Here is a 60523-nt window from a genome sequence, read left to right on the forward strand (position 1 = left end):
GGTATAAACTAGTATAATAGTCCCAGGCTTGAGAAATTCCAATGTGAGTGCAGAAAAATTACGTGGACGAGAGAAACGTCAAGCTGGAAGTAGGGAATGTCAACTTGGATCAACTTGAAACTGAGAAAGTTTGTTTTTTTGAAGTTGGAAGTGAGAAAATGTTAACCAGTATGTAAATGCAGATTGTTTTAATAAATTTATAAAGCCCCGTTCTTGTAATTTCTTCAGGATTAAAGCCAGGGGATATTTAAATTAAAGAAAGTACGTTTATATATTAACGAATATTTACAACCACCACAAAAAACACAAATATATATGTATATTATATTAAATAAAAAAGGGGTCCATTTCCCAAGCGTCTGTGATTTATTTCGTAATACTCTACGGACATATAGATAAATAATAAATAAACATTTAAAGTTCTAACACCACCAATCTTTGTCATAAAATCTAAAAAAAATTACAGTCTACAGCTATTTTAACATTTTAACACTTCCTGCGACTAGGTAGTTCTTACTCGATCCGCGGGAAAAGGGAGATAATAAATTGTCTAACCACATTTATATTTTCGACTTCTTGGTGGCAAACTGTCATTATTATCATTCATACTGAAAGATATCAGAAATGAATGCTGACGAGTCGAAGCCATTCGAACCAAAAAGGTATTTATTTGGATTTTATATTGAACAGTCCAGGCAATTATTTATTCGTGTAATATTATTTGGATGGGTAATATTACTTTAACAAGTGATTTTACCTTTATTACGAATATTTGTAATATAGACGAGTAGAAAGCGTTATCTCCCTTTAATCATAGATTGTTTCGACTATTACATCTATGTTTCGACAGACACAGGCAAGTTAAAAAATGGAAATTTATCAAATAAATAATCTTTAATGCAAAACATGAAACCCTGGCGGGATAAAATGCAAACATATTAGTACAGATAAACAAAGCAAATAAAATTAACAAAATGTAACACTTCTTTTCGTTATGATCTGACAATACAAGGTTACATGCAGCGTATTTCACTATAGGCTGAATTGATATTGGCAGTATCTGACAGGTCGCAAGGAAATTTTAAAGGAAAAGGGTTTAGTAAATACCTACTGTAGGGAACATTATTGTATGTACATGTATATAAGAAAAGTTGTTTATCAGATATTAAAAATAATAACTTCTGTTGTTCCCGATTTAAAAAAACAGAAATGCATAATATAATGGATTGATTTCAGAAAATATGATAAGCAGTGTTCGATTTATAGTGTTTCAACAAAATACTTTAAAACAATACACGACAGCTTTAATCAATGTAGGATTTTTCAACAATTACACATGCAAATTACCTCAAGAATATGAAGTTTGTAATTAAACATAATTTAAACAATCACATATCTATCATCATTACCATATTCTCTGGATTAAATATCATATTAAGACAAAAAATGACGAGGTAAGGACTGGCACAGGAATATCATGAAGATCCAAACTTTTTTTTCAAATCTCAATTTAATCATAAATAAACGAATAACTATTTTAATATTATGATAAAATTGAGAATGAAAATTTGGGAATATTTCAAAAAGACAACAACTCGACCAGAAAACAGCCGAAGGCCACCAATGGGTCATCAACGCAGCGAGAAAAATCCCACACCCGGAGGTGGTCCTCGACTGGCCCTTAATACAATTGTGTACTAGTTCAGTGAAAATGGACGTCACACGAAACTCCAAAAAATATAAATGAAGTAAAATTAAAAATATACAAGACTAACAAAGGCCAGAGGCTCCAAAATCACAAGCGGTTCCAGCTCCGATCAGCATACTAATGTAGACTAGTTTGTGATATCGAAAAACCCTGGTGTAATAACTTTTCAGTAATACAGAGATTTCATTCGTTGAAATCAAATACGTTACACGAGCGAATAGAACAAGTTGAGATAAACAAACACCATAAGATGGTGACAAACGTACGTCACCATCTAACAATCATTATGGATAATTAACAATAGTAAATGAAAAACCATCTCATTTATCGTAAATTTTGGTATTTAGCTTCCCGTTAAAGATATAGATGTAATGATCCAAGAAAGGGTATAGTGTTCATTGTTAGGATCATCTGTATTTAGTCATAAATCGTGTTAGTACATGCATACTGAAGTCGTCGTTATTGAGAGCCAATATATCATCTAAACATCTAAAAGTGTTATTAAATTTTTGAATCAGATGTTGTTTCGATGGGTCTTGCTTATTTTCGTCATATGTTGTAACTCATAACAATACAGAAGTAGGTTCCCAATAAGTGGTGCACACTTAGTCCCGGCCATGGGAAGTCCGATATCCTGACGATATACGGAATAGAATTTGTTTGCCACCCGCAAAATAACATTTGTTCTCAAAATAATAAACATTCATCGTAGAAAATTAGATAGAAAATATACCATTTACAATGCTCTAAAACGAGTTGATGTAATATTCGAGGAAAATATACATGTAGAAAAGGGAGGAACAATAGTCATATCACATTGCAATCAAAATGTTGAATTGAACTTTAGTAGCTTCCGTCAAAAACATATTGATAACAGAAATTCAATCTATAACAAAGACCAAGGACATTTTTAAAAATAATTCGGAAGAAATAAATATTTTAGTTAAAATGATTAAAAAAATGATTGGTGAAAGTAGCTCTATTCTTTTATAGCAGCGGTATGTGTTAAAGGGGCTGATCGATTGGACGCGTGTGTTCAACATCATGCAAGCATGGTGAAATGGTTAAGTGGTTAAATGCTTGATAAGTGAAATGACAGCTTTATTGTTTTTACGCCTACGCAGGTCAATTCAGTTAAATGATGCACCGTCTAGTATTTCTCGCACTTATATCATCAGAAAAACGCACCAGTTAATTACATTTCAGTGTTGATAAAAATTTATATGCAACAGTTTCATCAAAGGAGCGAAGTGATGTAATTAAGTATTGTGATTTGTCAAGTATTTTGAAGAACTTTACTTTTCAATGGTATACAGTCTTGAATCTAATCTGTTGAGAGTGAAAACAAAATCTACATGTTACAGCTTACAATTCATATTTTTTTTCAGTTTTGAAATGGCAGTTTTGAAATGGCAAAGTAAAGGTATAAATCTGTTATGGCATGTAGATAGTAACATGTTAAAACAGTAAAGTATGAACATAAACGTTATATTAATAGAGGTTTTATGTTTTTCTGATAACCATCCAAAGAAAGAAAAAAATATACATGCGGTATGAGCTTTGCACATTGTTGAGGCCGTACGGTGACCTATAGTTGTTAATTTCTGTGTCATTGGCAATCATACCACATCTTCTTTTTTTATATGTGCTGATGGGACAACTTCGATAGATTATTTATGCACATTATGCATTTAAAAGAATAAAAGACATAGAAAAGGAACTTCAATTTTACATATTAGTTTTACAGTAACTTGATAATCTAAGCATTATCATTTTTCTAATAACCTGTATGTATCAACCTCAATCAAATGTCAATGATTGTATAATACTAAAATGGGCCAGAAATTTAACATGTCTAGTCTTAGATCTAATACACGATAATCCCATCTGTTACTTATAAATCAACATCCTCTTAATAAGAATTCAATGTTTTTACTGAACAATAGTTAACGCTACAGGTTTGGAATTATTCTTTTGTTAGATAATCACCTATCTACAAGTCGAATGTACTTCGAAAAAAACACCTTAGAAATGGAATTAATACTAGATGTAGGACTGTTTTATATAGTATATATCATGACAAAAATCTTAATCAAGCATAAAGCATTCTGTCTTGACAATCAAACAATCAATCAATGGCAATTAAAATGATGTTGGCGGTATATCTGAACTTGTTATCTGCAACACTAAGGAGAAAACCATTTTTCAAATTGAACTGTCACTCCAATTATAATTGATAAATATCACATTTCGTGTTTCATTGACCCCCAACCCTAACCCACCCCCACCCCTTGTGACTGGGGAATAGAAACATTGTCACTAGGTCTTCGTCCGACCGGCAGTAAAACGCTTGCCAAAGTGGGGCGTCCGTTTGGCTGCGCGGGATGTACAAGTTTGCAGTTACGTCCGGTCAGAATGTGCACGTTAAATCTAATGCCTCGTGTAAAGAGAGTACCCGCTCTTTGAAAGATCCGTAGGTGGTCTTGCAACATTTCTATCCCTATCCAATATACCCTCATTTTCCAGTGGCGGTCCAAATTTCCCCGACCACCAATTCATCCCGGATGGCCTCAATTACAAGACCTATCTATTGTATTTATTGTTAACTTGTTCTCGTCCTGAACATGCATGAAATATTTGCCACTGGACGTTAAGCAACCTACAATCGATCAATCAATCACTGATCCACAGGTGGTAATTATTTCATAAACTATTTTCATTAACAAAATTGGTTGAGTCCGTATTGTTTATGTATATATAATATATATATTGTATCATACAAACAGACATGATAGCATTAAAAGTTTCATTATGATTAATACATCATAATCAAATCAAATCAAATCATTTTATTGGTGTAAAATCTAAATATTGGATTGTTACCAAGACAAACATGACAATCATTACAAACATACAATATTGAAATTTAAACAACATTTAAATTATATAAGACTATATTATATCAAGATGTTTTGGAGGAGGTGATACTTTTGCAAATTTGAAAATACAAGTACAGAAATTCATAATGCAATTGTTATAAAATATATCATATAACAAATACTATAAGAAAAATATAAAATAGTCGTAACTTTGCTACATCTCTCAAAGAATTCTTGCAAAGGTTCTTTAACGTGAGGAGACTGTGCCACCTTTCGGAGATAACGTTCCCATTCCGACCGGACGTAGACTAGGTTCCAGTTATGTATAATCACCGTGTTCTATACATATTAATATATAAAATATGTAATACTTATGATATCGCTTGATATCTCCTTGAGTTGTTATACTCCGACTCCGCGCGCTTTAAAAAAATGGGGGTATACTGTTTTACCTCTGTCTGTCCGTCCGTCCAATGAATACTTTTCGTCGCATCTTTCTCAGGAACTACATTACATGGATTTCTGAAATTCGGTTAAGGGTTTATATGAGTCAGCTACAATACATGTATACCGTGTGTGCTATTGTTTTTCTGTTTGTCTTTTTCATTTTTAGCCATGACGTTGTCAGTTTGTTTTAGATTTATGAGTTTGACTGTCCCTTTGGTATCTTTCGTCCCTCGTTTTTTGGATACGTTTTCAGATTCATCACTCAACAACTTCCTGTTTACCTTATACTTTTAGGGGACGGAGGTATCCTAAGTGAGCATTATATAGCTCACAGATTCACTTGTTTAATTTCAATATAATAATTAACGAGCCTTTGTCGTCGAACTTTAACATCAGACATTTTAAGACTATTTGTACCTTAAGAATTTAATCAAATTTGACAAAAAGAAGATTATTTATTGTTTTTTTATTGAAAAAAATCATATATGTCCGTTGCCATGGACGAAACATCATCGTCTTAAACTTTGAAATTCACTAACGATTAGGCCATAATAAATGATAGGTTTGTTTGCCCAAACGCTAACTACCCAGAAAAAAGCTGCCTACTCAAATTCTTTTATTGTCCTGATTTGAAGAATTTTTTTTTAATCAAATAGGCATGAAGACTAATAAACATCTGATACTTCAAATTTTTTTTTGGAAAAAAAAGAAAATGCCTACCTTCCTACTCACTGTCTCAACTTTTGGGTAGGGTTTGGGCAAACCAAAATATTTTTAAGTGTGGCCTTAGCCAATGGAAATGCCGTAATATCGTCTTATGATGCTGGATAAGCCAATCGAATTAACGCCGTTCTTCGTATAACTTTTTGTATCACTCTCCGTGCTAGTTGGGTTGAGTTCCACTACGTAGCCGCTACGATATTGAACGCAATATTTATCGGCTAGGCTAGCTATACGTTCAATAGCCAATTTCTAGGTAAATTTAGCGCTACATAGCAGCTACAATATTGAACGCAATCAGGGAGAATTGTGAAAACTGCAGGGTTGAGTTCAATATCGTAGCAGCTACGTAGCGGATACGGAGCTGCTTTCAACAACTAGTCTATAGCTACACGTTCAATAGTCAAAATCTACGTAGCACTACGTAGCGGCAACGATATTGAACTAAACCCTGAAGTTTTCATAATTCTCCCTGGTTGCGTTCAATATCGTAGCTGCTACATAGCGCTACATTTACCTAGAAATTGGCTATTGAACGTATAGCTAGCCTAGCCGATAAAGGTTGCGTTCAATATCGTAGCGGCTACGTAGCTGCTACGATATTGAACTCAACCCTGGCCCAACACAATCATGATATCTAGCGAACACAAAATGCCGTTGGGAAGGTTATAACTAATGACGCAATTTTGCTAGCTACATAGCATATCGTTCAACATAGATAGATATCTAAGACATAGTGGCTATGATAGCTGCAACGGTATTGAACACAACCCAGGGATATTTCACTAGTGATAAGAAATATTTTTCTCACACCGATCAAGAAATGTGAAAGCTTGGGTCGTCTACGTAGCTGCTATCAATATATATGTAGCAGCTAGTCTATAGCTACACGTTCAATATTCAAAATCTACGTAGCACTACGTAGCACCTACGATATTGAAAGCGGCTCAGGTGAAACCATATTTCTATACCCATACAAAGTTGGGGTTATTTACATGTACTTTGAAGTCTACCTAATATAAACTACTGGGTTGAGTTTATTATATTGTAGCAGCTACGTAAATTTTGACTATTGGACGTGTAGCTATAGACTAGTTGCTACATCGATATTGATAGCAGCTATGTAGCCGCTACGATATTGACTTCAACCCTGGGTTGGGTTCAATATCGTAGCGGCTACGTAGCTGCTATCAAATACAATATCTATGTAGCATATTGATAGCAGCTATGTAGCCGCTACGATATTGACTTCAACCCTGGGTTGGGTTCAATATCGTAGCGGCTACGTAGCTGCTATCAAATACAATATCTATGTAGCAACAAGTATATAGCTACACGTTCAATAGTCAAAATCTTTGTAGCACTACGTAGCTGCTACGATATTAATTTATTAAACTCAACCCAGGTAACTGAAAACTAACAAGTATACATACGAATGGCGATAGATCATAGTTAAGTACTAGTGGCAGATCCCAAAATTGGATTGGGCGGAGGTCCGGGTGTTGGAACTTTCACCTTTTTTGAAGAATCAATGCATTTGCAATGAGGACATAAGGTTGGAGTATAGCTGGATCCGCCCCTGAGTACGCTATTGTCTTATTTCTCTTACATTATCATGATTATTGAAATGTATTAAAGTGTAACGATTATATTAAAAGTATAACGACTGTCCGTTGATTTAAAATTATTTCTAATTTTATGATTTTATATCAACCAAGTTAAGAAAGGCTTTACCATCGTACCTGCATGTTCATGCAAAAAACGGTGTCTACTACCATTTTTGAATTTTTTATTACTGTTATTAATAGTTTAATATTGTTTAGCTTAAACACGTATGTATAAAAGGCGATGTGGGACACCCAGATGAGATACCAATCCATCAACACATTAAACTAAAAGTCTTCTAGAGGGTCATATAAGCCTTCAAAAAGTTTACATCTGAAGCACCTTTCTTCATTGACCCTTATCAGGAACGGCCACCAGAACTTAGAAAGCAAACTAAGACCCATTAGTGGTCTTCGGCGGATATTAAAAAGCAGATGTGGTATGATTGCCAATGAGACAAATTTCCACCAGAGACCAAAATTACACAGAAATTAACAACTATAGGTCACCGTACGGCTTTCAACAATGAGCATAGCCCATACCGCATAGACAGCTATAACAGACCCCGAAATGACAATGTAAAACAATTCAAACGAGAAAACTAACGGCTAATGTGTGTACAATAAATGAACAAAAAACAAATACGTAATACATAAACAAACGACAACCACTGAATTGCAGGCTCCTGACTTAGGATATGCACATTCATAGAGAATGTAAAGGCAACAGTAGTATACCGCTGTTCAAACTCATAAATCCATGGACAAAAAACAAAATCGGGGTAACAAACTAAAACTGACGGAAACGCATAAATATAAGAGGAAAACAACGACACAACACTACAATGTAACTAACACACACAGAAACGGACCAAGCATCAGACAAAATCCCACGAGAATAACAAATATAACATCAAAACCAAATACATGAATTTGGGATAGACAAGTACAGTGACACGTCTTATCGCAATGTCAATTTACGGGGCGGGGTTAAACATGTTAGCGGTATCCCAACCACCCCCTAACCCGGGACAGTGGTGTAACAGTACAACATAAGAACGAAATATAAAAATCAGTTGAAAAAGTCTTAACTCATCAGATGGATAAAAATACAAATACTACACATACAAGTGAACGTGGCCGTGTACTTGTACATCACAACAACAAAAAGACACCAAGTACATATCTGTACATATTGAGAGTACTCACAGTTACTGACAGCTAGTTCAAAGCCACTATCGATGTCTGCTCTTTGGTCGGGTTGTTATCTCTTTGACATGTTCCCCATTTCCGTTCTCAATTTTACAATGTATAGGTATATTAGCATATGCTAGGAGCTTTATGACCAACAGGAACATACAAAGAATAGAAACATACACGTTAGTTCAGTTATCCCTTAGGCAGTTAGAACCCTAGTTTCTTTTAAAATAATTTCGAAGTTTTATCATCGCCGAATTTTGGACATTATGTCAGTACCGAAACACGTGTGTTTTTGGTACTCTCGGGGATTATAGAACAGCAGTCCTCCTTTTTTGAGCGATTTGATATTGCCATGAAAATAATTAATTTTGTAAAGCTTGTGTTTACTAATATTTTATGCTTTAGACCAAAGCTTAAATTTGTACAGCAAAAAAGTGTCAGTGAGGTTGAACTTTTTCAGCCAATGACTGAATATGAGAACTCTTTTTAAAAGTCGCTCTACTCGGCACGCCTTATATTTCGACTTTGATATTATGTAGCGTTATATTATTTATAACTGTTGGTTACTCTGGATCTGTGTCCTAAACCCTGAGATAAGCGCACAACCTACATTTATTTATTCTAAAAGGTTATAAAAAAATTGGGAGTGGAAAAAATTCAAACTGAATGTCCAGTTGAGAAATTTCCCTATAATAAAGATATAATGTATAGGCGGAAGACTACAGAAGCCTATTACCGCCACACAATGTTTTTTTTATATTTCTTCCTTTACCTTGTTTATGTATGTTTGTGTTTTAACGCAAACTTTGCGCTAAACGGCAAACCCTTGCGAAATGACGCAAACATTTTAGATATAACGCAGACCTTTGCGTTATAACGCAAACTTTTGCGGAATGACGCAGACATTTTCGAAATAACAAAGAATCGAAATAACAAAGAATCTGTCGTATTCTGAAATTTTAACAAACGATTTCTTACATCAAAATTTAAAAAAAATGTTTATTCTTAATAATTTATTTTAAAGCAAAAAGATCATTTTCTCTAATTCTTGTGCTATTTTCACATTTCCTGACCGGTGAGAGAAAAATATTTCTCCTCACTAGTGAAAAATCTGTTCTCGGCAAATGATTAGTCGAAATTTGATTATGACGTCAAAATGTTTTGTTTTCTTCTGAATTTTTCTATTGTGACGTCATGAAAAAAAGGCGACCATATGCTTGATGACGTCGCATATAAAGAACACTAGTTTCTGAAAATCTTTTAAAAAAAAGGATAAAAGTCATCAGAGAAACAGATTCCGACACTGTAACTCGTGTTTTACGATATTTCTCCACTCTCGACAATTAAAATTTTAATTATTTGAAAAGCTCGGCAAGCCTCGCGCTTTAAATGATAAAATTCAACTGTCTCGAGTGGAGAAATATCGTTATACACTTGTTTGCAGTGTAGGAATCTATATGTTTCTATTTGACTTATAGTTTCACAATTGTATGCCAATATTTTTGCTCTAATCTACTATACCCGCGCCCTTTTTGTTAATCAAAATTTTCAAAATCTTGACCTTTCAATTAGAATTTGCCTATACCATATCTATTTTCTTGTTTAATTTATAACATTTAAAATTATAACATGGATGTAAATGTAAATCCAATATAGTTTCTGATTATAACATATACAAAAGTAAATAAAGAATTGAAAACGCAAACCTAGGAAGAAATTAAAAGACAAAATGTGTAGCGCTAATTAGCTTCCTTAGCAGATACTGATTGTAGTACGGAATCATATTTATGGGCTGATCTTCTCCGTGTCTAAAAGCTGAATCACGTTTTCATTAGGCATGATTAAAAATTATCTTTTACTAAATGAAAGCCAAATAAAATTTTGGCCCGACAATTCATCTGTTTGAAGGGGTATGATTATACTTGCATGGGAAAAACATTATTTTCCAACTTAAAGGAAAAACCTTTTTTTCTATTTAAAACACACAGGAACAAACTTTTTTAAATCAATGTTCTTGTTTCTTATAGAAACAATTTATATTTTTTTCAATTCACCTCAGAATTTGTCGGTGTAGCAGTGACTTAAAAATGATGTCGAGCACTGTCAGATTAATTATAAATTACGGCGGAAACTAGAGAATGGAATGTAGGAGTGATGATAAAACAACGACCTTCTCTGTATCAAATATCCGTGAGAAATGCATAATCAGCATTATGTATAGCTTACAGTTATATTTCCCGCTTTTTTCGTCCTAATCAATGAACGATTTTCGACACCATCTAATAATCATGTAAGTTGGGTTAAAGCAGTTATAGTTCCCGCTTAGTATAAAAATAAAACAAGGTGTTTGTATACGTGAATATAATTGGGAGAACAATTTCGTTTTGGTGTAAAAGAAATGGGTTTTTACACAAGATTTTGTACTGGGAAATGCCACCCAAAAACACGAACTATACAACTAAATCTCTTGATCTCACAATTATATTATTTTAACAATTGCATTTTTATTTCTTTAATTATTAACTTATTTGTTGAAGGTGACCTCTCATACACAGGACTTGGAATGTTAAAAATACTTCTTTCAATTTAGTTCATAAATCAGATCTAAATAAAAGAAGGTGTGGGTTGTACATCGATGAAACAGCAATTAAACAACAAAATACTTTTGGATTTTTACTTTGTGTTGTTTAACAAATGGTGTGATGAGGCAGCAACTATTTGATTTTCGGGGGGGGGGGGGGGTGCTATGGTTTTTTTTGGAAAAAAAAGTTTGTTTCCAGTTTTTGGAGAAAAAAATAATTTGTTTTTGATTCTGAGAAAAAAAATTGTTTGTTTCACCCTCAGCTGCCACTATATGTTATGCTAAAATTGAAAGAAAAAAATTGTTTTTCGAAATTTGTCCAGAAAAAAAACCATAGCCCCCTCAGAAAATCAAATGGTTGTTGCCTGAGTGAACACGGAATAAACTCGGACTGTGGATTTTATATAATTACTAAAATACATTGCAGTTTAAAAAAAATAAAGTTAATAACCTAGCGCTAGACGTTAAAGGGGCGGATCCAGCAATTTTCTAAGGGGTGGGGTGGGGTGGGGGTATCAACCCAGGATAAAAGCGGGTCCAACCATACGTCCCCATTCAAACACACTGATCGTCCAAAAAAAGAGGGTTCAACTCCCGCCTCCCCCTGGATCCGCCACTGCGTTTCATTTAGAGCACCATACCACTATTTCGAGCTCTAGACTTTTAAATCTACAGTAATATACTTTACATTTGCAGCGCTTGTGTTATCTTCAGCGCGCATTTTACATCTGTAGCGTCAGTCTTTCCATATCTATTGCTAAATTTTAAATATATCTACAGCGATCAACTTTATATTTGCAGCGCTTGAGTTTACAGCTTCAGCGCTGTAAGTTATCTTCAGCGCTAGATTTAACATCATCAGGGCTGGACATTAAATCGTCAGTTCTGATCTCAAGATCGTCAGAGCTACATTGTAGACTTAAATTCTTCAGCGCTGATCCCAACATCTTCAGAGCAAGACTATACAGCCCCAGCGGTAAACTTTAAATTTTAGCGCTGAGGAATTAAATTTCAGCGCCAAACTTTAATTCCTCAGCGTTCGACTTTCCAGTTTTAGCCTGAGACTTTTAATCTTCATAGTCAAAAACACTTTTTACACTAAGAAATCTTTCACCAATTTGCAGAAACTTAGAATCAAATCAATTCAAAGTCGCTTGACAATGACCTAGGGGACAGTGCCTCGAAATAGTCGTCAAACTGGTATGTATACTGATAGTAATACAACTCTATTGAAAATGTTATTCATCTATCACAAGTAGTTCATATATATAAGATTGACTTAAGCAGAAAAGAAGCTAACATTGAAACGATTGCTTCCCAATTCAAAACCACTGCACCCTGACATAGGGGCAGGGCCACAAAATAGTCTTTAATTTAGTATTGCCACTTTATAGAAAATGTCAGTGATCTATCACAAGTCGTTCCGATCAAACTCATTTAAGCATGCAGGCAACTTAAATATTGAAAATTGCTTGCTAATTAAAATTCGCCTGACCTTAACCTAGGGGACAGGGTCTCGAAGTAGCTGACATAATCTGATACTAATGCAACTTTGTAAAAATATATCATTGATCAAGTAGTTCCAATCAAACTGATTAACGCCGAAAACTAAATAATTGTTGACTCATCTTATGCTGTCGCTGCCAACGCCGCCAGAAAAGCAACACCTATTTCTCTCTTTCCGTGGCTTTTGTAGACTTCTGTGGTGTATTTGTACATTTTTTTTACATAATGATATGAATGTGGTACGCGTGCTCGTCGTGGTCACATATTACTATCGAACCTGACATAGACATTTCCTGATCGCAAATGCAATTACGTTTTAGCGCGTGTATATAAAATCTGTATTTCATCAAATATTTGTGTAAGTCAAAGTAAATTTAAAGATATGACTTTTCCATGATAAAAGCTCCTAGATATATATGGTACCGCAATATTTATCAAACAAAAATGCTCCTTGCTTTAGAGTAATGTATAACCTTAGTTAATATGCTTGGTTAACACACATTGATCCTGTTATTTTTTGGAGATACTTGCTTATTTTTTCCAAGTGAAGAAATTGTTTGACTGGCAATGTACATGTAATAATTGTATCTCAATATGTCATTCTTATATTTAGCTCATCTAGACAAACACTATCCAAATGTGTTTTGGTTGTCCATTGACATCCGTCGTGCTTGAGAAGCGTCGAAAACTTTTAAAATGCCCCCCCCCCCTCCTTCACATACACGGATGTTTCTTACGAGTCCTTACGCTTTGCTGGTTGTCAATTGTAAGCATCCGTGAATGACTCGCTGGTACCCGTAAATAACTGGTTAGAACTCAGAACAACATGCAGAGACTCATAAGGATAATGAAAGAAGAGGAACTTTTTATTCATGTCAAAAATCTTTTAACGATTGTCCATGGATAGATTTTTCGGTATTTAACCTTCAGTAGGTATCGTATGTTAACCGCTCGCAACAGAACGTAACAATTCGCTAACAGCTTGCACAAATCCGTTTATGACTCGAAAATTTTTACGCCCCACCTACGATAGTAGAGGGGCATTATGTTTTCTGGTCTGTACGTCCGTTCGTCTGTCCGTCCGTCCGTCTGTGCGTCCATTCGCAAGGATTCAGGTTAAAGTTTTTGGTCGATGTAGTTTTTGCTAAAGTTGAAGTCCAATCAACTTTAAACTTAGTATTCATGTTCCCCATGATCTGATTTTTCTAATTTTAATGCCAAATTAAAGTTTTGACCCCAAATTCACGGTCCATTGAACATAGAAAATGATAGTGCGAAGTTCAGGCTAAAGTTTTTGGTCAAGATAGTTTTTGATAAAGTTGAAGTCCAATCAACTTTAAACTTAGTACACATGTTCCCCATGATCTGATCTTTCTAATTTTAATGCCAAATCAAATTTTTTACCCCAGTTTCACGGTCCACTGAACATAGAAAATGATAGTGCGAAGTTCAGGTTAAAGTTTTTGGTCAAGGTAGTGTTTGAAAAAGTTGAAGTCCAATCAACTTTAAACTTAGTACACATGTTCCCCATGATCTGATCTTTCTAATTTTAATGCCAAATCAAATTTTTTACCCCAGTTTCACGGTCCACTGAACATAGAAAATGATAGTGGGAATGGGGCATCCGTGTACTATGGACATATTCTTGTTTTTTAACGATTTGTTTACGAATTATTGATGGATTATTACGAGTGCTTACGTGTTGGTTACGATTTCTTTCGGTTCATGTTACGACGGCTTTAAGGATTGCTACGAGTTATCACGAGAACTTTATGCGTAGTTGATACTACTAATAGATACGTTCTCTTTGCGTATTCTCGCGTACTGTTTACGATTTTGGGTAAGGTATTAGTATACAAGCTACAATATCGTATGGGCTCGTAAATACTCGTAACACTATCTCGTTACTATTCTTACAACACATTGACAGGTCGTAACTAACACGTAAAAGCTTTGATGAATAGCAAAATTTCGTTATATTATACGTTTCAATCCATACATGATCAAAACATGCCCGTAAGCTAATGAACAAAGCTGCTTTTATTTATTCGTGACAAGTTCAACTCGTATCAAATCGTGGAATTTTGACATTAATACCTCGTAATAACTTGTAATAATTGATAATAAACCGTATATATAGCTCGTAAAAGCTCTTAACAATTCTTAAATCGGTCGTTAATGTGAATAAATCGTTGTTTTCTATTTTACCCTTTCAGAGTTGTTGTGTCTGATTGTTTGAAAAATCCAAATGTTGTGGTTTGAATGACTAGTTCGGTTTTCGTTGTTTAAAATTTTCCATTCCAGAGTTATTGTAACTGTACTTATTTTTTTTTTTTTTTTTTTTTTTAATTTTGTGGGTTCCTTATTATAAATAGACAATCCTATTTTAAATTGATTGAAATGTAAATGATATGTTTTTGACTACTTAACATAAACATGATCTCTATGTTCCTACGGGGCTGGGTAGATGTGATCACTAACTCTCTAGTTTCAGTTTTGTTTTTGTCGAGCCTGCGACATTATGTCGCGAAAGCAACATAGCGATCCTACATTTCGTCGTCGGCGTCAGAGGCGTCAATATTTAGTTTCTGTCTGTGGTTAAAGTTAATTAAACTTTCATGGAATTTAATAAAAAGTTTGACAGAAGCTTATTTGTTACCAAAATACAGCGACTCTTTTCCCCGAAAATCTTAAGATTAAAATTGGTCGTAAGTTATACTGAAATAGTTATGACTTAAGAGTATTTTTACTCTCAAGATTTTTTAGTGAACAGAGCAAAATTTGAAAATATTTATTTTCATTTTCCGTATTCTACTGATAAATTGAGTAGGACTTAGTTTTTATTGCATTTAACATTTAAATTCAGCCCGGCTGAAGTTAAATCTTTTTCAGTCATCAATAACTTACTCAAACCTTCACAGAATTTTAAGAAGGAAAGAAGCTGTTTTTGACCAAAATACAGTATCAAGAGCCAACTTTTATCAGTATTTTACTGATAAATGGACTAAATTTTTTTAACTTAACATTCACACGGATTCAGTCTTCAATAACTTTCATGAAATTTTATGAAATGTGGACAGAAGCTTTTTAATGACCAAAGAACAGTATCCAGAACAAATTTTGATAATATGTATTTTCATTTTCCGTCATTTACTGATAAATGGACTTAGTTTTGCAGTTAACAAGTAGTAAATTTAGTAGTTGTTAACTGCAAAACTAAGTCCATATATATATATATATATATATATATATATATATATATATATATATATATATATATATATATATATATATATATACAACTCGTCTAAACATCAACCCAACTATATAACTATATACAGACAGTCTGGACATGATAAGTTTGTAATACTTGATGGATTGTTGAAACTTGGCCATAAGCTAATCTCCAAGAATAGGCATCTGAAAACAAAGTTTGGTTTTTTTTAGATTCTGTTTTTTTTTACTGATAAATAGACTCACTTTTAAGTCAACATTACACTTTTAATCGGACAGCAGCAATCGTAGGCGAAACATAGGGTTTCACGGAACCCTTTACGATTTGTGTTTTATATTATTCTTATGGAACACTTTGTGATGCGCCCCCCCCCCCCAAAAAAAAAAATATTTTTCTTGTAGGGGGCTTTGTTGCCAAGTGGTCTAAGTTGTCGAACTACTGTATCACTAGCCAGTCAACACTGAGGTTGTGAGTTCGAATCCTGCACGGAGCAGGTATATTCGACTCCACTGAATCTTAATTGACTAGGATTGTCAGTTTTCCTACAGAAGGTCGGTGGTTTTCGGTGGGCACTCCGGCTTTCTCCACCAATAAAATTTGATCGCCACCAGACTTGGGGTAATTGTAATTTTAATCAATCATTAATCAGCTAAAAATCTGATTGCATGTAATTTAATTTAATCAATTACTTTTCAAAATACCCTGTAATTGTGATTACTTTTTAATTACATTCTGATTACGATGAAAAAAAATCTAAACCAGTGTTTATGGTCAATAAATGAACCTTTTTATTATTCATATTTGGGAAATATCATAAATATTTAACATGTTAAAATATTTGTGTTTACTTTTAGCATGTTGAATTATTTGTATATTTCAGTAAAAAATAAACTGATACAGTACTGAAAAGTCATCACTAGCCTATTGTAAAAGATATTGTGCTTATATTTATAATTTAAAGATGTACACATATATTTGATGTTAACTGTACTATTCAAGTAATACTTTTCTTTAACCCCTGAATTATAATCTTTTGTTAATATTGTGATTTTAGTCAACTTTGAATTGACAGGTAGGAGACTTATTTAAGGTTTGTTTTTATTGCAATTACCAATTATGTATAGCTGTAGGGCTGTATGTATGATTAAAGATAAATTAGACGTGTAAAAAATTATCTTATTAGCACAAACTAAATTAAAAGTTGGACAAATTTTGGTATATGTTTGAACTGGACATGCAAAATGCAATGATTTTAAGTACTTATTTTGTTTGCAATTTAATTAAACAATTCTGTTGAAATTTTACATAGTCAGTAGTTTTTAACGGTAACTTTATTTCATCAATATCCTAACTCACAGAAACAGCACCTTGAAATACATATAAAGTCTGGAAGAGGTCAGAAAACAAATATCAAATTCTTTATAAACCTTTATCAAATGAACTCAAAATAATTCAAAATTAATTGATGATTGTAATGGGTCATAAAAAGTGACATTATGTTCATGTATATATGTTGTGAATTTTCGTGGTTTATTAAATAGATGAAGTTTAAAAGTTACTATTTTAAAACATATCAAATAAAATCCTTTCTCGAATATGCTATTGTTATATGAAACGTTTATTTATTAACATCATTGAAGATGATTTTTTTTAACTCATTGTAATCAGATGTAATCATGATTACATTGCCAATGTAATCATTAATTTAATCAGATACTTTCAGAAATGATGTAATTATTAATTTAATTTAATCATACAATTGACAAAGTAATTGTAATTTAATCAATTACATTGAAAGTGATCGGACCCATCTCTGATCGCCACAAAATAGCACAATAGTGTTGAAAGTGGTGTTAAATATCAATCAATCAATCAATATTCTTCTCGTATAGCACAATTTTTATTACAGATATACATGTACCTAGTCTACTGTCTGAATAATTCTTTTAGTTTGGATTAATAAAAAAAAACCCAATAATTTACAAAAATTGATAAAAGTAAAACTTGAAGGGTTAAAAAGTAAACATATTAACATAAATTAAAGTTATATACATGTAAATAAGAAACATAGAACACACGAGTTAAGTTATAAAAGAGAGGCGAAGGACACCAAAGGGACAAACTCACAAGTCGAAAATAAACTGACAAGCGTAACACCCTATGGCTAAAAAGAAAAAAAAAAGACACACAGCCAAACAAAATAACATAGAAAACCAAAGACTGAGCAACACGAACCAAACTAAAACTAAAGGAATCAAGTGATATAATTAATGTGTATTATAAAAATTGTACAAGATGTCATTATTTGAAACTTTATATCTTGCATCGATAACATAAGGTTTATAATTGCTTTGCTGAAGAGCCCCTACTAAATTATTGAAATCTATCGTTTTGCAAAAACCATATTACATGATCATATGTTGTTGTAAGTAAGTAGGTGATCACAAATTCAAAACATGTGTCAAAATGTATTTAGAATGACAAAATGAAGCTGCGATAATGAGTTCTTTTTATTAATCAGTCTGATGCATTTTTGAGGGGCATATTGTAAAGTATGGTATGGTACAGTGGTATGATATGTGATATTGTAACGTCAATATTACAAATCCTATCGTAACATGTATACACAAATGATATGGTACAAATACCACCGTGCATTTGTAAACATGGTAAAGTTATCTGTGCACCTTATTTAGGGCACATAATATGTTATTTATTAGCTTGTGAATCATGAATGTATACGGTAGTATACCGAATTCAACATTTGTCAGGGGCGGATCCAGCCATTCAAAAAAGGGGGGTCCCAACACAGGACAAGAAGGGAGGGGGTTCCAACTATATGTCCTCATTCAAATGCATTGATCGGCCAAAAAAAGGGGGATGTTCCAACCCCCGGACCCCCTTTTTGATCCGCCACTGTTAATTACCATTCCGATGTTCGATTTTGTTTAACAGGGAATATGAGTTCATCAAGTTGTTATCAAGTTCAATCTCTGCTATCAATATTATGAAGATCTGAAATGAGTTTAGTTTATTACTAAAACTTTCTTATTATACAATTTTTGATTAAACTATGGTATTGTAGTATATTCCTTATGACCATGCCATACCACGACACCATCGTTATACATACCACACCATGGAGGAATTTGTACCATACCGCATACCCTATCATCTTACCATGTCAGGTTTTACGGTATGCCGTTGTTTCTTTTTGTTTCGATTTTTTGTGTGTGGTTTTTATGGGAGGGGATTAACTTTACAAGTCTTGTTAACAAAAATCAAAACAAATCATATATCATTCTCGACACACAATATGTAAAAACATTCATTAAATAATAGAAACACTTATATAAGCTAATTGAAGTCGTCAAATCAATATTTTTGTTCTGTATTTTGTAATAGAAAACAATTATTCTAAATATAAATACTTATTTTGTTGTGTCTTAAATGTTTTATGACAGTTTTTATCCAAACCTTAATGAAAATTAATACTTAGTAATACAGCTGGGGCCGGTTTCACGAAGCCATCCTAAGACATGTCATAAGACATATCTTAGGACATGTCTTATGATGCTCTTATGACTATCCTATGACATATCTCAGACCTCGTCTCGAAGCTGTCTTAGGATCATCTTAGCTAAGACATCCTAAACCTGTCGTAAGTTCTTTAAATTTTAAAATAAAAATATGATCTACGGAAAAAAATCATGTAAATGTAGTATGTCTTACCATAAGTTATTCTAAACGTATTGATTAATATAATGACATAATTTGCAAAATAAATATAAAAAAATAAAAGTAATTTATATATAAATTATCTTTAAACAATACATCAATATAAATATGAAATTTTCAATGCAAAATTAAGAAAAAAGAATATAAAATTATGACATTGTTTTGGTACAAGTGAGTTGAATTCAATTTCGACTTTATTGGTTATAAAAGGTTAAGAGATAAAATCGTGCAATTTTTATATCAATACATCGAATTTTCATTGTTGACAAATCCTGATAATCCGTCAATATATATATGTTTTAAGCAGGAACAGGAGAATAGATAATTAGATAATAATAAGATATTTTTTTTTTCAAAATTAATATAAAAAATGAGTGTAATTTATATAAATAAACGTATATATAACTATCCTAAGACCATCATAAGACACCTCTCGCGTTGTCCTAACTTTATGACCAACTTTAAGAGATGTCCTAATTTAGGACCGCTTTGTGAAACCCACTTAGGACTAAGATATGTCGTAAGACCATCCTAAGACATGTCTTAGTCCTAAGACAGCTTCGTGAAACTGGGCCGTGTCAATGAAAGTATCCTAGGACATGTCCTAAGATAGGTCTTAGGACATTATTTAGGATGGTCTTATGATGTGTCTGAGACATGTCTTAGGATGTAAAACAAAGCTGTCTTAGGACAGTCCTAACTATGATGGTCCTAGGACCATCCTAACACATTTATTTAATTGAAAATATATGTAGAGATTTGTATGACATAGATTGAATTGTATTTTAGAACCTATATGTAAATAGAGGGAGAATGACTCTTATATAGAAAACAATTAACGCAAAATAAAAGTTAAAGTTTTTACGGAATACTTATAAATACGTTATTAAATATGATAAAAGACATAAATGAATTTAATACGAAAACAAAAGTAAATGGTCACAAAACTTTGTGATATTCATGCTGCAATTGTAGTACATAAACTAGTTTTGTTCTTAGGTCCACTCGATTTCATTACATGTATCGAATCAGGATTAGGTAAAAAAGAAGTAAACTTTTTCCCATATTTGAATTATTTAAAATATGTTGCTTATGATGATAGTATTGTTTAGGCTTCAAAAAATGCAGCACGAAATAATTTAATATAATACAATTAAATCTTTAACAAACATTAAACAATATTTTTTTTATTAATTTTGTCTAATGATAGTTTAATATTGTATTAGTATTTTTAGTATTGAATTTATGCCATATTTGCTGTTTTTATTACGTTTTAGAACGATGTAACCTTTAGGACTATCCTAAGACACCTAATTGTATATCCTAACTTTAGGACCAAATTTAGGACATATCTTATTTTAGGAGACTTTCGTTAACCCGACTTAGGAGTAAGACGTGTCCTAAGACCATCCTAAGACATGTCTTAATCCTAGGACAGCTTCTTTGACACGGCCCCAGGTTAAAAGAAAAATTACAACGTCTTCAATCTTTTCAAAAACAATTTCCCATAAAAGCATCTCCAATTTTCTTTTGGGTAGCACCGCTTATAAACAAAAGGACAAATTCAAGTTACGAGACTATAAGAATTTTAGAATTAGAATTAGAATATTTTATTATTCCAATCAAGGCCCCTTGATGGGCAGCATAACATGTACACATAGAACAATACATCATGATTTGTAACAGAAAAACATTTTTATATAATAAAAGGAAACATTAAAAAAGTTTAGATAGGTGTTATTATCTTCATTCTATAAAGTTACGAGACTATATGTATTAGCGGCGTATACGTAAGAATAGAATGAAGGTGAGGGATCAAAGCTTTGTATTTGCCGGAAATCAAACAAAAAATTAAAAAGTCTTCTATAATCTAAAATATAGATTCTATAGTATAATAGTCTATTGTTTTGTCAATGTCCTCTTTTATTTGTCATTAATTTTCTTTTGCCAAAAAGTGGATGATACCTAGTCCCAAAACCTGTTTTCACCCTTTCAACCGTGTAATACACTATATTCTAGTACTGCCATTATTTCCTTAGATATTTTACGGTATTATTTCTATATCAAATGCACACTTTAAAAGACTGATGGAATCATTGCATGATTTACTGACGTTATAAGTATCTAAATCATACTTTTGATATAACATATTTTATTAATGAACAAAATTCGCAGTGGTAAAAACAACAATTAAATAGGACGGATCGATGAAACAATCCGCCCAAACAATCGATTTGTGGGATTTTGAACTAAAACGATTGTTCATAATATTACTGTAATCACAAATAAATATCGTTTGACATAGGTGATTTTGTAGGAAGTAAGAACCTCTTATCAAAATGCAAATATCATTTATTACACCTGCATGCCTGTAGATTGTGTCTAAAATATTTGTTTGGTTTGACCCGGACTACCTCCGTTCATTTCGGTGTGTGTGTGTGTGTTTTTATTTATTTTTTATTTGTCTGTTTTGTTTGTTTTTTTTTTCATGATGGGGTCTTGTGATGAAAATATGCAGGCACAAAACTTATCTAAATTAATTAGGATCAGAACGGGTTTACCGAAAATAGGAGAATGGACAAAAATTTTTAAAAAATCTAATAGGACAAAAACTTTTTATTTTTTACAAAAATCGATCGAGTGTTAAAAAGAATAAAATTTAAGTCGCGGTCTATCAGTGGGAAAATGCAAGCATCAACAGACGTTCCAGCAACCAACGGTCGAGAATAATAGACACAAATTCTAGAATACAGATATGAAGATCCTACTCAAGACTCTCATCGACGTTTTTTTTAAATATAAAAAAAAAATTTTTTTCTTATTTCCGTTCTGAAACAAATTATTATATTTTCAAAATTTTGATTTTAACAATTCTTTAAAAATAAAAAAACCCACCCTATTAACAAAAAAAAAAAGGACCGGTGCCGAACATCATTTATTGCGGAAAATTAAAAATGTCTCCGGATTATATTTTTACATAGGACATGATTCCCTTCGTCGTGTGTGCCAGATGTCATGTACATCTATTTTAATTTTCTGTGATATGCTATATTATTTTAATTTTCCAAAAATGACTTGAAATCAATTTGGTTTATCAGTTTTCAGCTACTAAGTTAAACAAACATTGGAATTTCAAGTGCATTAGATCAATTTTAAGGGAGACAACGATTTATACTTTTCAGCCACTTCTAAGCGACCAAGAGTTATCTCCACTGAAATGTGGTTTGGAATCGATACACATGTTTCTTTAAAGATTTTTCGACGTAATACTAGCATTAAAAGCACAACACATAAAACGTTTCTGTTAAGAGAAAATGTAATTAACAGGAAATTAGTTTAAAGATTGTGGGAATGAGCAGTTTGTCAAAAATTCAGTTCTTAGTTAGAAATTTCGTAGGAAAATCATTAATTTTGTAAAAAAATAAAATTCGACTTTAAAACTAAATTTTCTGCAGATGTAAATATGATAACCGTATGTATATCTTTCAGAAAGACTACTTAGTGTCATGGTAAGACACGTCGAATTTTACGAAACAGCCGTTTAATCGTATATTACAAATATTCGTAATATAGAAAAACTATATTACAGATATTCGTAATATTAATTATTACGATTTTTTGTAATATAGGCCTTATATTACACAAAGCTGTAATGTTACTATTTGTCGTAATATTACAAGTTTGAGGAATATTACGAATAACAATAATTGCCTGGACTGTTGAAGCTATTTGTCTCAACGGGACTCAGACCAGGGGTTAATTAAAACTGGTTTTAATAAAATTGAGAATGGAAAAATTATATCACATGCAGTGATGCACTTCACGCCACTTGTTTCTGTCAATGTGGGGTTTACTATCCACACTTGTACGAAAAAGAAAGTATAAGACGTTTATTTATATTTGCAAATGATGTCCTTGTACTTATGAAATTTTAGTAAATGTTTTGACTAGTTTATAACTAAGTCTATATCTTTTAAAACTATAAAGTATAAGAATGCTAGAGCTTCATAATTAATTTTCATGCATAATATGCAGCATATTCAGGTTAAAAATAACTTAAGTTGATTTGATTGACCTAAAGAAAGTCATATATTTCCACTGAACAGCTGAATAGCAAGGGAAGAGTGGGTAGGTTTAAAGTTCTGCTTTACATACAACAGGACACTGGTCATGCTCATCTTAAAAAGTAAAGAGATCACATGCTATATCTCAACTCCAGTAACGTGAGTAGGTATAGTCCAAGATTACTCAGTTGTTCGGACTATAGTCATGATAGTAAGGAGAGCTGGACATTTTTTCAATGCATGTGCAATGGAATCGTGAAATGAATTATCTCATTGGGAATCATATGCCAGATCCAATTTTGATACTTCTGCAGATAATCTAGACATGATTGAATGAAGAGGTTGGTAAAGGGGGCTATGGACACCGAAACACGTGAAATAAAAAACATTGCACAGAAAATAAAAATTGTGAAAAACGAAGCACGAGAAATTAAATTATAAATATTTAGGAAAAAAGTAATAGAAGTTATTACTCAGACATTCTTTGGGATCATGCAGTAATTGTTAATTGCACATGAAGAACCTCAGTGTGGTCAATTCTAAGCGTCCCCTAGTTGCATCTGATTTAAAAAAAATATATTCATAGTATTCATAGTAATACTTTGAAAGCCATTATTATCCTGGGAACACATAGTTTAAAACAATCTCCTGACATGCCTGACTGATGTTGAATTTAATCCTAGTTTACTTTTTCGTCAATTGTGGGAAAAGCACGAGAAATTAAGAGTACCGACACGAAACAGGGAAAATAAAAAAGGGGAAACAGGAAGCATCACATGGAACCAAACACGAGAAAACGAGAAATAAAACCTCAAAACACGAAAACATGTGAAACATTGAAATAAAAGACTGAAAATGTTGCACGAAAATAAACCCTTTACCACCCTCAGTGAGGTATAGCCAAGTTGATTGTTTTGCTATTCTTCATCTTTAAACTGATCAGTATACAATGGTATACATTGTTGATTGCATCAATAAAGTACACAATAATAGTCTAGAACAAATATTACAATTACAAGTGCTCCATTTATAAATAATCACCCATTTCAATAAGTCCCCAGTGAGTGACTGTTTTAACTCCTGATTGGGAGAGAATCAGATAATTTCTCAAGTATTAGTACTTGATATTTTGTGTTTTAATTACAGGCACTTCCGTGAAAAGGTCAACTATTCATACATGTATAAAAGCTTCTATATACATGTACAAAAATAGATATGGATAGAAACAAGTGCCCTTGGTTTAAATGCAACAATAGATGCATGTACATGTACATATAGTCCAAATAATTATGACGTCTGGCAAGGCTATTTTATTTTTTTTCTGGGACACCTTCCTACATCCCAGAAAGAAAAAAAAGCCTTGCCAGACTTCCTAATTATTTGGACTAATTTACATACAAAGATTATGATATTTTCACACAAAATTAATTTAAGTTCTCTCCCTTGGTCCATTTTGCACAGCCCACAATGAAATCCAACAAAGTATTATAGATTTATATATTCAAAAGTAATTATTTGTACTATAATTTTATTTGATAAGGCTGTAAAAAAGAATAGGTTTGTTTGCCCAAACGCTACCTACCCAGAAAAAAGCTGCCTACTCAAATTCTTTTTTATTGTCCTGATTTGAAGAAGTTTTTTTTAATCAGATAGGCATGAAGACAAATAAACATCCGATACTACAATTTCTCTTTTTCAAAAAAAAAAAAAGAAAATGCCTACCTATATATAGCTACCTACCCACTGTCTCAACCTTGGGTAGGGTTTGGGCAAACCAAAATATTTTTAATTGTGGCCTAAGAATGATTTCTTCTTCTGACATACATGTGTAGTGGTATTTGATAATCAGTCATTTGTTGCCATATAATTTTTACTTTGTTAATTTGCTCTAGCTGGGATTTTTCAGAATTTAAGAAAAATTAGGCTAAAAATATTTTTTTAGGTGGTTAGTGCTTCTCTACCAGCCCTATTTCTTCAACTCACTGTTCTTCACATTTATTCAACATATTATGAAAGGAATATCTATCTTAAACTTTCAAAAAACAAATTTGAGAAGGAAGTCCTAAACACATGACTTTTTTTGTTTGGCTTAAAATGATAAATAGGTTTTACTTAATAATTGTTGGCAAAAACATTGCTGCTATTTTTGGATGATTGGACAAAGGCTTACAGTCTGTCTGTTTGTTTGATGGTGGCAGGTATATGGATCCCTGAGATTTCACAGGAAGATTGCACATATATATGTTTGTTGAAGTTGTGTGTCTTATACAATGGAATCTATTAAGTTAGTTTCTCATTTTTCCAGACTTTGGAACTTACAAATGTATTCCTTTTTCAACAAACTTTATGTAAAAGCAACTAATAGACTACAGTTTTACTCCAAGATCCCTAAGACTTTTCAGAAGATTACACACATGTTAAAGTTGTGCAAGTGCTTTTTACCATTTTACAGTCATATTACTCACCGAATTGACTCAAATTTTCATATTTTATTTATAACAATGTAAAACATTTTCCCAAACTATCAAAAGTATAAAACAAAAAATTTAAAGGACATGGTCTCAAAAAGATGTAGCTTCGTTTCGTCTGATTTTTATAGACGCCATCTAATTAAATATTGAGTTGACCTTTTATGACCATATAACATGTTTTCTTTTAAATAACCGTACACGGACAATGCATGCGTTTTTCTATCTCTTTCTACGAGGTTAAATTGGAGTTCACATGAATACAGATTTAATGAGGTCGAATTATTCACTTGCAAGTGAATAATTCATTATCAATGTTTATTAGCTAAAATTTGACAAAATTGAACCATTTTAGCTGATAAAAGCAAATTATTAGTTCACTATTTGACTTTCATTAATGATTGAACAAAAAAAATCATACTTTAGATATCTCGTAGCTAGTGCCCCTTTAAATGTAAGATTTCTGACTTATAAATCTACATACTTTTTCATTCATATTATATTATAAGCATAAGACAATAATATTCAAAGTGTAATAAATTGCAAAGCTTCATTCACGGTTGAAAGAGGAATTAGAAATTGACAAATTTGTTATAATGGTTGCACTAATTGTAAATTCATAAAGAAGGGAGAAAAAACTATTCCAATTCTTGCATAATTATCAAAATTTGTGAGAACCGGAAGATGCCAAATAAAATTCACAGACATAGTTTAATGTATTTAATGCATGCCTATCCCCTGGGTCTATCACATGATTTTTTTTCTACAATAAATTTAATTTAATTAAAGAGTGAGTTAAACAAAATTTATAAATATTAGCTGGTTTGGCATTAAGTGTTAGATATTTTTACCATTGCATATGTTGCATATGTTTTCAATTAGACCAAATTAACCAGTACCTACATTGTATACAACCTATTAAATATCTCAGCTTTTTGCCAAGTTATATTAATAATTGCATCAGATATGTAAGTCATATGGCACATAAGATTAATGTAAATTGAAATAACTGTGTCTTTTCCCCACAAAAAAAAAATGATACATGAGAATTTGAAATTTAGTTTGAAAATTATTGGAGCCAGTTTTATGTTATAAGAGTTGATAACAATTTGAGAATTTTAAAGATAAAGTATAAATAATAACTTCTGGTTCACAGTTCTCTTAGAAAAAATATGAATCAAAAATCAACCTTTCAGGTTTTTGGGTCCACACTAAATTAAATTCTGTTAGTGTTTTATTTTATTAATTAATTTATTATTTACCAAAAGAATAGTCATGTTACTACCATGCAGTTATCTCTATGATAATGAATGTAAAAAAAATTCAGATTAAAGAGAACAGTAACAGGGTTGATCCACCCTCAGTGAGGGATTGTCTTGCTGTGTTGAAGACCCATTGATGGCCTTGGGCTGTTTTCTACTCTTTGGTTGGTTTGTTGTCTCTTAGGCACATTCACCATGATCCATTCTCAACTTTATTTGAGGATTTTGAGATTTTACGACTGCTGTGGTTCTACTGTATACATATATATAATAGCATGCAACCTTATTCCATTTCAAAGACTTTTCCTGTGTCAATTGACCCCTTGAGGAATTATTGCCCTTCAATGACAATTTTACACAATTTGTTTTCTAAAAAAATCTTCTCTGAAATATTTACCCAATTCCAACCAAACTGAAGCTGAATGATCATTAGGGTATATAGAACAAAGTTTGTGTTTTATTTTCTGTTTCATCAAAAAACATAGCCACCATGGCTAAAGATAGAACATCACGAACATAGGGGTAAAATACAGTTTTTGGCTTATATCTCAAAACACTAAAGCAGTTAGAGCAAATCTTATGTGAGGTAAAATTATTCATTAGGTCAAGTTCTATCAGCCATGTAATTTTCAGATGAATTTAACATCCCATTGTTGGGTTGCTGCCACTAGATTGGTTATTTCAAGGAAATTTTACAGTTTTCGGTTATTATCTTGAATATTATTAATGATCAAGATAAACTTTAAACAGCAAAAATGTTCAGCAAAGTTAGATCTACAAATAAGATTAATTTGACCAACACTGTCAATTGACTCCTCAAGGAGTTATTGCCCTTTACAGACAATTTTTCACAATTTGTTCAACTAGTTTGCCTACTGTAGAAAAATCCTCTACTTTAAAACTGCTGAATTAATTTCAGCCAAACTTGTGTTGAACTGGTTTCAGAAAATCTAGTATAAATTTTGTATATCATTTCCTTGTATACCCAAGAAACATAGCCGCAACATATTGGTAATACAATGTATTCAATTTTATGCTTTTGAAGAAAATATGACAGATACAAAGAATATTTATAAGAAATTTTGAAGCCACTCATTTTAATATATTGAAAAGCAAAAATAGTCATTGATGAAAGATTTAGGCAAAAAACTACAGGTGATCGATTCAGGCTCTTGAGAGCCTCTTGTTTCATTTTTTTTCTGTCTCTCTCCAAAATTTTTAGGATTGTAAGTCTAAAAGGTTTTGAACTAATATTTATGTCACATATATAATCATGAGAATTCACTAAAAAGGTGGAAAAAAATCTAAAACCATTACATGTTGTAAACATTTATATATTGAATATTTAGACATTAAAAATTGCATAGTTCATATAACATTATTTCATGTCAAAATACATATTTCATTTTCAAATTGTCAATTTTAACATGTTGTTATATGTATCACATAGAAGGGAGAAAAAACTATTCCAATTCTTGCATAATTATCAGAGGCAGATTAAACCTGAGTTATTTAAACAGATAGACAAATTCCCAGAACACCTGACATATTACATTGTACAAGTTCAAATTGATGTTTGAATTTACAGATAAGGTGAAACTGCCGTAACATGTGATACTAATCACTCTAAAACAAATATTTATATTGTCTTCTTTCATCTCAAAAGATGTGTTTTAACATTGCTATCAATTACCAATTATTTTAGTAATTTGTATATATTTCCTAGCAGAAAATATATAGTTTGGAGGGAGGTGAAAAAGATTTGTTTAAAATTTTATGGACCTTTAATATATATTAATGGATTGGATGTGATTTACTTTAATATTGACGTGTCGACGAGCATGGCGAAACATTAGGTGAAAATTGAGATGTTCAAACAGAGAATTATAGATTTAGATAGATAATTACTGTATCTATTAATGGAACATTGTAATTACAATTATACAATTACAATGTTTTTTTATCATGCAGTTTAGGCATTAATTTTGTGCTCCGAAGTATATATATATATATATATATATAATTCAGATCTATAATACTACATGCAGCCAGTATTGGAATATGTAGATCTTTTTAGAATCTAGAATTTAAGCTTGGGCTTTTGGATGACTTTCAAATGGAGTTATTAGTGTACTTGATTAATTGTTTTAGACCTCGTTTACATTTGGCAATAAAAGAAGAGGATGGATTTGAGACCAATAAAGAGAATAACAGTCAAGATGAAGAATATTTCAAGTAGGTGTTTAAGAAGATTAGCTGCATTTTAATTCCATTTAAATGTTTAATTTAGTATTACAAATTTTTAAATAACGTTGGAGAAATGTCAATTATCATGTACATAATATAGGACAGACAGTATAAGCTGCATTTGTGCATTTAAAGTTATTTTTACTAGTATTTTTTTTTAATTTAAGTTCACCTGGCCCATAGGGCTTTGTGAGCTATTGTCATCTGTCTGTCAGTCTGTTGTCAGACAAATTAAGTTGTCATTGTTCTCACTGACTCATCTCACTGCATGTTTGTCTGTTGTCAGACAATTATAATATGGAACAGTTATTGCACTTTGGAAACATACTCTGTTTTACCTAACACTTTTCATTGTAAGAGTTATCTCCCCAAATACTTTTTTCTTGTGAGGTCATTTTATTGGATCTGTTAACAATTATAACAAAATTATTTCACCAATTTGCTGGTTTTAAAAGTTTTTGAGTGGAAATACCTTCAATTGTTTTCTGAACAATTGATTTTAATTTTGATATAAAGTCTTTCTCTACACAATGCCATTTTATGGTTTCAAAGACAAATAAACAATAGTAAAAAAAAAACAACACTTTTTTACAAATTGTACTGAAATCTGAAGATCGAGCACAATGAACCCCATCAAAAGCGAGGGGTTAACATCATGTGTTCCATAGCAAATAAGTGCCTAATTAACTTAACAAAAATATAATAATCCATTAAGTGTATAATAATTCTGTACAAAAAACAATTGTTTGATGCTAACGTAATTTCTGTATTTTAATGTCATGAATGCTTTCAATCAAAATTAGGCCTGATTAGACTTGATAATAAAAATGTTAAAAAAAATTAACGAAGAACTGTTTTCAAAGAAGATCCAGAGATAATGTGTATTTCATGGTTGAATTTTAGAAGGAAGTGATTACATCTAAAGGGTAATCAAGTTCTTACTATACTCTTGTAATTATTGTGACATTACAGAAACATTCTTTGATGTGTCGTTTGTGAGTCATTTTTATAAGATCTTTCAGAATCTGAAAATGTTTAGTGAAAGTTTGCCTGAAAATCATAAAATTTATTTTAAAGAGATTGGGAAATACTTAATAACTATGTAATCATACCCTACATATTTCAAGGGGCACTACAGCTGCCAGGTATATATAAAAAAATATGAAATATGATTTTTTTTTGTTTTGTTCAATCGTTAATGAAAGTGAAATAGTGGAATAATAATTTGCTTTTAACAGTCCGTTATAATGGTTCAATTTTGTCAAAATAAGCTAAGAAACATTGATGATGAATTATTCACTTGCAAGTGAATAATTTGACCTCATTGAATCCTTATTGTAATTTAAAGGAAAAGAATGTTAACATTGAGAGTGAAACAAAGGTAAATCATTTGATTGACTGATTTGATCCACAAAAAAATCATTCTTATACAGGTAAAAGCGATGATTAATATGGTTTTCTCCACCAATAAAAACTGGCAACCATGAAATAGTCAAGAGATGGCGCTTAAAAGTGGCATGTAAAACAATCAATCGATCAAAATTGTGCAGTTCACACCTGAATGGGAAATTTGGGTAGAATGATTCTGTCAACTGTCGGCCAAAGTAACTTTTACAAAAATTGTCTCCTCTGAAATTACTTGGACATTTAATTTAGAACCCAACTTAGCCATAACCATCATTGGATACCTATTTTGGTAAATGTGTCTTATGATTGACCATAGCTGACATGACCAAAACTAGAACATAGGGGTAAAATATATGTTTTACAAAAATGTTTAACAAGACAAGCTCTGGTAATAATGAGGGGGAAGGCAACAAAAAAAGTTCAACAAGACAATCTCTGATAATTATGAGGGGGAGGGCAACAAAAATCATAGCTAGAGATAAACTGTATATAGAAAATAACCTCTAGCTAAGCAATACAATATCAACATAAAACAAATTTGAGTCATTAATTCAATTCCAGTCTTAAATGTTCCAAGTAGACTGGCCCTTGATGAAGATGCACATAGATTCAGGTGCACAAGCAACACAGGCTCTTTATAGTTAAGACAGAGGGGTGGACCTTTTAGACACATTCAGATGTAAAAATCATTTAGTTTTTACTTAGGGTTTGAATCTTTCAAGGAATGTATGAAACATAGAATAGGTTTGTAAAGGGGGATAAGTGCAATGAGGAATTTAAAATAAAAAAAAGTGATAGATTTGAGTAGAACATTTCGTATACATAACATAGCTAAAAGGTATTGAAATAGCCTTTCAGCATCAATACTTGAAGTAAAAATGCGCACATTTGATGTACAAAAATAGCCCATTACTACCCTCATAAATGTAAGATATGGGTACAAATTTTCTAATGCATCATGGATCATAATGCATATTTCAGGTTCCTGATCAATATAAAGCTTCAAAGCCGAATTGTTTTTTTTTTCAAAAAAAACTAAGAATAATATTGTTGTTTAGAAAATTTCAAAGCAATAAATTTTTATAAAAAAAAAAAAATATATAATGCATTATTTAAAGTTTCAGGAACTAGATTGATTTTAAATTTAAATTTTGAAATTAAATAAATTTTCAATTTCCTGGTTTCCCCCAATAGAATTAAATTTTTAGGAAGGAAAGATATTTTATAAATTGCTTAGTGTATTAACATTCATAATTGAATTTGTTGTAATTATGATATAATGCTGCATTTCTATAAATCCACATTATACCAGAAAGATGTCATACTCTGTTCTTGTAATTGAAATGTTAGAAATTAAAAGTGAAAACATGGTCCCATGGTGCAAAAGTTAATGCATCTTTAATTGGTAATTGGTAGTTGTATTTCTGGTTTAATTGGTGTACTAACTTCAAAAGATTCATTTTCACAAGTTTGAATTTTGGGTTTGTATTAGGTGTAAAAAGGAAAATAATTATTTATTGCAGTTTCTGAAAATCAATAACACATGGATGTTGTTTTACATCATATTTTTTACTAGTACTATTAAACAATAAATTATTATGGTTTTATTATATAAGATATGATTCTAAAATGCATGATCAGTGGTAAATAAAGTGCACATTTTCAAAGTAACTCCTACATCTAAAGATTGAAAAGAGATAAGGTAATGCATCGCTGAGACATCTTAAATTATTAATTATTTTAATCAGTATATGGGTCAATCTATAAAGCCTTCAAATATACTTAAGTATGTTGTACCATTTATCTAGATGTAGCAAAGTTTTTGGCTGAATAAACAACTTTTTGGAGCACAGGGCTACCCTTTAAAAATTCTTTGTTTGAAGTTGCTTTGGGCCACATCAAACAATTTAAATTTTACTTTTTATCCAATTTTTATGATGATAATGATATTAAGTATCCAAAATATCTCGTTGTTTGAGAAGACTGATGGACAAAATTAGCTCAGTGGGGCCTATGAGATGGTTCATTTAAAACAGCTACAAAAAATTATTTACTACTGGTATTCTGCATTGTTTTTCTACTCTCATATATACCGGTAATACATTTCTGTTTCAGCTCACTGAGTCTCTTCCATATTATTCCTATTTTTACCTGATCTTATTTTGACCTTGACAATCACAGCTCATTAAATTTCCTTTTATTAATTATTCATTACAGGTTCCCATCTGTACTCCAATGTTTACCTTAATAATTTCAGAAGTTATGCTGATATATCGATACACGAAGAGATGTTAAGTGACGCTGTACGAACAAATGCCTACAGGTTTGTAGAGATCACACAAGAAGTCTTGTTAATAATTCATTGAAGGTTAAGATTTATTACTACAATCAATCCAGTAATGTCTGCTGTGTGCTTAATTTGCTGTATTATCATGATCTTGTCTCATTTTAATTGCTTTTGTAAATCTACTTAGCGTAATTTGAGTTTGATTAATTAAATAAGAATGGGGTATTGGCATGAGCACGATTTTCTGAATTATAATCTTTGGCTAACTATTTTAAGCTTATGTATACTTTAATATGTGAAATCACCATTATTTTTCAAACTTCCAAAAGGTAGATAGATCCTTGAAAGGAAAAATGGGATGTATATGTTTATAAATGTTCAAATTAGTAGTTACCATTCCATGATGTATTTTATGCAATCCCCCTTTTTTATATGAAAATAATTTACATAATGACTGAGCATGGTTAGGCAAGTTTCTAATTTGATAAACGTTAGAGCTAATTTCCATAATCATAACATAGCTTAAATTTCCATGCTTATCCTGCAGAATCATTTCATTATATCCACTCATCTTTTAGTTACTTTATAGATATGCTATACTGAAGAATTATGAGAAGATACGAGGAAAGATTGTGGCAGATATCGGTGCAGGGACAGGTATTCTCAGTGTGTTTTGTGTACAAGCTGGTGCTAAAAAAGGTTTGTAAAATTGTAAAATTGTACACTATTCCATTTAGTTGCTCTATAAAACCAATACATTCAAACAAATACAAATTGAAAACCAAAGTGAATGATGCACTTGATTACTTAACTTAAGAAATGGGTATTGCATTTATTGTACCTCCTCATATTATGGTTGAGGAAAGTAATAATGATAAACTTCTGTCCTGGTCTTTTTGTAATATTTCTCATCACTGAGAAAGGTCTTTTGGAGTATTTGTCTCATATTTGGTTGCAGATGTGCAGATGACTATGTTAATGTATGTCTGATCTTGAGTACTTTGTTTATCTGCTTACAGTATATATGCAAAAGAACAAGTTTATGCTGTCTATTAGTATATTTTTTTAAAGAAATATTTGATCTTTGTACATAGATGAAAAGACTACACAATACATGTATAACTTAAGATTGAAAAGAAACACTTAAACACTATGTTTTAAATCATGTAGATAGTGTTCACACCATGCATGTTTCAGTGTACAGAAGCAGACACTTCAACAGTACCGATAAATGCAGAAAACTATAGTAAAATACAGTTCTACTATAAAGATCATTCCCTTTAAGCAAAAAACTTGTCTAAGCAGGTCACCTTCATTTCTCAGTTTTAAATAATAACTATGCATTGTGAACATCAATTCAAAGGTCACCTCACTTGTAAGGTTAGTTTCCTTGGACCCAATGGTAACCTTTATATACAGGTTTGACTGTATGTTAAACATGTTAAAGCAGAAAAAATAGTTAACGGAATATTCTAATATGACATGCTTCTTTCGCTTTGTAAACAACACCTTGTGAAAATTCTCGATATATCTATACTTAGCGCAGACTCAGAAATATACATAATAATGGATGTAATAATATACATCCCACGTAAATCCACATGTATTTGAACCTATTTGCAAACACATTGCCGATTTTATTGTATTAGAAATTGTAATAAAACAAAAGACAAAAGAAATTTTATTCTTATTCGGATGCATAATAAAAAGAATTAATATACTACAAGCTGTGTTTATCCTAAATATAGTTTCCATTCTCAATTTTAACACAGGTATATTTTGTGCAATGTCAATTTCATCATGAAACACTTTCTCCAAAATCAGGTGTTCATTAAGGGATGAAAATTATCTTGATTTTTATGTTACGATTTTAAAAGCTAGCAATATACTAATTTAAGTTGCAGCATAAAAACAATATTATTTTTTTTTGTAACCAACGAAGTTCGTATAATATTGTATTAAAATGGAATTCTGAGGTAGGTTTTGTTTTGTTTTGTTTTCTATTCTATTCTATTCTATTGCATTATTTGCATATTAATTGATTTCAGCGAGTCAACATGGCAGCTCCTTCGTTACGAAATGTCAATTTTGGTTTTGAAGGTTGCTTACGAGAAAACATGTAAATTAAAAATCGCAAATATTGGGTTTGAGAATTAAACATATTTTTTCTAGCGGTTATTAACGAAATAATCAATGCAAGCTAAAGATTTATGAGAATATTTGAGCTTTTTTCTAACCAGGAGTAAAAAAGAACAGCTACACACACGGCATACCCATCCTCGCTTCAGTATTCAGAATGAACTTTAATATTTGTCCTATTAGAATCGAAATAATTCATGGAAGGCATAGATTTGTTGCTAACGCTCAGGATAAAATTCAAATATCACGGCCCAGGCCATGTGTAAATTTCCAACAAATCTATGGCTTCCATGAATTATTTCTCAAGTATAACGCATATATATTTTTTGCAGTTTTTGCAATAGAAGCCAGCAGCATGGCAGAACAAACAGAATCAATAGTAAAAGAAAATAAGTTATCTAATAGAATAACAGTAATCAACAAAAAGGCAGAGGTAGGTTCTCAATACAGCTTAGTATTACTTCTATAACCAGACACCACCTCTACAAAAATGGAATAATAAATCTGAAATTCTCTGATAATTTTTAATGTAGACCATGAAGACTAAATGTAAAAGCTACAAGTAGGAAACACCATATTTACAAAAACTAAATTTGTACAGAATAATCCAAGAGATTTAAAACTGGTGGTTATAGTCCCTTCTTACAGCAAACACGTTCTCCATGTTTAAGTGAATAACCAGTCTCAACTTCTCCCTATCAAGGAGAACAAACATACTAAACCTCAGAAGCAAGAGAAATAGCTATAGAGAAGCCTTTGCCCATATTTATAGGGAATAACCACACTCAACTCCGCTTCTTCAATGGTGTACCAGTACTTGCCTTGTTCCTACCATGATTAATAACTCATTTGTCGAGACAGAAAAAAATGACACATTAGAAAGCTATAAACAAACTTGTTTACAAGCCCAAGTTTTTTTAAAAAGACTTATAAAAGATTCTTTATTTTGAAAAGATATCATACATTTGATAATGCCTTGTTCATCTTTCATATCATGCAGCATCTGACTGCTGTAGCCTTGATCTATTAAAGGTTGATACTCCGTTTCTCGAGGTTGATACTTCCTTTCTTGAGTTTATTCCATGTTAATAATATAAATCTAAAATGTATTTAGCATGTTTAAGAAATAATATCTGAATAGATAATAATTAGTTACGATAATCAAAGTGATATATGTAATTAAGGTATTATAAAATCTGAACAATATTTTCCGACTAATATTTATACATGTTATCACAAAGATGACAAATTTATCAGAAGATAATTACGTCCATTTCCATTGATTATTAGTATAATTTATGTCAACGACCACATTAGCAGTACACCAATTATTCTCCAATGATTATGTATGGATTTAGGAATATTTTTGAGTTTCTTTCGGATAAATAATCCTATTTTGTTTAAAATTATCAAAAAATCATTTTGGCTGGACTTGGAATTGATTAATTAATGTTATTCTCCTTAGTCCCGTTTGAAGGTTTAAACAAATATGGAAAATTTGAAAATAATATTTGTTTAGGTGAAATGAATCAAATAAATGAAGAAAAAATCAATGTTAATTGTTTTCCATGTAAATTGAACAAATTGCATAAATCTAACCCTCATTTCACAGACAAGTACTAAAGTGCCATTATTAAATTTCATATTTGCTTTCTATTTGATCTGGGTTTTTTAGAGCTGGCCTGTAATAGGGAATAGTGCTTAAATGTTAAATTTGATGTTGAAACTGAAGGGCTCAGAAAATTAGATACAATGTATATTGATAAACAAGTACAGGAAGTAGTTCATCATGTTCATTGTACAAAAATGTTGTATTTGAAAGCTTTTCTTTTTGATTTTTTTTTTTAATAATTAAACTTTTCTTATCAAAAAGAGTGTGCATTTAGTTTAAATTTACCTTGAGACATATCTATTAGTTTTAATGGAGGTTATAACCAGCATAATAAATATGTCTATGTTTTTCCACAATGGTGTCAAAAGAAAACTTTTTTTTTTAATTTTTGACACATTTTTCTCAAAGTACTGACTGATCAGAATGACTTAATATTTAGTCAGCAGATTGGTAGTGATGAGTTGTAAGGTGAACGCACCTTTCAGATCGGTCTGCTAACTACTTCCTGTTTTCCCATATTGGGAATTATGGGTAAGGATATGCTTAGCACAATAATGCATAAGGGTAGTAAAACCCTTAACAGTCAGGCATCAAACAGTCTTATTGACTATTGATAGCGTCAAATTGTTTTATATTTTATAATGATTTGTCCAAATATCCTTATTGTGATTGGTCAGAGGTCTTTAATAATTTTAAAATGTTAATGTTATTTTTCAAAGAATTTATAACGGGATTCATCAAAACTAGTCAATTTTTTTTATTGTCATTAAGAAAGTGTACATTTTATCGTCATCCACTAAAAATAATTGTTAAGTACACATCATTTTGCAATTTTATTTATCATTATTCGTCATGAAACTACCCACAGTATAACCCTCATGCATACAACTTCTTGTTTTTTATTTGTTTTGATAACCAATTGTATCAACATTTTTCACTGAAAATTTTCTTTTAACAGGATGTGGCCTATCCAGAAAAGTTAGATGCTATTGTCAGTGAATGGATGGTGAGTTATAGTGACAATAATGGGACAAAGGTCAATTCACTATTTTAATATGTTGCCATATATTGTATGATAATCAGGTTTCCACTGGTTGGGGGAAAAAAATACATTTATACTGATGAAAAAAAATAAATGAACCATTTCAAAAATAGTGCTGCATTGTGGGAAGGTCACACTCACTGTTTTCAGGGATTCACATTGTTCAATTTGTCTTATACAGGAATCCTTACACTGTGTAATTTACGGTAATTAAAAAGGACAGAAGTTTGATTATAAATTTGTGGGGCGAAAAAGCATATCTCTCAATAATTTTGCCTATTACAATATTTTTTAATAAACAAGTATATGATGAAGAAATGCAACTTTTCAATTATAAACATCAGATGATTAAAATATTGCTTAATTTTTGTCACATACACCCTTAGAAGAACATCTAAATCAATATTGGATGTATATATATTTATTTTATATATGTATATTGCAGGGTTACTGCTTGTTGTACGAGTCTATGTTGCAATCAGTTATTGATACTAGAGATAAATGGTTGAAAAAGGTATGTACATCTACTTGTTAGAGCTCATCCTGAACATGCATGAAATAATTGCCACTGGACGTTAAGCAACTAACAATTAATTCATGATAGAACTGGGACTATTTGTCTATTGATCATGATGAACTCAGATTACTGCAGTAAGCATGAATAATTTCTAGTGTAAAAGAAAAAAAAAGGTATGGGGAAAAATTTGTTTGGTCGCATTGGCCAAGCATTGATGCGACCAAGCTTAAAAAAAATTAGAGAGTGTGGAGATTTATTTTTTTATTAGATTGGTTTACAACTCTCTTGTTATGTCTGTTAATTTGTAATTAAATATAGAACATTTCTGTAATATTGATCGAGTTATTGATAAACATTTTATAAAATATTGAAAATATCTTTTTCAATAAATTTTAAAAAAACAATGGTACAATGTAAAATGATTAAATGTCAAACAAGAGTAGCAAAGTACATACTTACAGATAGGAAATGGAGAATTCTATATTATTCATATTTATTTTGTAGGAAGGATTAATGTTTCCTGCAACTGCGACCCTGTACATAGCTGCATATAATGATGAAGAATATGACGCAAGGTAAATTCTACAGGTAAAAACTGTATGTAAGATAATAAAATGTATATCCTCAAACAAAAACAACTACCATTGATATAATTACACTTTTAATTTAAACCTTTCCTCCATTATGATGCCTTTTGATGCCACCCTCTTTACTCCATATTGAGGCCTTTGTATTACCTCTGTTGAAACGCTTTGACTACGAAATGTCTGCATCAGACTTAATAAAATTTGTATCCAATATGAAAAGGATATTCTTAAGAATATCTGCCTTAAATCTTGCCGCGATATAGCCTTTTTGTGCTAATGCGGCGTAAAGCAACCAACAATCAATCAATCTGCCTTAAATTTATTTGATGATTTATTTTTTTTCACAATGCATTAATACTTTAAAGCTTATTTTCAGCATTTTTTTGGAAAAATCCTATGCAAATCAAGACTACAAAACAAATGTCCAATGAGGAAAGAGTTAAAGACCTTGAGATATCTTTCTTGACATTTTTAGATTCAGTGCCCATTAGTTGTTGGCCAGAACTATCATTTATTAGCATTAAAAATCCATACACACCAGACCTTGTAATTGTAAATGATACCATTAGACTAGTATTAAATTTAGTTAGTTTCCTAGTTTTTGGGATACGATTGCTTTTAAGCAATCTGTAGACTTTTACCGTTGACTCAGGGCTCATTCCCTCACGTCAACCGTTTTATTCTAAACATTCAGCAACATCTCAGATTCTTATGATTGTCTTGCTTTAAAAGGTAAAAACAAGCAAAAGGATTGAACATAAACAACTTTCCTGTAATGGTCTTCTCATAATCTTCATGTTTGATTTTTTCCTTGACTTATATGCGTGTTTTTAACAACACGGAAAATCAGAATTAAGCAGTATTTATATTAAGTGTTTTTATAAATTTAGAAACACGTCAGAGGGAATTCCCCAGTTTAGATAAATGCGAGAGTTCTTTGAATTCCGATAATTCTATTTCTGTCATATAAGAACTGAAGTGGAGTTTTCTATATTTTACCGTTATGAAACTGATACTGTACTCTCATAAAGAAATTGAGACTCATTCATCATATCATAAATTAAATAAACGTTCTTGTTCCAAATCGCAAGTCGCGGGTTTGTTTATGTATTAATGCGCATGCGTATAGTTTTCTTGATTTCAAGGGGTATCAGATTGAGTGGTTGTTCTGGATTCCCCACTTATTAATTAATTTGAAACTCATTGGATTTATTCTATGTCTGCCTGCTATTGAGGGTTTAACAATGTTGTTGCATAATTTAAAATCATATGCATCATTTAAATTAAAATCAATGAAGTTTTATCTATAACACCCCTTTAGCCGAAATGGAGTCTTCCATGTTATCGTTTCGAGTTGTCTCCCTTTCAGGAGTATTTCCCGTCAAAATCGTCAAGAAAAAATTAACTCGTTAGATGTCGATAAACGTCGTATTATATTAAGAACGATCACAATTTAAACAGAGGAGTGTGTACGGAAGGATTCATGCCCACTGACCCAAAGGAAATTAATAATCAAAGATTTAGAAATGGGGTTCCTCCTAGAATTAACGGTGATAAGATACGAAGTGAATAGTCCGAGATTACTGGGTACAAGTCAAATCGGCACCTGGTCAAATCGGCACCCGTAGAAAAAATCAAATCGGCACCTATTTAAAAGTCAATTCGGCATCCAATATTATTTGATATAATGTACGGGACTGGGAAATGGGGTTCCTCCTAGAATTAACGGTGATAAGATACGAAGTGAATATAGTCCCGAGATTATTGGGTAAAAGTCAAATCGGCACCCATAGAAAAAGTCAAATCGGCACCTGGTTAAATCGGCATCTAGTCAAATCGTGCTATATATTTAAAATTCAATTCGGCATCCAATAATACTTGATATAATATATGGGACTGGGACTGTTTAAGTTTGTAATTTAAGTATACTAGCATAAAAGTCCCCCAGGTCCCAGCTTGTCTGGCAAATCAGCCGTCGGACATCAGAGTAATCTCGAACTATGAAGTGAAATACCTTCTCTCTCTCTCTCAGTGACTGCTGTGGAAATTAAACTTGGAATTGATAGCACACAAATAAAACACAATAAGTACATTAATATTGCTCGTACACTTGTATCCGGGATTAGCTATTTTTAAAGTTGAGTGACTATTCAGATTTATATTACCTTTGCATGTTCAGGTGAATTAGTTTTGAAAATAATACTATCCAGCTGTACCATGCAGGCCTTGCGGTCATAAAACTTTCGAGTCATTTTTTTTGTACTCATACTCGAAAATCAACCAATGAAATTGCTTGATTTCTTGTTTCGAGCATGATTTTTGTGCTCCAAGCACTGAGCAAAGTTTTATGCCTTCAAGGCCATAGTCCAAATAATTATGACGTCTTGGAAGGCTATTATAATTTTTTTCTTTGAACGAAAAAAAAATATAATAGCCTTTCAAGACGTCATAATTATTTGGACTATCAAGGCAAGGGCTGCCAAAAATGCGTGAGACTCACGCATGTTCATGCTTTTTTGCAGCAGTATCCTTGGATCATTTTTTTCTTCTTTGATCTTTTCTATTTTGGCCAAATCTCACGAATTTGCTTGATGAAAAGTTGTCAGAACTGCTATACATGTGTCAATGAAAACTATATGGCAATCGTATCCCTCAGAGCATTCTGCTCTTTGATTATAACCCTGCTCGACAGAGTTGGGTGAATACACTAAGTTTAAGATTTTATTTATGAAGTAACTACCTAAAAACTTATTATCAGTATGTATTAAAGGGAAATTCCGCGATTTTTTACTTATCATCGAATTATGTTCATCTTAACATAAAAAACACATTTGCAAAGTTTTAAATTTATATTCCTTCTAATAACGGAGAAAATCAAGTATTTGTAACTTTTTTGGTTGAATTCTCGAGTGGGTCGTGGCGTATTAGCCCGATTTATTGAATTCTGGGAAAAAATAAAATCTGTTTAACTCTTATAGCTTATCGACAATATACGTAATTAAAAGCGCACAGCTGACGAATGGTCGAAGTTATGAACGAAAATGAATATGCATATACCGTTTTGTATTGATTGAATTAAACTCCTATAAAATTATCTCTAGTAAATGTTTTTGAATAAATTTAATTAATTATTGTTGAGATTTTTTTCATAAAATATTTATTGAACATTTTTACTGATATTGAACTGAAAATATTTCAGTTCTATTTACCGTTATTGTTTTGTTAATCATTTCAATGCAACTAATGTGTGAGCAGAGTGTGTATATCATTTTGTAAAGGTCACTGTATATTTCTCGGCTTGAGGTCAATTCGTTTACCTTGTAGCTATTTAGCCGCAGGTGTGAGTTCAATCGTACACAGGTATAAATGTTGTTATTTGGAAAGGATAAACAGAAAGGATTAGAAAGAGTATGCTGTCACGATGTTAATACACTAAGATTTAATACACGATGAGAATAAAGATACAATAATTAAATTGTGTAAATGAATTGAAAATAAAATTCAGATTCGTAATTCCGAAAGTGTATAAAAATAAAAGGAAACAATTTTTGATTACTTTCTTAGCGGCAATTGGCGTAAAGATTCAAATATGAAGCAAAAAATAGTAGTTTTAATCTTTTATAAAAACTAAATGCAATATTACCCAATTTGATATACCATTGTACATCTGTTTGATATCATTGACTTTACCGGAATTTCTTAACTTGTATTCAAATCTGGCTGTGTTTAAATGCTAATAAAACTATTGCAATTTTAAAGTTTTTAATTGACAAAAAAATACAACATACAACATGCATGATTTTTTTTTAGTTTCTTTTTAACATTTTATTCTTACATAATTAAATTCATTTGACAATCATTTACACGAACTTTTTGTGAAAAGAATATCAATTATCTAAGCTAAGGCATTATTTCTTTTGAGGATTTTTGAGGATTTTTTTTAAAATTCTATGATAATATTTGTGCAATGTTGAACATGATAGCCGTCATTAATCCAAATAAGTGATACAGTAGTTGTAATAAAAGTTATATTTTAGTCATGCATAACTGATATTGACGAATTTATAATAGTTCGTCCATACATCGTTGTTCTTGAAACAATCATTATTAGTATACATGTAAGTTTCCTGACGTATAAGAGCCATTGAGGATGAGCTCCAGAGAAATCAGACTAGTGGCATTTCGTTCGTTTGTTTGTTGGGAAAGGAGAGGAAATGCAACCGCTTGTACAGATAAACGACAGAATTACCATACAAGCATTTATAGTCAACACAATCAGAAAGAGTTCCCATCGTTAGACGGGGAATATGAAGGCTTCCAAGAATGAACAAGTGACATGTCTAACTCTGAACAGTTAGAATTTTACAGACTATCGACATCGACCGCTTGTTCTTAATATTTGAAACTGTATGCATATATATACGTATACGTTTATGATATATATAGTGATGAGTTCTTGCGTCTGACAAAAACTAAATTCCTTCATGGTTATATCTTGCCATACGTTTATATTGGTTTGTAAGGTGATTACTCACAATCGTTATTTGAAAATCCTGTTTGTGAGATGTAGATTCATTTCAATACAGAAATTTCGTCTATATATTTCACAAGTGTATAACACGGAGAAGCTCTGAAGGTCCATTACTCCCATTTTGTTTGGGTGTGAACCATCGATGTTTACAGCAATATCACAGAATAAAATAATGGTAGAAAGAACTATGGGCGTCATGTGGCAAATATTACATGCATATCGGACAATGAGTTGTCAATCTGTATGAAAAGATTTCCAATACAACCATATTATTGAGAAGGAATGTTTACATGCTATACTCTCGTACTAGTATTACAGGGTTCTTGTGGCGTTCACCTTAGACACACATCTTTTTAACGATGTTTAAAAAAAAAGACAGAACCAATTTAATGTCATATTTCCCTATTTTTTAAATATAACTAAAAGTCTTTTATCTGACAAGAATACCCCTATTTAGCGAACAAGTAATTTATTCTGTTATTGAATACCAAGAAAGAAAATAAATCCGGAAATTAATTTGAAACTTTGATACTCGAAAGTTTCCCAGCAAAATATTCACACTCCCTGGGGATTATTAGTGTTCGTCCAGTGGCATATATAACAATTGTGATGACGAATTACTTCCTTTGTTCGAGAACAATCTTATTGAAATATAAATCTGTGATTTTACTAGGTCCACAGCTTCAATGAACCAAAGCAAAAGTTATACATCGACCTGTATTTAAATCAAATTGGTTCTCTTCTTCTTCTGGTATACAATAGTCTATCGACATTCGATGATTACATACTGTTGGCATACGTGGACTAGTCTATTTACAACACTTTTACCCCTATTTATTCAAAATATATGTTTTTTTCTTATGTTCAATGTATACATGTATATATTTTAAATTGCGCTATAGTTCCGTAACTTTCTATCCAGTCGTATAAACGAATCGTCGGCAAGTGCATACATTTTTTTAAATCAATATTTCTGGTCTGTTCCAATCTGTCCTTCACTATTGACAATGACTATATATTACATTTTCCCAAATTCACCCTTGGAAAAAATATTTAAATAGATTTTAATTTCATCAAATCTTATTTTTTGGGTATTATTTATATGTTTATGAATTATATTCTTTACACCAGAAATGATATTTATAAACAAACGTATGAGTTTAGTAATGACAAGTAAGACAGAGTTGTATATTATTCATCTGATAGTTCAAAATGGAAAGTTATAAGTTATAAGTTATCAGCCGTGTACACTGATCAATACCTGCAGAAGTGAAACGATGCATGAACTTGCAAGCCCAACAGGAAATCCGCTTGAATACCTGGACGTGTCACCTCACACCCCTCACAATACCTTTGGAAGTAATACCTTTAGCCATGCTGGTGATCAGATGAGGGAAGATCAAAATATATTTGTTTATTACTTTAAAGAATTATGAACAAATTAGATTTTCGAAAACAATTTTCACAGAACACTTATTTATGATTTCTACTTTGACTTTTCACCTAATTCCAATATCAACAGTTTAAAAACAACAGACCATGGTAATTTAAAAAAAGTAAGAATATTTTTCGTATCAAGTTAGTTAGTCGGATAAAACAACCGTACGATTGACAAGATATCGACACGCAATTACGACTACATCGGTTACTGTAGTTTTGTTTCTTTGTGGTTTATAGACATATCGTTTTTATTAATCGGGAAAGAAGACAAAATGGCGGATCGCAGAGAATTGATACTCTAAATTTAAAATCGATGGTGATCGCTTATCTAGCGGAATAAAACTTTAATATCTATGAATTTGAGCATTTTTATACAGAATGAACATAATATCAATTTTTGATTTTTTTGCGAAGTTTCCCTTTAAGTAAATGTAAAATATATTTAGAAAATTAGAATGCAAACTCTTGTATTTGTAGATTAGATATATGGAACGAGTTTAAATCAATGTACAAGGTTTCAATGGAGTCCATGAAAAAATGTTCAAAGAAATGTATATCAAGTAAGTTGAACCATTACATAGAGAATAATACATGGTAAAATCCGTATCATATGTCGTATCATCCCGAGACATCAATATCAGCCCAAGGGCCTTTAGGCCCGAGGGATGATATTGGTTGAGGGTGATACGGCATGTGATACGGATTTTGTCATGTATTATACACTTTATCATATATTTCAAGAGAAGAGTATTATATTATATGAACTGTTTTCTGATCCATAGCACCGGGTTACCTTCAGTTCTACTTTTGTCTTGTTTCAAAGGCCTTAAAAGAACTGCTCAATTACTTATCCGAAGCACCTGGGTTACCTTACAATTTGCGTGCTGTTGTTTTAAAAATATTTTGTTTATTATTGTATTCATTTGTGTGTTTTGTATTTTTCATAGTTGCATTTAGTGTGCCAAAAAATATGAAAACTTGACGTTCCTGACGTCACATACAATATGAAAACTCGACGTTCGTGACGTCACATACCAAACCATGACGTCATTCAAAAAAATTACCTATTTTGAGGAAAATTTTTCTTCAGCAAAAAAAAAACCAAAACTGACTTTATGTAAAAAAAAAAAAAAAAAAAAAAAAGTAGGGGTGTGATAAAGGGTATGCGATAAAGGGTAGGGGTGTGATAAAGGGTGCGCATCAAAGTTGCGCGATATGGATTAAACAGCAGGCTATTTATCACATATGCAAAACTACTGTATTGACTACTAAACATATGATAAATTGTATTTATAGCAAATAGTGAAGTGCTGATATATATTTTGACTACAAAGTATAAAGATTTGTTTGTGGATGGATGTATATATAGTGAGAGAAACTCAACAGCCAATATAATTTAACAATACGGCTTAAATTTTCATTATGATGTTTACTTTTTAAATATATGCCAAATTAGGGATTTTACCCAGATTTTGCATTTTACTTAGCATCTGGGCAGGGCATGGTTTCCTAGGTACACATAAAAATATTTATAAGAATCCCCCGCCCTGCTTGGACTACATTGTTTACATGCTCAGTGATCTGCCATGTTGGCATTGTGTCTATCAAACACATTTTCATATTTGCTAGCAGACTGTACAAGACCCTCATGGATAGGTAGTTAAGGTCGTAAAAAAAAACTCATCATTATTGACATATTTATTATAACAAGGCTAATTTGGAGAGATGATGTGGACTTTGTATTGTAGAAACCTTCATCTATGGTTATTGTGTATGATTGATGATGTTTACCACCACAAATTATTTTTCTTCAGTTATTATTTTATTTCATATAACTTATTCAATATACAGTAAATTCAGAAATTATTGCGATGTTTCTATTATTGCGAAAAATGAGACATATATCGCAATAATTTTAACTCGCATTTTGAAATTTTTATATGAATTAAACAGGTTTTTTTCTCAATATTGCCTAAATAAAAATAGCATTTTAATCTAAAATGCTAAAATCACAATAATAATTGCATGCAATAATTTCTGAATTTACAGTATGCTGCGACAACATGTACCCATTGTATTTGTGTATTCCACTGTGTATAAGAACCGTCACATGGTGTTTACTTAATGATTTTTATTTCAGGGAATGTAAAAGTAAGAAGTGTACCACCTATGAGTATTATGTCACATGGTCAAACAGTTTGTTCTATAGATCTGAAAACAGTAACAGTGCAAGATCTACATAATATCAAAGTAAGCTGATGAATCAATCATGCCACATGTCCTGTCTTAACACCATTTAACACTGTAAAAATCCATTGTTTCAAAATTATTTTATTAAATCTTAATAATTTGATAACATTCTGCATGGTTATAATTGATTTGTAGTTAGTTATACATTTAATTTTTGCGGTCGTATATTGGTAGCATGGGTTTGTGACACAGAATGAATGTGGCCTAATGTTCTTAAAATTTTTTTTTGCTTTTGAGCAATTCACTATGCGGTTGAATATTAATCCTCTCAAAAAAAAAATATTTGAAGAAATTTTCTTTTTAATTTCTGAAATCTAAAATGAGAAAAAATTTTTTTCACCTCCCCCTTTCCCTTATTCCAAAAATGATCTCAATTCAAATTTCAAATGAAGTTTACAACAATAACTACTCATTTAAATACATCATAAAGTATTAAAATATAAAATTTCATACAGTCATGGTTCAAATTGATATTAATCAATAGTAACTTCTAATAAAATAAATGGGGAATGTGTCCAAAGGGAGACACATGATGCTCCCGATAGAATATAACATTATAAAGGGACATAACTCAAGAACTGTATTAGTGAAACTGCCAAAAATTTAACTTTAACTTAGTTTACAGGTAATAAGCATTATATACACATTTCATTAACGAGAACAGAAACGGAAAAAATCTTCAATTTTTCTACTTGTAAAGGGGTATAACCCTAAATGGTAATCAAAGTTCTTGTAATCACTGAATGGTAAAGTGAAGTGGGTCTAATTGGGGTCTAAGCGTGACGCAGGTTTGCCGATTTTTTGTAAGCGTGACAAGTAAAAGTCAAATTATTGTGTCATGAAAAAAGGAAATGAGGTCTTGCGGGACCCAGGAAATGACAAAAAATGAGAATTGCTTAAGTACATAGTGTAAGCGGGATATGGGAATCTGACAAAACAGTAAGGGGGATCCGGGATTGGAACCTCCCAATGAGACCCCCAGTGAATATTGCATTGTATATTGTATATAGCATTGATTTAAGTTGATTCAACTATTATTCTGGACAAAGAAAGATAACTCCAATTTCCAAAAAAGATTTCATAAAGCATTGGTTTTAGGTGATTCAACAACCATTCTGGACAAAGAAAGATAACTCAAATTTATTGTTTTGAAACTACAAAAATGCTTTTTTGGCCCCATGGTGGCCCTCTATTCCTAGACTGTCCCATAACCCTTAAAATATATCCCAACCTCCTACTTGTATTAAACATTGTGGTACAATTTCACAACAATTGATATACTTATGCACAACTTATTGTCCTGACACTAGATAAATGCTTGTTTTGGGCCCCTAATTCCTAAACCTTAGAAACCATAAACCCCAGAGCTCCAGATAAGAATTCACAAATTGGGTTTTTTACCCACCATTTTCTTATATAATTGGGTGATAAAGTTTTTTAATTGCATTATCAATTCCAATTCACCCCTCATGTTAATATCAAATTGGGTTTTTCACCACCAAGCTCCTTATTGTATTGGGTTTTTTCATCAACACAATATTGGATATTTAGGCAATATCAACCCCAGATTTTTTTCCATCTTAAATATGTTTCTTTCTTTTGATTAGCAGTTTTATTTGGTTTAGGGTTAGGGTTATTTGCTAGCTGTTTTATTTGGTTTATTCACTGAGGAGCAATTGTAGGTTTAATTTTTGTTCCGTTTCAAACCTTCTGCCAGTTTTGTATTTTCTCATATATACTGTATAAAACGGATATGTGTATTCACAGGCACTCGTCTTATACCTTTATATAATAAATTCTGAGACCAGTGTAAAATGAAACAAAAAATAGTTTATAAACTCTAATTATACTTGAATGTTTTTGTTTTATTCCAATTTTCATAAATCTGGGTTTAGTTGTCTTTTATTTGAACTTTTGGTTTTTGATGCTGTATCATGTCATAATTGATTTGGCCTCACGTGTTTGACCTTTCACTTGTTCCAACTGATTTCTTTTTGAGGAAACCCTGTTTTATTAGCAATGTTCTCGTTAAGGTACGCACACACGCCCGTGTGTTCGACGGCTTCCTAAAAACACTGACTGAGTCTTGTAATCATCATAACTTTCCCTCAGCTTTTCAAAAGAAGCAGAAAACTTGCTTCTATTCAATATTTTAACCGAACATTCACTTTCGTTTTAATTCAATGTATGTTATGATAAATCCCGAGCAATGCGAAAGAAATATGACTACATGACACACGCTAATTGGATAAACGTCGAGAAGATCGAAATGTTTTCAAAAACACGTGTACCTATTGAGCAACGGCAAACTCTAACAGGGACCCATTTCAGCTACTTGATGCAGGGATCTATTTTTAGAACGAAAGGAAATTTCCAATTATAAAATATTATGAAAAATAAAAATAGTTTACGCGACGACTGTAAACAGATAAGGGTAAACACCGCAAATGGTAGCCAATAAAAGGGTTGAGAACTCATGGTTTTGGAATATAATTGGGTTTTCCTTTGAATTAATTGGGTTATTGAACCCTGCAATGGGCAATTGCATTGGGTTTTTTATTATTTGTATTGCGTGATCACGCAAATACGCAGCTTATCTGGAGCTCTGATAAACCCCCAAAATCAATCCCTAACTTCCTTTTGTGGTTATAAAGATTGTATTAAAATTTTATTGATTTCTATTTACTTACACTAAAGTTATTATCTGGAAACCATCTGTCTTAGGACGACGACAACGTGATACCAATATACAACCACAAAAATTTTTGCGGTCATATAAAAACTGTTGATTGCACCCTAAGACAATTTTAAAGCAGAGTAAGGGAGGCAATCCAATCACATTTCAAGTACAATGTTGTGTATGTTTGGATTTACCTCCCTTTCACTGCTTGTAAATTATGTATAGAGAAATGTTGTATTGTTGTTTTGCCTTTTGGTGATTAGCTGTCAATTTATTTTTAAAAAGTTACTATTAACAAATATTGATTTTAGCCTTGATTATGTATGTCATTTTCTATTTTAAGACTTTTATGATGTATTTTAATGGGTAATTATGGTTGCAAACTCCATTAGGAAATTGAATAGAGATTATGACTATGTCTTGAGGGAAAGATTTTTTTTTAAAAGAGGGGGGGGGGGGGGTAAACAAGAATTTGTGGGAGGGGACAATTTTTCTTATTTCAGATTTCAGAAATAAAAGAAAAGAAAGTTTCTTCAAATATTTATTTTTTGCAAAAAAAAAGGGGCGTGGTCAATATGCCACAGCATAGTGTATTGCACAATAGCCAAAAGTGGAGTATAAATTCAAATCATATAACCAATTCTAAGTTCTTTGACTGCAGTTATCCTGTGTTAGAAACCTATTATGTTTCAAATATTTAATTATAATCCAAATTTAGACCTGTATCAAGTGCAAATATTTCATCCATTTTTGCCCTAACTGTTCAGGGTTGGACCTCTTCGGTCGTATCCAGCTGCGCTCAGCGAAGCAATTTATTTATTTAGTTATGATGTTACAATACTATGGACAAAACTTTAAGACTTATTGAGTTTTACATGTATTTCATAAATTTATTCTTTTTTTTTTCTTTTTTTTTAATAATAATAGTAGAAAAGTGTTAATAATAATAGTAGAAAAGCATTAATGCATTAAATTCTGAACTATCTACTTAAAGTAGTAAAGTACACTATAATTCTATTTTAAAGTGTTCTTATTGCTCTAATCTGGATTATAATAATAAGCAGACAGAATTAGTGAATTTTATAGGCCAAAAGGGAGTACATAAAATTGTAATCTGTAAAATGCAATAAATTATTTTCTTCAGTTTGCATGTACTAGCTGAAAATAAATCATTTAAAGCTGTTAAATCAGAATGCAACACATGTATGAATATTAAAGTGCACAGCATGCATTGATTTTTGTCGAGCCTGCAACTTTTGTTGCAGAAAGCTCGACATAGGGATAGTGATCCGGCGGCGGCGGCGGCGTTAGCTAACTTCTTAAAAGCTTTATATTTTAGAAGGTGGAAGACCTGGATGCTTCATACTTTGTATATAGATGCCTCATGTTACGAAGTTTCCGTCAGTCACATGTCCAATGTCCTTGACCTCATTTTCATGGTTCAGTGACCACTTGAAAAAAAAGTTCAAATTTTTTGTAATGTTGAATTCTCTCTTATTATAAGTAATAGGATAACTATATTTGATATGTGCGTACCTTGCAAGGTCCTCATGTCTGTCAGACAGTTTTCACTTGACCTCGACCTCATTTCATGGATCAGTGAACAAGGTTAAGTTTTGGTGGTCAAGTCCATATCTCAGATACTAAAAGCAATAGGGCTAGTATATTCGGTGTATGGAAGGACTGTAAGGTGTACATGTCCAACTGGCAGGTGTCATCTGACCTTGACCTCATTTTCATGGTTCAGTGGTTATAGTTGAATTTTTGTGTTTTGGTCTGTTGTTCTCATACTATATGCAATAGGTCTACTATATTTGTTGTATGGAATGATTGTAAGGTGTACATGTCTAGCGGGCAGATGTCATGTGACTTTGACCTCATTTTCATGGTTCAGTGGTCAAAGTTAAGTTTTTGAGTTTGGTCTTTTTATCTAATACTATATGCCATAGGTCAACTATATTTGGTGTATGGAAATATTTAATGATCTTTATGTCAGTCGCGCAGGTTTTATTTTCACCTCATTTTCACAGTTCATTGCACAGTGTTAAGTTTTTGTGTTTTGGTCTATTTTTCTTAAACTATAAGTAATAGGTCAACTATATATGTTGTATAGAAGCATTGTTAGCTGTACATGTCTGCCTGGCATGGTTCATCTGACCTTGACCTCATTTTCAAGGTTCATTGGTCTTTGTTTAGTTATCTTGGTTAATGTTAAGTTTATGGTACAGTTGTTATAAAGCTTAGCTTTTTACTTAGGACTATCAACATAATATCAATGATTAGTATAGAAGGCGAGACATTTCAGCGTGTGCACTCTTGTTATGTTTAAGTTTAATCAAGCCTGTTGTGGTAAAACAAATGTTTTTAAGGAAACAGTGACATTTTTTATTAAAACTAGATCATATTACTTACAGAAATAGAAAGATAAGTCAAATATGCTTGTCATTCATATTTAAATTGAAAACAATTTGAGGTGTTATACCACAATTGATTTTCCACTATAAGTCTTTGTTAAATTTACACTTTTCAAAAAATTGTGCAGAACTTATCTTGTTTCAAATAAAGAAATACTTGGCATGAGTAAATTTGTATCCTATCAAGCAAGCACTAAAGAAAAAATTTCACATAATGTTTTCTTGCATATAAGAAAATAGCCATCACTGGAAGTTAACCAATCAGATTTTCACCCTTTTTCTTCCTGCATACTAGCTTTAGTAACCATGTAACCTCAAGTGTCCAAAATGTCAGTAGAAACACATGACAGATAATTTTTTACTGCAATGAAATGTAGGATAATTTTCCTACAACCGTGAAATTCAAGGGAATATTCGTTGCATTTTTTTAAAAACCAAAATTGGTTTAGATGTATTGGTATTGATTTGCAAAGGTCGATTTCTTTTCGACACAGCTCATTTTTATACGACCACAAAAAATTTTAAAAAATGGTCGTATATTGGTATCACGTCGTCAGCGTCATCCGAAGACAGATTGTTTCCAGATAACAACTTTTGAATAAGTAAAAAGAAATCAATAAAATTTTAACACAATGTTTATAACGACAAAAGGAAGCTTGGGATTGATTTTGGGGGTTATGGTCCCAAAGGTTTAGGAATTAGGGGCCCTAAGGGGCCAAAAACAGCATTTATCTAGTTTCAAGACAAAAAGTTGTGTATTAGTTTTGAAATTGTTTTGAAATTGTACCACAATGTGTAATACCTTAAGTAGACGGTTGGGATTTATTTTAAGGGGTTTTGGGGCAAGTAGTCTAGGAATTAATGGCCAAAAACAAACATTTTTCTAGTTGTCAAGCCTGCAACTTTTGTTGCAGAAAGCTTGACATAGGGATAGTGATCCAGCGGCGGCGGCGTTAGCTCACTTCTTAAAAGCTTTATATTTTAGAAGGTGGAAGACCTGGATGCTTCATACTTTGTATATAGATGCTTCATGTTACGAAGTTTCCGTCAGTCACATGTCCAATGTCCTTGACCTCATTTTTATGGTTCAGTGACCACTTGAAAAAAAAGTTCAAATATTTTGTAATTTCTCTCTTATTATAAGTAATAGGATAACTATACTTGATATGTGCGTACCTTGCAAGGTCCTCATGTCTGTCAGACAGTTTTCACTTGACCTCGACCTCATTTCATGGATCAGTGAACAAGGTTAAGTTTTGGTGGTCAAGTCCATATCTCAGATACTATAAGCAATAGGGCTAGTATATTCGATGTATGGAAGGACTGTAAGGTGTACATGTCCAACTGGCAGGTGTCATCTGACCTTGACCTCATTTTCATGGTTCAGTGGTTATAGTTAAATTTTTGTGTTTTGGTCTGTTTTTCTCATACTATATGCAATAGGTCTACTATATTTGTAGTATGGAATGATTGTAAGGTGTACATGTCTAGCGGGCAGATGTCATGTGACCTTCACCTCATTTTTAGGTTCAGTGGTCAAAGTTAGTTTTTGAGTTTTGGTCTTTTTATCTAATACTATATGCCATAGGTCAACTATATTTGGTGAATGGAAATATTTAATGATCTTTATGTCTGTCTCGCAGGTTTTATTTGACCGTTACCTCATTTTCACGGTTCATTGCACAGTGTTAAGTTTTTGTGTTTTGGTCTATTTTTCTTAAACTATAAGTAATGGGTCAACTATATATGTTGTATCGAAGCATTGTTAGCTGTACATGTCTGCCTGGCATGGTTCATCTGACCTTGACCTTATTTTCAAGGTACATTGGTCTTTGTTTAGTTATCTTGGTTAATGTTAAGTTTATGTGACAGTTGTAATAAAGCTTAGCTTTATACTTAGGACTATCAACATAATATCAATGATTAGTATAGAAGGCGAGACATTTCAGCGTGTGCACTCTTGTTTCAAGACAATAACGTGTGTGTAACTGTATGGATCTCTCTGACATTGTACCACAATTTTCCATATAACACAGGAGAGGCTGGGATTCTGTTTGGGGTTATTGTCGAGCCTGCAACTTTTGTTGCAGAAAGCTCGACATAGGGATAGTGATCCGGCGGTGGTGGCGGCTACCGCGGCGGCGTTAGCTCACTTCTTAAAAGCTTTATATTTTAGAAGGTGGAAGACCTGGATGCTTCATACTTTGTATATAGATGCTTCATGTTACGAAGTTTCCGTCAGTCACATGTCCAATGTCCTTGACCTCATTTTCATGGTTCAGTGACCACTTGAAAAAAAAGTTCAAATTTTTTGTAATGTTGAATTCTCTCTTATTATAAGTAATAGGATAACTATATTTGATATGTGTGTACCTTGCAAGGTCCTCGTGTCTGTCAGACAGTTTTCACTTGACCTTGACCTCATTTCATGGATCAGTGAACAAGGTTAAGTTTTGGTGGTCAAGTCCATATCTCAGATACTATAAGCAATAGGGCTAGTATATTCGGTGTATGGAAGGACTGTAAGGTGTACATGTCCAACTGGCAGGTGTCATCTGACCTTGACCTCATTTTCATGGTTCAGTGGTTATAGTTAAATTTTTGTGTTTTGGTCTGTTTTTCTCATACCATATGCAATAGGTCTACTATATTTGTTGTATGGAATGATTGTTAAGTGTACATGTCTAGCGGGTAGATGTCATATGACCTTGACCTCATTTTCATGGTTCAGTGGTTAAAGTTAAGTTTTTGAGTTTTGGTCTTTTTATCTAATGCTATATGCCATAGGTCAACTATATTTGGTGTGTGAAAATATTTTATGATCTTTATGTCAGTCGAGCAGGTTTTATTTAACCGTGACCTCATTTTCACAGTTCATTGCACAGTGTTAAGTTTTTGTGTTTTGGTCTATTTTTCTTAAACTATTAGTAATGTGTCAACTATATATGTTGTATAGAAGCATTGTTAGCTGTACCTGTCTGCCTGGCATGGTTCATCTGACATGGACCTCTTTTTCAAGGTTCATTGGTCTTTGTTTAGTTATCTTGGTTAATGTTAAGTTTATGTGACAGTTGTAATAAAGCTTAGCTTTATACTTAGGACTATCAACATAATATCAATGATTAGTATAGAAGGCGAGACATTTCAGCGTGTGCACTCTTGGTTTTCCTAAATATGTAGGAATAAGGGGCCAAAAAAGGGCAAAAAAGAAGCATTTTTCAAGTTTACAGACAATAACTTAAGTTATTATTAAGTGTTTAAGTGTATGGATCTCTATAAATTGTGACATGAAGGTTCAATACCACTAAAGGAAAGTTGGGATTGGTTTTGGGGTTTATGGTCCAAAAGGTTTAGGTATTTGGGGCCAAAAGGGGGGCCCAAAATAATCATTTTTGTAGTTTTCAAACAATAACTTATGTTTAAGTGTATGAATCTCTCTGAAATTAAATCACAAGTTTCCATACCATGAAGGGATGGTTAGTCTTGACATTGGGGGATTATGGCTCAATATTTTTGGAATTAGGGTCAAAAAAGGGGAAAAACTAGGTATTTCTGGTCAATGGACAATTAAGACAATTTAAAAGCAGTGTAAGGGAGGTAATTATTTAACATACAATGTTGGGTATGTATGGATTTACCTCCCTTACACAACTTGTATATTATGTTTATAGAATTGCAGGTTTGGGACTAATTGCAAAATAAAAGGGGGATGGCAGTTGTTTTCAATTTTTTTTTCTTTCAAATTACTCAAATTCCAAATTTTTGAAAAGTTATAAGAAGACATCTTTAATTGCTTAATATTGTGCAATAGATTTGTATGATCTTGACAATTGTTTTGTGTCAGAAACTCATATTATGTCAAAAATTTAATCGCAATCCAAATTCAGAGCTGTATAAAGCTTGAATGTTGTGTCCATACTTGCCCCAACTATTCAGGGTTTGACTTCTGCGGTCGTATAAAGCTGTGCCCTGCGGAGCACCTGATTGACAATGTTATGGCTACAATTGTTGAACTGGCTGAGGTAGTCAAAGCTATAGGTTAAATAGCCAAAATCCTTTAACAAATATGTTTTATGTTTTTTATTTACAGAAACAATTTAAACTAGAATGTTTTGGACGATCAACAATACATGGATTCATCACATGGTTTACAGTAACGTTTCCAGGGGACATAACTCTGTCAACATCACCTTATTCAGAGTATGTTTTACAGCATGGTTTTAAATCATGCATTAATAAAAAATCCCTAGAAATAAATGTATATAATTTAATATGACATATAGGGATGATACATTTTTTCAAGGATTTGTAAAGTAAGACTATACAAATCCTTGACTTTTTAGAAATAAATTATAAAAAAATATTTACATCTTGCTTTCTGTCTAAATAATAGACCTTTGAATATTGTACAATATATTTTTGCCATTGCACAAGTTCAAGTTTTCATACACTGTGTTTAACATTGCTGTATAAAGTATTCTCCAATGTACAGTCACTGTACATATTAGACTAGAGAGAAAACTTTATGATGTTTTCATCAGCTGATCCACAGTTTTAGCACTTTAAAAGAGCATAAGCTAATAATTAAACATAAAAGGAGTAGGTTCAGTAAGACCACTTTTTGGCCCCAAAATATAGCAGTTTTAGAAAATTGTGAAAATGTAATCTTTAAGCTATATTTTGGAAAGTAAAATGCTTCTGCTACATAAATATGGGCTGTTTTTGACAATACAATGCACAAATATCGCGTACTAGTATCATTAAGTCATGCTAAATTACTGAAATCTTCAAAATTTCAGCATTTTGGTTAATTTTTAGACAGTTTCCATCTAAAATGAAAGTGGCCGCATTCGTGTTCATTCATAATATTGAAATGTAAGTTGTATTTGATGATAATACAAAACATATGTAAAGGTTGAGGATGAACACGGATGCGGCCACTTTCATTTTTGACAAAAACCATCTGAAAAGTGACGTTTTTTGGCATATTTGATAGATTTTTCATATTTAAGCTAGAATCAGAGCGTTTTTAATGACTAAATCAGTTAAAATCTTTCACATAAATTAATCGAATCAATTGACATAGACACTTCAGTGTTTAAAAAGTGTCCAAAAATTTTCGTTAGATGAACCTGAAATTTGAGGCCAAAATTGGCCCTTACCGGACCTACTCCTTTATTAACAGTCGTCCTCAAAATCAGCTAAAAAAGAATATTGCTGTTGTATTATTGGCTTGCAATGATATTATTAGTTACACAGTGTGTAATTGTCCTAATACGAGAATTTTATTGACACTTTATTATATACATATACCTCACGGATATTTTTTTTTATGTGACATAACGTCATACAGATAAGGAGGTTTGAAATGACGTCATACAGATTATAGGTTTGACATGATGTCATACAGATTAGGGATTTGATAAAGCCTTTGCAACAGTGACTGCAATCGATGACGTGACGTCATACAGATTTAAGGTGTGATAAAGCTTTTGCAACCGTGCTGATATCGATATCATCACAAGTGGCTGATACAGCACGCTTGCCAATGATTGTATTACACATACAATTTATCTGTATTTACTACTAAGTGTATAATAAATGGAATTTACTGACCCCATATATACCGTATTACGTCAGTAGCACACTATGTAAAGAATTTATCTTACCAACTATCTTAACGTGTAAAATTTAGACAAAATGAGCAAGTCTTCAATATATACAGTTAGCATTAACATGATTAAGAAACTACTTCCTTTGATCCTACAAAAACAGAAGCCAACAATGACAACTTGTTAGATTTAAATGAGTTTTATGAATTTATTTCACTTTATCATCACTTTTTTCGTCTGTTGAAATCTTTAAGATTTTTTCTCAGTACTGTTTTGTTTTTCTAAAGGGACATAACACCACTACTAACAGTGTATGAAATAAGCCCTGCCTCCTTATTACCTTATATGGAATATAAAGGGACATAACTCCACTACTAACCGTGTATGAAATAAGCCCCGCCTCCCAACTCACCTAATATTAAATATACACGGTTTCCACGAGGACGATTTTAACCAATCATATTCCTAGAAATGTATAGGAGGTAAGATAAATTAATATCCATATAAATCTGTTATTGTCACTGAATGTTAGTCTGTTAATATTTGATAATTAGTTTCTTTATTTTAGAGATACACATTGGGGTCAGACCATATTTTACTTAGAAGAACCATTTGATGTTGATCAAGGGACTCTTATCACTGGAGAATTTTCTCTTTGTCCAAATAATTTTAAATCCAGGTAATGAATCTAGTTAGTAATTAAGTAGGTTATTGTTCACATTTTTTTAAAGCAGTTATTGTGAAGATATGGGAACCTTTAATTTTTATTTTGTGAGAGGAAAGTTAATTGCAGGTAAATGAAATTGACTACACTTGTTTAAAATCATTTTATTGATGATCTTACATTTAATTAACGTAATATTATTTGTGTATTTTCTTTTTTATAATTTTTTTTTTTTTAAATAAAGTTTGATTAGAGCAAGTTCTTTAGATTGGCCTTTACATGTCTAAATATATATGATGTCATAATTTCATTACTAAATATTCCTTATTATTTTTCAGGTTTTTAGATATCAACATAAACTACAGAGTAAATAATGGACCAGAAACTAAGAAGTATTATTATATGAACGATTTTATAACATGATAAATGTATAACTTTTATTTATGTGTTTATTCACTTCCAATTGTATTAGAATACTGTTGCTCCCAGCCAAGGGTATGTTTAAGGTTGGATGCATCTGAAGTACAAATTACAAAAATTATATGAATTTTGCCTTTTATAATTCTATTATAATGTTTATCAAATATGATATGCAATATTGATTCCAAAAACCAGATCTACATGACAATTTAGATACATATTACATTTTGCAAAACAATACTTGGACCTTTTTTAAAAAAAAACAAATAGAGAACTTGTGTTTTAACAGTTTAATATATTTAAAACAGCCACCAAAAATAATTTCAGAAGAATGGTTGATCGGTGTTTATAAAAAAAAAAAAGGGTTTTGCTCCAAGAGATGTTGAATGGAAAACAAAAGATTCTTTAACTTATTTCAGTTGATCCATATCCTAACAACTGATTTTACTGACTTAAAAAAGATTGATTCTTCTAAAACTACTTTTAAAAACAATGTCACAATTCATATTTTACGTTTTCCTGTCTGCAACAGAAAACCATATCACTTAATTTCGAACCCTGCAAAACTTTTTTCTGTAGTAGTTGTAAGATAAAATAAATAAAGTTTCTGTGAAAATAAGTGGGTTTACAGTATTAAAATGGACATTATGACAGTGCACAGTCCTTGGACATTATTACAGTGCACAGTCCTTGGACATTATTACAGTTGGCACTATTACAATAGACAGTATTATAGTGCACACTAAGTATATACAACAAACAGTATTATAATGAACACCATCACAGTAGATAATATTAAAGCTGGCAGTATTACACTGGTCAATATAACTGTAGTCCGTATTACAGTGCACACCTTAACAGTAGACCGTATAATAGTGGACACTATTACATTTGACACTATAACAGTAGTCAGTATTGTAGTGGACAGTATTACAATGCACAGTAAATAGACATTACTTCAGTTTATACTATTACAGTAGACAGTATAACAATAAACATCATTACAATGCACAGTAAGTGGACATTATTACAGTGGATACTATCAATATGGACAGTATTATGGAGCACACTATTACAGTGGATACTATCAATATGGACAGTATTATGGAGCACACTATTACAGTGGATACTATCAATATGGACAGTATTATGGAGCACACTATTACAGTAAACAGTATAACAACACCATTACAATAGACATTATTTAGCTCATTTTTACACTGGACGCTATTACAGTAGACATTTTTATAATGGAAAGTTTA

General features: G+C 31.8%; 1 protein-coding gene across 1 annotated transcript; it reads left to right on the forward strand.

Moving 5' to 3' along the window:
• The first annotated feature begins 539 nt into the window (after nucleotides 1-539).
• Nucleotides 540-59437, forward strand: LOC143083625 (protein arginine N-methyltransferase 6-like). Its single transcript, XM_076259904.1, has 13 exons — nucleotides 540-662; nucleotides 29564-29647; nucleotides 33324-33389; nucleotides 33943-34052; nucleotides 35825-35925; nucleotides 38063-38110; nucleotides 38592-38660; nucleotides 39168-39238; nucleotides 45699-45781; nucleotides 47362-47471; nucleotides 56656-56765; nucleotides 58746-58856; nucleotides 59180-59437. The coding sequence occupies exons 1-13, from the start codon at nucleotides 625-627 to the stop codon at nucleotides 59262-59264; spliced, it is 1086 nt and encodes a 361-aa protein (XP_076116019.1). The 5' UTR covers nucleotides 540-624; the 3' UTR covers nucleotides 59265-59437.
• The last annotated feature ends 1086 nt before the right edge of the window (nucleotides 59438-60523 follow it).

The sequence above is a fragment of the Mytilus galloprovincialis genome, chromosome 1, assembly GCF_965363235.1.
Source record: "Mytilus galloprovincialis chromosome 1, xbMytGall1.hap1.1, whole genome shotgun sequence".
In the NCBI taxonomy this organism is placed as follows: Eukaryota; Metazoa; Mollusca; class Bivalvia; order Mytilida; family Mytilidae; genus Mytilus; species Mytilus galloprovincialis.

Excerpts from the sequence above, each read along its gene's own strand:
- LOC143083625 (XM_076259904.1), top strand. The coding sequence starts at position 625 with ATGAATGCTGACGAGTCGAAGCCATTCGAACCAAAAAG. Across the intron at positions 33,390-33,942 it reads GTACGAACAAATGCCTACAG|ATATGCTATACTGAAGAATT; the intron begins GTTTGTAGAGAT and ends GTTACTTTATAG. Across the intron at positions 58,857-59,179 it reads CCAAATAATTTTAAATCCAG|GTTTTTAGATATCAACATAA; the intron begins GTAATGAATCTA and ends ATTATTTTTCAG.